Source organism: Crocodylus siamensis, chromosome 5, assembly GCF_052110815.1.
Source record: "Crocodylus siamensis isolate JL-2025a chromosome 5, ASM5211081v1, whole genome shotgun sequence".
In the NCBI taxonomy this organism is placed as follows: domain Eukaryota; kingdom Metazoa; phylum Chordata; order Crocodylia; family Crocodylidae; genus Crocodylus; species Crocodylus siamensis.
Window position 1 is genome coordinate 72,282,580 of NC_143399.1, and position 70,272 is coordinate 72,352,851.

Genomic DNA, 70,272 nt, shown 5'->3' on the forward strand with positions numbered 1-70,272 from the left:
ACAGTTGTGGTTGTAGTAAGGATCTCTGGGTTCACTTTATAGACGAGGCTTGAGTGCTTCCCAAACTAGGATTAGAACTATGGCTTTTAGGGATCCTAAACTAGAGATAGGGGATTAAAGCATCTTGGGACCTTGAATTATGGTTAGAATTAAGTTAGCTATTGAGTAAGAATAAGGGATATAATTATGGTTGCGGTCCCTTGTAGGCAGTCACGGTCAATGACAATACACAATAATGACATGTGCAGATGCTGGATTTAGCAAAAATCTAGATTACAACAGTATCTGCTTAAGCTTGTTTTAGCCATCAGCAGCAGTATAGGAAGGCAGAATACAGTCTGAGGGTCAAGGCCACTAATATTGGAACAGGCCAAGTAAAAATAATTGCTTTTTGGAAAACACTAACGGCAGTTGGAGAGGTAACAGTATACTAATGTTTTGTCTTCAATGTTTTAATAAATTAATGTTTAAAAACTAATGTTTTGTCTTTGTCTTTAATGTTTTAATAAGAAGTATTGAATTATATGTAGCTATTTGGAATCCTATTACATAACTGGTTTTTGTTGACTGAATATGGTATGGTGGAAAAACAGTCACTTATTGCTAGTACAGTTCATTTTTAAGGGACCTATGCAGAGTGACAAAGTGTAGCTAAAGCAAAAGGCCCCAAAAGTCTGTTTCTGGGCAAAATGTAGGTTAGTGTTTAATATAGGGGTGGACAAAATATGGCCCACAGAGGGATTCTGCCTGGCCTGTGGCAGGTCCCTCAGTCCCACCTGGTCCAGGCACAAGCAGGGAGTGGCACTTGCAGCTGGTCCCACGCACCCAGGCATGCAGTGGGGCTGGGGCAGCACAGCTGCTGGACTCAAGTTCCCAGCAGCCCCGACAGCAGCAGCTCTTTTCAGCTGCTGCTGCTGGACCCAGCCCTACAGCCTGGGGACCCGATATCATCCATCAGATTAAAGGGGACTTAATTCAGCCATGGCTGTTCCAAAATGTCCCCTCTATGTGCAAGCCAGTCATCAAGGTTGGAAGCAATGGTTAAAAATTTGGTATGCTAATGATACTTAAGTCCACATGTGAACTAAGTGTGATGTGCTATTGTCTGTAGTTGCTAGAGCAGGAGTGGAGCAACTGGTTTTGAAAGTGCCAATATCAAAGTTTTGGCAAACCAACTGAGCTATGCTACTGCCGAAATGCAAAAGATTAGAAGGCCCTTGGTTAGATCGTTATCTCACTGAGGACTGGAACACCAACTGGTGGGCAACGTTCTACCAATATTACAGCAGGTTACCGAGCATAATGACCAAGTGATCATCACTGCCATTGCCGCACTCATTTGATACAAATGTCTCCCCGGCTCTAGCTTGCATCCAGGCACAGGCCCCAAGTCAAAGTATAGTTATCCAAATACTTTGTTCAGGCCTTCAGAGTCACCTTCCTACTGAACTGGAAAAGTGTATGGGATCACGCCTCTGTGACAGAAAGGGATCTTTCTGTTTGGTGGAAGTTGATCCTTTTTGTATATGAAGAAACACAGTAAATTGTTGCTCATCTAGTCACTGTTAGTGCCAATTCTCAAAATTACTTTATACTCACTGGTGTTGAAGGTCTTGAAGTTAGTGAAGGAGTTGTCACGTGCCTGTTATGCCACCACCAACAAGTTTATAAAGACTGGTTACATGGGAAACCATTAACATGGAAGGGTGCTTGACTCATGAGGATGTAGGGTATGTGTATGAAGATCATAATTTGCAAGTATGGGATGAATGCTTTTATGAACATGTCAATGTGCTTTTGATATGATCAGTGAAAATAATTCTGCAGTAGTTTATGCTGGGAAAGGATGCATTTGTGTAAGAACATGTTGTCCTTTGGTTAATAGAGAATGCCATTAAACACAATCCATTTTGATCAAGCATAACCTATGTTTTTGTAATGTATCATCTATTAAAGTTGTTATTTCAAGTGAAAGGAGCCAATGGGGAAAAAGAAAAGAAGTCCCCAACTTGAAATGAATCAGGAAGTTGTTTAGGTTATATTTATTCAATTTTAGTTAGACAAAAGAAGAACAGTCAGAACAACACCTACCCCCACCTAAGAATGAAGAGATTGCCTCAAAATAAATTCCAGTTAAAGGTAACCATATTTGGCAAACAGAAGCAAGATTATTAATATGCATTAGAAGGAATGCTTAAGTTAATTTTATGCATTAAGAAATGCAAGCTATATGGTATGTGAAGATAGGTGAGAGAGTATACCATCTGAAGCACTCCTGAAGAGATCTGTCACCGATCCAAGATCCGGTCTTGACATCCGACGTGGAAGCCAGGAGCTCCAGACAAGACTTCACGGCCTGATCAACCCTGAAATGCTGTAAATGCAACTTCACCTGTGGTGAGCATCTGCTTTGACTAGTTACAAGACCTAAAATTTCACTGCTACTTCAATTTTAATTAGAGTTGTATCTGTTCAATAAGCTTGCTTTTAGTTTAGGACAACCATCTCCTTGCCTGGTATAAGACCCATTATAGCATCACAGGGACACAACACAGTAGGCAGGGAAGCCCTGACTTTCCCTGCTTGCCCAGACACACCCCTGAGATCCCAGGGACATCCCTCAAAAGTAGAGAGAGCCAGGTAGACAAAATCCCAGGCCTTGAGGGGCCTGATCCTACATAGGAATTCCCAGGGTACACAGGGCTGTACTCCTTAAGCCCTGGGAGAACATGTCACCCACTGTCCTACAGCATCAACAGGCAGGACAATGGGCAATACATCCCAGCACAGCTGACCCATTTTATTTGGCGACATTTATTTCTAACCTTATACTGACCAGAGAAAATGGGGGAACACCACAGATCAGGGCTTAGGAAATTCCTGGGCCAAAGAGAAGTGGGGCAGAACAGGTTAGGAGTAGGGCAGGGAGAAAAAGAAACAACTGCCATGTGTCACAATGGCAGGAGTACTAACTCCCATCCCCTCTGCGCTAGCCTGCTAGATAAACACTGCTCTGCCTCAGGAAGCTGGAGACACAACCTGCAGGTCCTGCCTCCAAACACTCTCTCCTGATACTTGCTTTGTGACTTAGAGGTAAGGCAGGGGATACCAGGTTAGGAGGACCCATTGCTCTGACCTAGTGACCTAGGGTGCAAGTATACTTCACTGCATAACCCTGAGCTCTAGTCTCTTCCAACCACCAAACTCACTAGAAGTTTGGACCAGAAGTTATGCAGTTAATATTGTAACAAGTCTAGGACTTGTGAAGCATGCACTGCTACCCCTGCCGTTGGAAACCTCAAAAAATCAAATTGAACTTTTAACGCACTAACCCATTTAAGCAACTTGGGCATGGTGGTTGAGCCAGCGAGAGTGGTGGGAAAAAGTGTGCATCTATTTCCAGGTAAAGATGAGCAACAGAGTTTCATTTTAAGAGAAAGTAACCCAAGTGAGATGACTGGATGCTGTATGATTTACTAGTGTCATTATCCTTTACCTCCCCCCCCCCCATTCCCTGTTGTTCTTTCAATAAATACCATTTTATCTTTTAACCTTTACTTTTGGTCTCCTTGTGCGTCTCAACTGTGGAGAAAGTTAACCTGGCCATATCACCTGTCAGCATGATAATGTCACATGCTGAGAGGGAGCTTAATACTAACCCCACCTTACTTGCTCACCACCATAGCAGGTTCAGAGCCTAGATTTGGCCCCATTATAGTGCAAGAACAGACCAGACCCCATATTCCCTTTAGGCCAGTTCCAAGAACAGGCAAAAGTAGCTAGCAGTGGTGTGGGATGTGGTCTACTTAGGGCAGCAAAGATGTCAGGTTATTTTGAGGGCAGTGGAGGGGGACAAAAATGTTACTTGGTGTTTAAAACAAAGCTGTGACAGACACAGGAAGGTGGAAGTGTCACTGGCTTCAGCCTCCAGTTTAGCATCTCAGGGAATAGGCTTAGCAGAGACCCTGACCATGGAACTGAAGGGGCCACTTACTGCCTCTGTCATGGCATCTGCTCATAGTCTGCCTCTCACATGAGAATCAGACACAACCAAGTTGTGCGCCCAGGGAGGATCAGAGACCTGGTTATAGCCTGCTGTCCTGGGATCTGATCACCAACAATATGTTTCCTGTCCAGGCTGTTGGCTGGCTGGACAGAGCAAGGAATCAAAACATGAGTATCAGTAGGATATCAGAGCCCCAAGGGAATGGCAGTGGCAAGATGGAGGGAAAAAGGGAACAGATGCCCAATACTTCAGACCTCCCTCCCATTCACTCACAGCAATGTTTTCATCAGGCCTCTCCCCTTTCTACAGACAAGTGAGAGGCTCCCAGACCTTGCTGTACTCCCTATGGGGAAGGGCACCATGAGAAAACTACTGTAAACATTAACTGCCTCTATACCTCTCCGACTCAAAAAAACACACCAAGCCCATATTTCCTGGCCATTTTCTCAGAAAAGGCCAAGACTGCATATTAGCCACTTCCCTGCCCTACACCATCTTCTCTTCCATCTCTGCCTGTCCAGCCACCTCTTCATAGGTCCACCACAGATGTATATGGAAGCAGAATAACATTTCCTGTGTTGTTTTCAATTCCCAATCTCCTACTTGCCTTTCTGTAGACTGTTGTTCACCATGTCATTGTTTTGGGATTATTGTGGATAATTCTGAAAGTCTCTTTCTCCAGTGACAAGAACAGTAGCTTGGGAAATCTAATTTCTGGGAACAAGGCATGAAGGCCCCCAAGGCACTATACCCCAGATACAGGGCTTGGGTTGGGGGCTGGAACGGCCAAGGGAAACTGAGGATGTTTTGCTGCAGCTCTGCCCCGAGATGTAGGGAGGGATTCTGTCCGGTGTTGAGCGTCTGTCCCAGAAGCTCTTACCACAAGAGGGCTCTGGTCACTCTCTCAACTCAGGTAATGGGAGGCGAGCTTCCACGTTCTCAGGTGCTGCTGCATCCAGAACTGGACTAAACCAATGATGTTCCTCCAGAGGCATCTGTGCTAGGCAGAGACAACAAGTCACAGTTCCCCAGCCCAGCAGACCCTGTCCCTAGGTGCAGCCAAGCCCAACAGCCACACCAGTCTTTGCGGACATCAGCTCCTGAGCCAGGATGTCAAGTGATGGAGAGACACAGAAGAGAGAGCAAGGAACAGAGAGGCTTGCAAGTCCCAGTGCTACTGCCACTGACCACACACATACCCCTACGGAGTCCTATTCTCAGGGTCAGGGAATGGAGTAAGAGCTGGCTCTCCCCACTCCAGCAGCAAGGGAGGAATCAGAAGAGCCACAGACCCCTGCTTTTGCTGCCAGGCATCCACACCGCTCACACCTCACAGCATGCTCGCAGCTGCCAAAATGCTCTCATAAAGGGGCACACAAGGATATATTCTCACTTACTGATATACACTGGTACAGTGCACACATGCCGATATATACTGGGTGGCTAACATACTTGTACACACAATTGATGACACATACTGATGCAGACTGATTCAAGGACAGGTTTACACTCACCAACATAGGTAGGCAACCATTGATCCTCTGGATTATGGTGTATGTGCAAGAGGTCTAGTCAGGTGCCCGATAAATCTGCTTGTACAGAGCCCTGTGACCATCACACCAAGACCTTCAATGCATATGCATAGGCAAGAGTCTAAAGGAATAGAGGCTGCCCAAGACCTACCAGTCCCCGTTTTAGATGGAGAAAGAATCCAAAAGCCAGACCAAATCCAATGCCTCAACAGTTGTAGCTTCTGCCAGACAGCAACAGATAAGAACTGCTGCTGACTGCCTAACACCTCAGTGAGGGCAGGATGATGTCCCTTAACCTTTCTCCAACCAAGGAGTATCCACAAGGCAGTCTGGGATAGTGTTTTGAGGTGCCTTATACTTGCCTTACTCTTGAGGTTGGAAGATTTTATGGGAGTTACCCTGCCACAAGTAGCCCCACCACACTGACATGAAGCCCTCCAAATCAGATGCAGTTTAGTCATACCCAGGCACATACATATGGACAGTCAAACTGACATGCATGTACATACTGCTGCCCTTGTATTCACCACATTTTTGCAAAATAATGCAGATAGTATGCATATCAGTTAGTGTGCGCAGTCTGACACACTCTAACAGACTCAGTCACATACAGATGTGCCAACACACATACTTAGTCGCATGAGACAAGCACACCCATATGCAAAGGTCACCGCTTGTTCTCCTGTTCCAGGACTCCTCTGCCCCTGCAAAGGCTGTTGAAGGTGCAGAACAGAGCTCATTGTAGAGAGAAAAAGGCCACTGTGACCATCCCATCCAACCTCCTACCAGCCCAAAAACCCCCTGTGTGTTGTCAATGGATCTCTTGTAGGGAGTGCATGTGCACCCCCCTGAGAAAAGCACTGCCAGTGCTGCTGGTGGCACCTGCAGGCAGTCGCCACTCACTGCCAGCAGTGTCTGAGGGTTGTTGCTGACTGCTGGTTAGCATTCACCACCCCCACCCCCCACCCAAACCACCAGCACTGCTGTGGCCATCTGCTGGAGCTCCCTCCTCAGCCTGCCACTGACACCGCCATGCTTGCCACCGTGAAGACCCCACCACTGCCTGCAGGCAGTCAGGTGCCCCCACAGGCTCTGGAGGTACGCATCATTCATGAAGGGATCCCTGCCTCCAGGCCTATGCTGCCTGGCTGGGATGGGCACCATACCAAGACAGTTACTCTGGGCACTTACACACATGCCCATCTGGTCAGACACATTTCAATTAGAACTCATCAGAGCAGACTCAGATCAATTAAAACGCTCCAGCAGCCTCGGTGTCACATGTATTCAGTATCCCCATATTTCAAAATGGCAGCAGGGATGCTTTAACTAAAGCTTGTCACATGAGCTTTAGTTAAAAAGCACCCCCATTGCTATTTTGAAGTGCAGGACATTGAATATGTAAAATTTTGCAGGTGTTAAAATTACAGCAGCTCCTGAGAGCCACTCTTTAAACCCCCGCCCCAGAGCACCTATAAAGATGCCCTATCTGCACTGATCTAACCCATCCCGCATTGGGTAGAAACCTGTCTAACCCTCCACAGCCATTTATTACTGTAAGCAGCAGAAAGCTCAGCAGGATTTGAAAGGCAACATCCTGAAACAAGATCCAGGTTCTACAGCTCTCACCCAGAGCTTTTGGTAACCAACAGAAGTCTTCCCATCGACCTCAATGGACACTGACCTGCATCCAACTGTCCCTCCAGCCAATACAGCTGCATTAAAATTGAGATGGCAAGAAACTAAAATAGACTTCACTTTGAAGGCAATAAAGCAAAGCCAAATTTCCTATGGTTGCACTGAGTAGACTTCCTTACCCTGAAAATCACAGGAGTAAAAACACAAGTCAGGAGCTAGTGACTGAGGGTGGGGATAAAACACTGTAGCTTCTGCCACACCTTGTCAGCAGTTTATTTATAGGGTACAGACAAATGAACAAGTTGTAGTGAGTTAACAAGGGTTGAGACTTTACCTCATAACAGCAGACCTGAAGTAGTTGTCCGTCTCCTTGCTTTTACCCTGCTGTAAAAAAGATAAGCTGATAAATTAGCCCCGTTTCTTTTGGAGCTAAGTTACATCAGTTTAGCTTTTGCTTCCAGTGATGTAACAGTGGGCAGATAAACAATTACTGCACATCAGCTTCCTGCTATGAATCCCCACTCTTAAACTCACTGTAATCTGTTGGTTTGTCTGTATGCCTAGACTCATACAATTCAAGGGCAACCAAGCCACTGACCATCCCACCAAGCCTCCCATCTAGCCCAAGATAGACACTCCCATTCCCGTTACTGGGCTCCTTGTAACCAGTCCCATGACTTCTGGCTGGGCTGGAAGGGAGCTTGTTCAAAGATGCCACATAGCAACATGCAGACCTCCAAGTGCTGAAGAACCCACCCCTTCCCTCAGTGAGTTACCTCAATGACAAGTCCCACTCCCTGTTGGACACTGGATCCAGATTTCCCCATCTGAAGGTCATCTGTCAGCTCATGGCTGATGGCCTCACCTATCCTTGCTCATCAGGAAAAGAGACCTCTGCTCTTAGCAGTTCCCTCTCTCAGGTAGGTGCCTGAAAGCTTATGATGCAGTCAGCCTTTTTTGTGGTGAAACTAAATACTAGACTTAGTAAGAAAGTCAGGGAGTTCAAAGACAGGTTCCCCAAGACCTCTTGTAGCTTTTCTGAAACGCCTTCCAATGCGAGGTATGGAGGGCAGATCTGGATTTAGTAGGTAGTAGTGAAAGGACTATCTTGTGGTCATGTTGTAAGCTAATCTCCACCACAAATTCTGAAGTTCACACAATGTTAGTTATCCTTGCAGAATGCTAAACTGAGCGGCACTCAGCTACCACCAAGTTGCCTCATCACATTCACTGTGAACAAAAATCTTTTTTTTTTTTTTTTTTTTTAAATTTATAAAAGGAAGCTGGACAGATTTCAGAGAAGAGTTACAAGAAGAGAGGAAGGCCTAGAAAACCTGCCCATGGGAACAGACTGGAGGAACTCCATGCATTTAGTTTACCAAAGTCAGACACAATCCATGTATATAACCCTTTAATGGGGAAAAAAGATTTTTGCTAGCGGAAGGCTCCCTAATGTAACCTGGGCGGTACTCCAAGAGGCACCCCCTCTGCAATTGAAGGGATCAAAGCAGGTGCACAAGTGCTGTGGGAGGTGCAGGGACTCTCCTCCCCTATAGAGCAGAGCCAGACCACCAATGAGGACTTAACCAGATACCTTTTAATACTGGGAACATAACAGGCATAAATCAGAGGGTACAGTGGACACTACAGTGTCCCAAGGAGAACAGGATTCAGCAAAGGTTAGACACTTACAAGAGACAGTATTAACAAAACATAAGCAGCAGAACAAACAATATGGGTTGGTGAAATATAAAAAAAGCACAAAATGCAAAGTGTCAAATGACAAGGAAATATAAGACCTAGGTACCTGGAAGGCGGGGGGGGGGGGGGGGGGGGGGGGGGGGGGGAAGAACTACACAATGGCCCCTTTCCACTGGGAGATTTGCTTGTTAGTTACGTCACTCAGTCCCAGCTGGGGTGACTTGGGGTATGAACTCAGATCTCCCACATGGTAGCCAGAAAAAAATCGTTAGTGGTGGCACTGTTCCAGCCTGCCAGGGGTCTTGACCTTCCCAGAGCCCCAACCTCACATTGGAGCTGCCTGACCTCTGACTGGAGGAGCTGGAAGCAGAACTGGGAACTTCCCAGGTCACTGCTCAGATCCTTGCTAGAGCGGGGAAGCCTCTCCTGCTGGCTGCAGCTTCTCCCAGGGATCCTGGAGCCCAGTGGGGAGCTTTCCTGCCAGCCACACACCATGCTGCTGAGGGTCCCACTGCTGCCTGCAGGTCCTGCTCTTTCAGGCTCTTCTGGGGCACTGCTCCTGCCCCACTGGCCCAGCTCTTCCTTGTTGTCCCTCACTAGTCTCTCTTGAGTCAGCCCATGCTGCCCTTTTTATCCCCCTCCAGGTGACCTAAGGGGCTAATCAGCAGACACGGAGCAGGGGACGAGTCTCTGGGGCCTGATTGGTGTGGAAAGGGAATCCCAAGTCCTCCAATCATCTTTTGCCCTTTCAAAACCCCTGGGATAGGTCACTGCCAGCTAGCCTGTCACATTAATATAGCAAAGAAGGAAAATCAGTTGGTCAGGAAATCAAGTACTAGGACAGGACTTGAGAGGAGTGGTTCTTCATCGCTCTACAGCCAGTCCTGTCATCCCCTACTCCACACTGAAAAATATCTCCAGTTGTCACTTATCTACTATGCTTTACTGCATAAAAGCAGGCTTGGAAGTGTCCTGCCTTGGGGCAGGAAGGAATCTGACAACAATACCTCACTGTACCAGAAGACAAAACCAGGAGTAAGTGGACAGCGGGAGCTCATCTTGAACATAGCTTCTCCAGCTCAATCCTTGAGTCTGGCCTATTCCAGGCCTTCAGTCTCTCTGAACTTGGATAGAGGGTCTGAAGGTCTCTGTCTCCAAGTCCCAGAACTACCGCTGCACTTCTGCCCCTCTGGGGTCTAGATCCCAGAGCCTTGGGCTTGCCAAACACAGTAGATCCCTAGGTCCAGTATTCCTTGCTCAGGCTCCTGCCTTAGGGCTTTTGTGCCCATACCACCAATTCAACCTTCCAATGAAATGATATCACCCTCTTATGCACTTATCTTCCCCTAGAACCACTCCCAGTTCACTAGGTACTCATCAAAACAGAAGTTTCAACTTACAGGTTCATCCTCACCTCAGGGTAAATAGATGCAGTCCGTAACACACGATTTTGCTCATTAGCCCTGCTAGTCAACCCAAAAAACTCCAACTGAAACTTACTCCCCTTCCAGGACTACTTACTTCATCCATCACAGCCCTCCCTCCAACCAGCAAGGATAACCCATCCTTTTCTGCAGTCAAGACTTGACTGCTCCTTTCTCCAAGGACTAGAGCTTTTATACTCCCTAACCCTGCCTCCTTCCTGGTCACCTGACCCATTCCACTCCACCTGGTAGGAGTCTCTGATTGCTTCTGCATTGTTTATGGTAGTGGTGAGCTTGCTACTTTGCTTTCCTTGTCTCCACCATAACTCCTTTTCAGGCCTCTGGCTTCTGCTGGCCCAATAAGTTCAAACCCTAAAGGGGCTTTGCTAGCTTTTCTCCAAAACAGGTGGTTGACTCCCCGTTACAGGCACCAGGATCTACAAGCAGGGGCAATTAACTACTAGAAAAATTCCTTTAAGGACAGGACAGGTCTTCCATCACCTCACATCTGTAAATGGAAAGGGGAAAAGCCCTCTGACTTAAGTCAGGCAGGAGGCTGGATAGGGTGGCAGGGGCAGAACAGATCATTTGGAAATCTGAGCGCAAGAGATGCCTTTAAAATTACACCAAAGCCATCTCAGGAATTTATTTCAGAGACAGAGAACAGACTGTCATGCATCCAGAGCTGTGCTAAGGTAGCTACGTTACTTCTATTGCAGGAGGTGGTGCACATGGAACAGGTATTTCATGCTCCACCGCAGTGCCTCTTGATGCAATATTAAGGCTGTGTACCCATGTCCAGATACACAGAGGCTGAGATCAGGGTCCTTTCTCACCAGAAGTTGTACAGACACACACAGCTAGATTTTACTGCACCTATGAGGTACCTAAAGGAACTTAGTGCCATTCTATTCCACCCTACTCTAGTCCTGAAAGTCCATTAAAGCATCTACTTTTGTAACACAGCGTCAGACCTTCAAGACCTAGTCACAAGAAAGTAGTGAGGAGGAGGGCGACCCACTCACCTTTGGTACCGTTTTCCAGGAGCTAAAGCAATGTGGGACAGAATCACATGTGGATACCTAACAGGTGGGACATGATCTGGCCCAAAGGGACTGAGAGCAGGGCCTTGTCGCACTGGGTGCTGCATAGATGCAGTCTGAGGACAAACCACAGGACTGAATCATTTCCGTTACCTTCAAATCTGAGAGCAGAAACCATTTGTCACCCCAATATAGAAAATCAAAATATTTATTTAGTCCCAAACAAAAATCCCTTGGCTTTTTACAGGCATTTAGAGAAAATACCTTAACTATCCCAGGGGAGAGAGTTTCCTGGGTTTACTTCTGGATCAGTCTTTTTTTTTGAAGAAATTTTTCGTGTTCCAAGCCAAATAAGACAAATCAAGTCCAAATCCATGAGTCAGTCCAGAACCGTATGTGGCCCTACAACCGGCAAACATCTTCCACTCCCACCAGGGGCTTCAGATGTTTCTGAAGTCTTTTGGTAGACATCCTGGATCACTCACTGAATGAAACCCCTGCAGGCCCACGCTAGGGCACAGGGAGAAGTCAAGTCCCTTGTCCCATTTCTCGAGCCTGTTTCCTTGCCCGTTCACCAGTGTACAGCAGAGGTAGGCAACCCCTGGCACGGGTGCAGAGTGCAGCACACAAAGGTATTTTGCTTGGCATGCACACCTTGGAGCAGATGGCAGAGAAGGGGTTGGGGCTGTGCTGCCACGACAAGAATTGGGCCCCTCGTCGCTCCCCCACCGTTGGCCCCAGGCACGTCAACATCTTACAAGCCAAGTGTGCAGGTGTTTCTGCCCAGAAACGCTGCTGACCCCTGGTGTACAGTCTGCCTCCCACATGTTGTGCTTGCAGAGTGACATCCCTCTGTCAAGCTAAGGCAGTGGCTCTCAACCTCTTCAGACTCAAAGCACCCCTTGCAAAACGTCAGCTTGGTTTTCACTTTTTTTTTGGACCCCAGAAAAATAATCGGGCAACTCTTCTGTGGCAAAGACTCAGAAAGGCCACGTCGGGTCCCAAGGGTTTCCGCCCCCGCTAGGGATTCCTGTCTCTGGGCTCCCACCGCTGGCACCGCCCGGCAGCACCCTTGGGAGGCCGGATCTGCATCCCCGAGCGAAGGCCTTTTGGCTCAACGCAGGGTCTCGGGCTCCACGTCGCAACAAGCGGCCCAGGCGGAGCGAGAGGCCTTCAAGGCGGCCCCGCCGGACCCACAGCTGCGCCGGGGATGGGTGACGCGGACGGAGCAGGCAGCACTTCCTGGCATAGGAGGGCGGAGCCGGCTGGTGGCATCGCGCATGCGCATGCGCCCGACTCTGCGGATTGCGGACCCACAACCTAAGAGCGGTGAGTACGGGGGGGGAGGGGCAGGCGGGGTTCCCTACCTGCCCCCGGCCCGAGGACCGAGCTCTGTGCAGCTGCCTGCAGCAGGGTCCCGGCGCCCCCCATGTCCAAGTGGGGCATCAAGCCGTGTCACCTGCCCAAGGCCCTTCAGCCGCCCACGGCGCTCGTTCAGAGTTCTTGCATGGCAATGGGGCCACATTTAGAACCTGAACCCGCCCCGGTGGTGAGCAAGTAGGGTTCGGTTAGTATTAGGCTCCTTCTCAGCATGTGGAGATGGGCAGCTTAACTTTCCCTGAAGCTGAGCCCCACAAGGAGGCAAAAGTACAGGTTAAAATATAAAACAGGGTATTTATTGAAAGAAAAGCAGGGAGTGGAGCAAGCCCCGCTTGCTCACCCCCTCTCCCAGCCACAAAGGATGCTCTTCTTTGGCCTTAAGATGGGCTCCTTTGTGAGCTGTGCACTGGTTGGAGACCCGAAGCGGAACAAGTTAAATCAGGGCGGCTGATTCTCCCTACTGAATCCCCACAGCTGCCATGTAGGGTCTGCAGGTAGTCTGCACCCCGGCGGCGTTGGGGCCGAGGTGAGTGGGTGACAGGTCCTTGCTGACCCAACAGGGTGGGTCTCCGCCTTCCAGGCTGCCCTGATAGGTTGGTTCTTTTGGGAACTGGAGATGAATTTGCTTTTGTGCTCCCTACACATGCCAGGCAGTAACTGAGGAGCAGAAATCATAGAAAATTGGAGTTGGAAGGGACCTCAGGAGGTCACCTAGTCCAGCGTTTCTCAACCCATGGGTCACAAGAATATATGAAAGGATCACGAACAAACTTTAAAAATGGATTCTTCTTTAAAGGAGAAAAACATGGGCAACACTGTCATTTCCCTTGCAGGCTGGCAGAGCTCCAACTTGCAAGGGACTGCTTGGGGCCTCCCATGCCCCACACGCACCCCAGTCTGCCCCACACACTGGGGGGGGCAGGGGGAAGTGGGTCGGGAGTGAGGGGCACTGGGTTGGGACTGGCCATCAATGTTTACAAATGGGTCCTGGAACAAAAATGTTTGAGAGTCCAACCCCCGCTCAGAAAAGGACCATCCCCAACTAGACCGTTCCAGCTGGGACTTGGTCAAGCTGGGCCTTAAAAGCCTCCAAGGATGGAGATTCCACTAGCTCAAGCCACCCACACCAGAGGTCATACAAAAGATGTCCCCACAGAGACAGATGCCAAGCAGTGGCCCAGGGATCCTTGTTTCCAATGACTGACTATTCCCAGTCCCTGTAATCCAGCTCTGTTAGCCCCAGCACTCTCAATGCAACACAGTGCTGTGCACAGTTTCCAGAGCTGGCTCTTGCATGCATATATTTCCCCAACCAGGTGCAGTATGGACGCATTAACACTAGGCTTCACACAAGTTGATTATTTGTGCTCACAGCACTGCAGAGCAGCTCTGAATCAGAGAGGTGGGCACAACCTATACAGCCAGCTGCACCTGATGTCCAAGGCTATGGTGTTTCCAAAGGCAATGCTGTGCAGTGAGATGCCCGGTTGAAGGAGACATACTGGCTCCCTCTGGGAAGGTAGTGGGTGCAGAGCAACATAGTATTTCAGCCCAACTAACTGCCTGACACCATGGGGTAGGGAGCTATGCATCGTTCCCTTTCATATTTGTTCACAGCATTTTGAGACTCCTTGGTTGAGAGCCACAGGTCTACCAGACCAAGGCAAAGTGAGACCCACTGACTTTGAGCTGAAAAGAAACAAATCCAGCCTGGAAATCTGGAGCTAGTGGTCGATGATCTCCCGAGGTCCCTTCCAGCCCTAATGTCTATGAAATCTATGTCTATGAAACAGAGGGTGGGAAGAGTCAGTCATTGGGAAGAAGTATCCCTGGGCCACAGCTTGGCATCTGTCTCTTTAGAGACAGCTCTTTGTATGAGATCTGTTGTGAGTGGATGGAGGAATCCCTGAAGATTGCTGGACAGGGGTCTCTATTTGGGTCATGGCAGGCCTCAGAGGCCTGGGCCTATAGCTGTAACTGCTTTGTCTGGTCTCTTTGCTCCAGTAGGTGCCAAGACATCTGTCAATTCTGTGGTTCCCTCAGGTCCCAGAGAGCACAAGGGCAGGCTTTCGTTGGGGTGATGACGAAAGTGTCGAGGAAGAGCCAGAACGAGAAGTACCGGCTGAAGTACAGCCGGCTACGCCGGGCAGCCAAGGCCATGGTGTTCGAAAATGCAGCACTGTGTGATGAGATTGCCCGGCTGGAAGAGAAGTTCCTGCGTGTGAAGGAAGAGCGGCGTTTCCTCCTTACCAAGCTGCTCCAGCTCCAGGCCCTCACAGCCGAGGAGGAGGGCCTTAGTTCCACCAACACAACTACGACACCAACAGGGGGTGGCCCACCAGGGTACAGCACGGCACCCGCACCTGGCCCGGATGAGACACCAGCCACAGGGAAGCGCCCCAAGAAGGGTAAAGAGAATGGGCGGGCAGAGGCACTACGCCGTGCTTCCAAGCGGCGGGGAGCAGCACCTGATAGGGGGGTCCGGCGGCTGGTCCAGCCTGTGCCACTGGACCCTTCAGGGCGGCCGGTGTTCCCTATCACTCTGGGTGGGCTGACAATCTACAGCCTAGGGGAGATTGTGTCTGACCGGCCAGGCTTCCACGACGAGGGAGCCATCTACCCAGTGGGGTTCTGCAGCACCCGGGTATATGCCAGTATGCGGCGCCCTGACCAGCGCTGCCTCTACACTTGCCAGATCAAGGATGGTGGGACTGGCCCCCGCTTTGAGATTGTGCCTGAGGATGAGCCTGGTAGTGCCCTGGCAGGCCCTACAGCTGATGCCTGCCACGCCCAGCTGCTGGCAGCCATTGGGGCTGCCCGAGGCCGGCCCTACCCCGAGCTAGAATCAGCTGGGGCCGACTTCTTTGGGTTTTCCCACCCAGCTGTGCATAACCTTATCCAGAGCTGCCCTGGGGCCCGCAAGTGCAGTGCCTACCGCTGGGTGCGGTTCGAGGTCTGTCGTCCTGGCGATGGGCAAATGCCCCAGGGCCTGCCAGATGACTCAGCTGCCACCAACTTCCAAGCCTTCCTCCGTCGTGCCCAGGAGGAGGAGGAGCAGCAGCAGAGGGACCATGGAGGCGTCACCACTGTGGTGACCACTACTGCTGCAGCTGGGGGAGCACTTGGCCTACCTACAACCCGGCCTAGCCAGGCCTTTGCCTCACCCCGGCCCTATGGGGACTTGTTCCTGAGCCACCAGTCTGCCCACTGCAGCCCTAATAGCTCCGATGAGTGAGACCCCTTCTATCCTCTGGTGCCCTTTGCCCTTCCACTGTCCTGTTTCCTAGGCCCCTGATGGGGACTTATTTCTGTACTTCTCAGTATGTGCACCACCCATGTCTACTCCATGAGACCCCTCCCAGTCAACTCCCTTTTTCTACCAGCTGAGTCCATACAACCCCCCCATATTAGCATAGTTCAAAAAAATCTGTGGATCCCCCTTCCCCTCTGAAGATCAATAGGGGAGTGGCCAAGTCTGTCCATTGGGGAGAAATCCACGGACATGCCTCCTATGCATCTTGAGTATCTCCAGATATAACAGGTGGTACTCCCCCAATGCAGTGAGGTATTCATAGCCGGTGTGAGGTGTTGAGAAGAAAGGTGTCTGTTCCTAACTGCTCTGGAATAAAGATGGTGAAAAGCACTTGTACTGGCTCCAGCTGCTGCATTCATGGCACTGGGGGAAGGGTTGGTTCCTATGGTCTTCATTGTGGGAGGATCTGACAGCTAATGGGTCTGGAGCTCTGTCCCTGCACTGGGCATTGAACAGACTGATGGATACTTCTGGATGTGGGGACGCTTAGTGCTGGCCTCATCCCAGCTGCAGGGCTCCTCCTTCCTGCACAATCAACTGACACAATCCAATCTGGGTGCAGAAGGCTTGCCCCCCTGCACTGTGGGAGCAGATCTTGCCCTGTGCACCTGCTACTGTACAGAGTGACTCTGCCTCAGTTCTGCAGCAGTTGGATCACACCAACCCCACCCCTGGGGACCCCAGAGCTGGACCCTGCCCTGGGCCTTTTATAACCTGCTTCTGCACTGTGCTGACATGACCTCTGCTTGGACATCAGCACCCCCTGCACCTCATGTGCTCTGTTATCCTCTGCCAAGACCCCATTCCACCTCCTGACCCCACCTCCATCTACCCCCCAGCTCTGGGAGGGAAGTGGGGTCTGCTGGGTTAGATCGGGGGCTGGGAGTTAGGACACCTGGGTTCTCTTCCAGCTCTGGGAGAGGAGTGGGGTCTGATGAGTTATAGCTGGGCACCTGGATGCCTGGGCTGTGTCCTAGCTGGGCTGCAATAAGCCATGCCCCGCCCCCCACCTCCTTACTTGTCAGTTCAGCACAACCCCACACCATCCCATCCTGCCAGCCTTCAGTCCTCTCCATGCCTAAAGGGGGTTAAACAGCGAGAGCAGGGCCCGGAGCTGGCAATAGCAGAGAGATCTTCCTGTGCCTTTCCCTCCGCCCAGATGCCTGGATGGATGCCTGGGTTCTGAGCCCAGCTGCCAGTCCCTGGGGGATGTCATCTGGGCAGGAGGAATGAGGATGGCATGGGGGAGATGTAGGGGCTAACATCACAAGAGTACAAGCTGCTGCCTGGAGGAGCAACCCACAGATTGGCCCTGCCTGGCCTGGGAGGGCTGCACAGCAACCCACTGTCTTACCAAGACCCTAACTCTGACCCTGACCCTTCCACTTGTCTCTCATGGCCAGGACTCCCCATTCCCAGACCCAACCTGCTTTCCTGCACGGAGCAATGGGAGGAAGAGCCATGTGTCCCAGTCACCACAGGATGCAAAGATTCAGAAATGTCAGGAAGCACCTGTTCAGGCAAGGGGAGTTCTCAGTTGCTCTGGAACGGGCTATATTCCAGCCCCGGCTGCTCCATTCTAATCCCAGAGTCAGGTTTCTCTGCTTTTCTCACCTCCAAGGATAGCCAAGGTCAATACCTGTGCTTATTACATCTGAGGCCCTCAGCAATGACCCCCAAGGATTGTTAGAATTATAGAAACATGGAACCAGAAGGGACCTGTAAGATCATCAAGTCTGGTCTGCTGCCATGGGAAGAAAGTTATTGGGCTCAGATGAGCTCAGCAAGGTGCCTGTCCAGCCTCCTCTTAAACACCTCCAAGGAGGGTGACTGCACCACCTCTGCTGGAAGTGTGTTCCAGATTCTGGTGACCCTTACAGAGAAGAAGTGTTTCCTTATGTCCAGCCTGAATTTACCCTCTATTAGTTTATGCCCATTGGTCCTTGTCCTCCTGCCCTCCTGAAGAGTTGCTGTCCTAGTTCTTGATGCTCCCCACTGACATACTTGTAGACAGCTATCAAGTCACCTCTCAGCCTTCTCTTACTCAGACTGAAGAGGCCCAGTTCCTGGAGTCTCACTTCATAGGGCCTATCCTCCATGCCCTTAACCATATGGCCCTTGTTTAACGCTTTTGTTTGAAATGCAGCATAGCAAGGCTGTGGCCATGGGGCAGCCGTGATGCCCCCTGGTGGCCACGCAACCCCTGTCTGGCTCATGCTGGGTTGCAGCCCTTCCCTTGAATCTTGCCCACCATGCCTTTCTCTTATTGAAGGTTATAAACGGGAGGCTGCCTGTGGGCTCTGTGTGAGCCTGAGCCTGGGTCGATCCCCACTGGGCCTCTCCTGGGTCCCCTCAGTCACTGTCCTGTGCCCCAACCTAGCAGGCCCTCTCAGGCTGTTTATAACCCCGCCCGGCATCTCTTACCTTAAGGACTCCTTGCATTGCTCCATACCTCCCCTGCAGCACGCCCCAAGCCTCACAAGTGTTTTCTGTCTCCAATGATACCTTTTCACACACTCGGCCCTCTTGGGCCTTTGGACCCCTCTGGCCCTGCACCCCTCCCCTTCTCTGGGCTCCTAGACCTCTGGCCCCACACACTACCCCTTCTCTGGGCGCAGGGACCCTCTGATCCAGCTTAGCCCTTCCCCGGAGCCTGGACTCTGTGGGTTCAAAATAAAACAAAAGCCACATGCCTGTAAAACTCAGTCTTTCTCTGCCCTGGGGACTTGCCTTTGCTCCTAGGCCTTCAGAGTTGTTTAGATCAACTCCAGTCCCTTCAGAAGCCCTGCTGCCAGGAGCTCTTTTTTTTCTTTTAAGAGAACGTTTCGTGTTCCAATCCAAATCAATTCCAAATCTGTGAGTCAATCAAGAACCGTAAGTGGCCCTACTACCGAGCTACTAGCTTCCTTTAAGGAGCAGATACACCCCAGTGCCCTGATACACACAGCATAATAAGGGAAAAGGATTTTAAATCACCTAAGGGTCCTATGTTCCTTCTTATCCTCTTTAAGGGGTTCCCTGTCCAGGTGCCTTGGGCAGGTTTAGATCTCAGGAGATACTCCCCATTTCTTTGGGTCAGGGGGAATGTTTCTGCTCTCCTCCCTCTCATTCTCCCAAAAGTAGTTCTCAACTACCTGGTTTTTTATCTCCCTGTTATAACCCTGCATCCTTTCTCCCCACAAAGGATGGGAAGCCAAGGTGAAGGAGAGAGTTCAGAGTGCCAGGTCAACTCAACCATTTATTAGAAAATATAATGATAGATTTAGACAGTTAATAAATCATTAGGTTTCAGAGTGTAGCAAATGCAGTAAGCTGTCTTACCACCTTCTAGGTGGTAATATCAAGAGCTTTGGGGCACCTATCAAGGGGCAGGGCTACCCTTATGGCCCTCGACAACTCACCAAAACACATGAAGTAGCACTCCAGCCAAAATAATTGCCTACCCCTGCTCTAGAAGCTCCTCATGGATTTTTTCTAGGATGGACACCACTGGCTTCAGTGGGCTGTCCTCCACCTGGCCAAAAGTCACAGAGTTCAGGGCCTGATTGAGCTGGTGAGTAGGGTGACTGCCTTCCATGTGCGAGCTGTCAGCACCTTCTCTTTGCTGGTGAACGCTTTTCCTGGTAACATGGGTGACTAGTGCCTCCTAATACTGGGCGGGGGGCACCAGCAGCCGATCACCAACTGGGAGGGGGGTCCCCCAGCGGCCAATCTCCACGGATAGCATTAGTGCCAGTGGCAAAACCAGAAGTGCCACCAGCAAACCCAGAAGTGCCGCTAGCACTTCTCTTAGGGGAGGCACAGCCAATCTCAGGGGGTGCACGTGCATCCGCGTGCACCCCCTACGCATCGCCAATGCCTGGTAAAGACTGGCCTGTATTGCTGCATCAGGTGGAAGGCCTTGATTGAGAACTTTTCCCTTTGTGTCCTGATCACTTTGTTTAGGATGCCATCCCACCCTTCTGCTGTAGGCTTGCCTGGACAGAAGGCCTAACCCTCCTTCTACCTGAGACCCCAGGCCAGGCACCTGCAATCTCCAAGCCTGCTGCAGGAGTCCCTGGTCCACAACCTGGCCTTGCAGCAGGAGATACCAGGCTTCACCTCTAGAAGCCTCCTCATGTCCCTGGTCCAGTCATGCACCATCAAACTGATATATCTCCTTGACCCAGCCTGGTCTGCCTATAAGGTGTTGTTATGAGGTTTTAGGCCTTAGCATGAGTGAGGTTTATCCTGTGTAAGCAAATCTATTTCTCTTTGATAAGAGAAGGGTTATTGTGCAAACTGGTTTTAACTTGTTGAAAGTATAGAGTACATGCTTTATTGCAGAAGTGAATAGGTCAACTAACACCAAAACTATAAACATCATTAATAACAAAACTATTACAAGCTTTTCGAGAAAAGCTGGGGGCTTTGTCTGCCTGAAACACTAGGCATAACACCCCAAATATGACACCATTGAGTCACAAATTTAGAAAAGACAGCAATCTTTGTGGACCCTGTTTTCACATTCATATGATTTTCCTTATAAGGTAAAATACCCCTTCAAACAAAATTATCCAGTCACCCTGGAACTATCAAGTTAGAAAGAAACTCTGTTATAAAAGTAAAGTGCCCCACTGGAAGTTGAGAGGAGCATGGGTTTATATGTGACAGACACGGCAGGGCTGGCCTCCCCTGGGGGCTCTGAGCCACTCCACATGCTCTGTGCCCTTGGGTATGGCTGGGCGAGCCCATCCAGTCTTGCTAGCAAAGCTGGTTCTACCTGGAATCTCTTGTGCTACAGTGACTGGACACCCCCTGTCCCCACCCATAGCTGGGCTGGGATCACAGCCACATATAGCATGTATTAGCAGACCATGGAGAAACATTGGGCTGTTCTGTGCTGAGTGCTGACTCCTACAGATGCAGAGGTAGGAGGGCAGGGAACATGAGCACAACATGTGGTCAGGCAATGGATGCTGCAGAGTTGGGTGCAATGGGATGGGGAAAAAGCCATGGTGCTGCAGAGGTGGGGTGCATTGAGTTGGAATGTAAAGCCCTGGGTGCTGTAAGGTTAGGGTGCAAGGAAATGGGTGCTACAGGATGGGTGCCAGGGTGTGTGGTGCAGGGTCATGGGTGGGATACAATGCGTTGATGTGCCATGTCATGGATACTGTACAGCTGATTACTGTGGGGTGGAGTACATGGCTGCAATGCCATGGGACTATTGCCATAGTGATGATGATGTTGCAGGCAAGTGGTACTACAGTACTAGATCTCACCAAATTATTCCCTCTGCTCACAGCCTGTCCAGTACCAGCCAATGTTAAGGTGAGTTGCAGGGCCTCCCAGAGGCAAGGTAGAAACAAGGCAAGACCCCCATGCTTGTGGGTCCCCTGCCCATGGTGTGCTGTTTAGCAAGTGGAGCATCCAGGGCTGGATTGGCCTGGCACAGTGCCCATGGCAAGTTCCCACCAAGGTGTGATCCAACCCATGTCTCTTCCAACCTGTGTCTCTTTGTCCCCAGGCGCAGAGCAGACCCACCTGCCATTTGCTTCAGAAGTGCTGGGTGCTCCAGGGTGCCCAGGCTGTGGAAGTCCCACTTATCAATCTGATTCCCACAGCAGCACCTACCATGGCATCATTAGAGGACCTGTTGGCAGAGCTGACCTGCCCTGTGTGCCTGGAGCTCCTGGCAGAGCCAGTGCTGCTGGAGTGTGGCCACCACTTCTGTCGGGACTGCATCACCCAGTGCTGGACACCCTTAACAGAAGGGCCATTTTCCTGCCCCCAGTGCCGCACTGTCTACTTGGAGCCCCGGCTGGCATCCAGCCGGGCACTGTCCAACCTGGTGAGCAGAGCCCAAGGCTATCAGCAGGGACCAATGGGGGAGCTGAAGGACCAGAGCTGCAAGGAGCATAGGGAGCCCATCAGCCTCTTCTGCCTCAGCCATGAGTCCCCCATCTGCCATGTCTGTGTGGGCACCCCTGGGCATGCTGGCCACAGCTTCTCATCCCTTCAGGATGCTATGTGCAGCTACAAGGTGAGTGAACAACAGCACAGGATGCAGCCCCACTCAGACAGATGGGTGCTACACAGCACAGGAGGCTGCAGTGAAAACGCCCTGCCCCCTCCCAGATGGATCTTGGGGTCCTTTATTCTTACAGAGAGGTATAGCCCAGGGACACTCACACTGGAGGGCAATAGAAAGGTAAGGAGGGATCTCCTATATGCCACCTGGACCTGCACCATATGAGGCCATACTGGCAAAACAGCTCAGCTGCCTGGCTCTGGAGATGCTAGCCCCAACTTCATGTTCAGACACTGTGGAGGGCCAGTAGTATTCTACTGCTGACCGACAGAGTACTGGATTCTGAAAGGGGAAGGTAGGCTTGGGGAGAAGTCCATCAAGCAGTCAGGGGTGTGATCGCACAGTATCTCTCCCCTCATGACTGCAGGTGACAGGTAGAGTCTGACAGGGGATGGGGATCACACAACATATATCCTATTTCTTACTCTCCACTTAGAAAGTATCTGGTACTTGTCCCAGTCAGGCAGGTTGCTGGGATAGATGGGCCGTGGGCTTGCCGTTCTTGTGCTTGCTCTGTTGTTGCATTAGGCTCTCCCTCCTATCCCCACATCAGCCCCACTGGAAATGGGCTTCCTGAGCCTACTGCTGGGGAAACAGGGCAGTGTGGGGGGATCTACCCCTTCCTCATTGCTGTTGCCACTGTTCTCAAATAAGCCCAGCCCCTGTGCAGTCCAGTCAAGTGGGTAAGAGCAGCTCTGAAGCTTCCCCTGCCACCAGGACAGCAGGGAAAGCAGCAACAGCTAGAGGAGAGGGTATGGAAAGGGAGGGGAGGGGAGTGGAGTTGCCTCTAAGTACAGAGGGGAAAGTGGGGATGATTACCTGCTTTAGGAACTTTAAAAACTCCCTATAAGTTCCTGCAGTGTGGTCTGCCTGCAGAGGTGGGTTGTGGGGAAGAAGCTAGGAGCAGGGGTGCCACCACCCCTGCAGCATGGGTGGCTGCTCTCATACCTCTCTGTCAAATCCTGGATCCATCCCTGTAGACAGTCATAGATATTTTAATGTCCCACAGTGATCATTCTGTCCATATTTCCACGTAACCCAGGCCCAGGCCAGAGAGATCCCTGCATCCAGCTGGACATCTGATGGCTGAGCTGGAGCGGTGCTTGTACAGACACAACTTATCTTATTTTCACAGACTCCACATGATGGAGAACCTAGTGGAGTTGTTCCCAGTGGCTGATACCCTTCTTAGTAAATGCTGACCCCTTATTTCCATCCTGAATTTGTCTCAGCTCCCAGCCAGCAGTTCTCACTCTGCTTTTGTCTGTGAGGTTATTGTAGTGATCACTGGGTTCAATAAGCACAGGTGTACTTGACTGAGAAGAACTAACAATAACCCTTATTTGTGGAGCTGTAGACAAACCTCTTCAGTCCCTTGGTTTCTCTGACTCCAAACAACCAACTAGCTACTTCACTGAAGACCATCTCCCAGTTCCCAATTTCTCCAAATTAGAGACTGTCTCCAAACTATAAAACTTTTATCACTACAGTTACGGAGCCCTCTCCTCTCAGCCGTACCTTCCTTGAGCGGGGTGGGGGGTGGATAAAGCAGGATCCTGTCACCACTTAAATTCATTGGGAATAAATTGAATAAGCTCCCTCAGGCAATCCTTGCAGTTGTTCCAGCCCTTGCATCCCTCTTTCAGCACATCCCGGACCCTTCCCACTTTAACACCATCCCTTTTTACAGTAGGGACCCCAGACCTAGACGTAATACCCAACTCTGCAGGCAGAGAGCATGCCACCTCCTGCCTCTTCCTCCTCCTCAGGAGCATTGCACTGACAAATTCCTCCAGTGAATGTGACCACATTTTACCTTATGACAAATCAGGTCCACACAAGCCGCCCTTGGGTTAACACAGGACAGGTGCCCCCAAGCCCTGCCCAGACAAAGAGTCCCAGCCATGCAGTAAAAAGTGTTCCAGTGCATTCCAGATGAGAGATTGTTCCTCCTTCTTTCCCTCCCAGAAACAGCTTGAGGAGCAGCTGGAGGCACTGGGCTCCGAAGTCCATGAACTGCAGGAACAGGAAAGGCTACAGGAGGCCGAGATTGCCCACCTGTGGGTAGGTGAAGGGTCCATACTCTGCCTGTGTACTGGTTCCCCTGCTCCCCTGCTCTCTTAACTACCAGAATAGCCCCCTTTCATCGGGCCCTGTCTGGGAGACTCCTGGTGCCCCCGGCCCCAGTGGGACATGGCTAGGTTTGAAAACCAAGGTGCCCGTCCCACCAGCTGAAGTGCTTTGGTGATGGCTGCACACCAAACCAGATCACCCAGAGACTTTAGCTGTGACACTTGTAGGTTCTTCCTTAGAGCAATGGCCTCTCTGTTTCCCAATTAGCACACACAGAGGAGGGCAGGGTGCCAGTGGGGTGAGATGTTCACAAGCCTGAACGCAGCTGCCCACATCTGTCCTAGCCTCTTACTCGCCTTGAGTTTGAGGCAGAGGAGGACCATGTAGGAGTAGGGAGGTAAACAGCAGCAGAGCAAACATTTTGAATTGTCTGTGGCTTTTTGAAAGATATGAACATGTCCGCCCTCTCTCTTTTATTTTTATAGTTTCCTTTGCAACTTTCTGGATTTGCTTCACACTGGGCCCATCTACATGAGACACTACTGCACAGTGGTTACTGCACATTTATTTAGTACTTGTATAATCAACTACTAAATAAATGCACAGTACCTGGAGTTACTGTGCACTAGCACCAGCAAACACCTTCTAAGTGACGCTACTGAGCAGTAGCCTAATAATACTGCACAGTTGCATATTAGCACTGTTGGTGCTGTGACATGGTACTGCACAGTATGATTTGGCTACTACACAGCCAGTGTCTCATGTAAATGTGCCCACTGACATGAAAGTTCCTGTTTCTTGTTGCAATGGAAATTTTTCACCTCAGTATAGTGCGGGTTTGGGGTAAAAATTTATGGCAATGTCAAAGGAAATTAAAAAGAAAAAAACAGAAAACTTTTCTTTCATTAAAAAAAAATCAAGAAGGTTTAAAACAGTGGTTCTCAACCTGTTTTAGACTCAAGCCACCCCTAGATAATCTTGAGACACCTCTGAATAAACGTGAGACACCCCTTGGAACATGCCAGCTTTTAGTTCTCACATTTTTTTGACTACAGAAAAAAAAAAAGCAAGTCCTCTGTTGTAGAGAACTCAGAAAGACCACAAGTCAGAATGGTTTTTTTCATACTGTGGGCTCTTTTTTGAAATCACTGGATTTATCATGTGAACAATGTTTGCACACCTAACAGTGCTAACATTGTGTGGCACCCTGTGGCTCCCTTGAAAGGACCTCAAGGTATCCCAGTGTGTTGCAGCACCCTGATTGATTATCACTGGTTTAGAACAAAAGAGAAATTACCCCGCTCTCAGGAGTGTACTGTAACAGCCCTTTCAGCAGCAGGACACTGATTGTCATCATCCCCCTGCTTTTTTGTGGCAGATTAGGGTGGTTTTGGTGTCTTTGGGCAATATGCCTTGTAGTTGTGTGACCAGGTTGATTGTGTAGTATTAGGAATAAGTTAGACAAGGAATGACCATGAAATGATTGAGTTCAGGATCCTGAGGAAAGTAAGGATGGAGAGTAAGGACCCTGGGCTTCAGAAAAGCAGATGTAACTTGGGTGGTACTCAGACAAGGTACCCCCTCTCCAATTGAAGGGATTTAGCGAATGCTAGTACGCTGTGGGAGGGGTAGCCACTCCCCTCCTATCTCCTATAAAGTAGAGCCAAGACCAGTTGGAACTTAACCATATATGGGTTTAATAGGAAAGAACCAGGTAAAGATATAACCCACAGGTGGGGGCAGGGGAGGGGGCAATGGGTGCAGGAGAACAACAGGGGATTCAGTAAAAAGAAGGTACTCACTTGGCAGATAGAAACTCTACCACTGAGCTATCAAAGCCTAGACTACTGCCTGCGGCTCTAGGCTCTAGTCCCTCCAGGATCCTCTGTGTGCTGTCTGCACACCAAACCAACTGCCCAGCTTCATGCCAGGGAAAGGAAAGCCCAAGTTGCCACCCACAGCTCAAAGCGGCTCTCTCCCTCACTCCAGAGAGCCCCTGCCTTCTGCCCGAGGGCCCTGGGCGAGCCAGGCCACCTAGCACGGGCCCAGGACACCCCATATACCGACCTGTACATGGGTGCTGGCCACGTGCCGGGGAGGGGAAGATGGTAGTCAAGTCCATGCCACAGCCTGGGGTCCTGGCAGCCAGAGTCCCCTCTGGAGATTCGCCACATGCTGTCCTGCGTGCTGAGGGGAGCTGCCCTCTGCAGCTCCTACTGGGGTCCCAGCTGGGAGGTTCTCTGCACGCTACCCTGCATGCCGAGCTCCTGGTTTCCCTGCCAGCGGTCAGATGCCTGAGCCACCACCTGCAGCTTGGGGCTTGGTCCCATCAGGAGATCTGCCGCACACGCCACCCCATGCAACACTGCCACTGAGCCAAGCTGCTGCCTGCAGCTCAGGCCCTCTGCCAGCTTCAGGGCTCTTCTGGGGCAAGTGCTCCTCTCCCACTGGTCAGTTCTCACCAGCTCTTCAGGGCCCCTCTTCTTCATCCCTTGAGTATCTCTTCTTCCCGGGGCCAGGCACACTGCCCCTTTTATCCCCCTCCAGGTAGCTGGTAGGACCAATCAGGCAACATAAGAAGTGAGTCCACTTTCAGGTCCAGTTTCCCTACCTGGCCCCTGCAGGGGGCAAGCTCTTTCCTTTTCTGGGGCCTGATTGGTAGGAAAAAGGAAATCCGCCCCACCAATCATTTTTTAACTTTTCAAAACTCGGAGCCAAGCCACCACCAGCTAGCCCAGGGGTGGGGAAAATGCGTCCTGCAGGCCAGATGCAGCCTGCCAGGCCATTCTATCTGGCCCGCGGGGCCCCTAAAAAAATTTAGAAAATTAATATTCATCTGCTCTTGGCTGCCTGTCATGTGGCCCTCAATGGCTTGCCAAAACACAGTAAGCAGTCCTCTGCACGAAATAATTACTCACCCCTGAGCTGGCCTGTCACATGGACTTCAACTTGCTCAGGGAACTCATGGGCAGAATCCCCTGGGAAGCCAGTTGGAGAGGGAGAGGAGTCCAGGAGACCTGGCTGTACTTTAAAGAAGTCTTACTGAGAGTGCAGGAACAAACCATCCCAATATACAGAAAGACTAGCAAATGTGCTGCATGGCTTAGCAGGGAACTCTTCAGTAAATTAAATCACAAAAAGGAAGCTTATAAGAAGTGGAAACATGGACAACCAGCTAGGGAGGAGTATAAGAGTATCACTCAGGCATGCAGGGATGAAATCAGGAAGGCCAAATGCCATTGGAGCTGCAGCTAGCAAGGGATGCAGAGGGTAATATGAAGGGTTTCTACAAGTATGTAGGTAGTAAAAGGAGGATCAGGGAAAGTGTGGGTCACTTACTGAATGGGGGAGTCAACCTAGTGACAGAGGATGCAAAAAAGGCTGAAGTACTCACAGTGGTCGCCTTAGGGTTGTTGGGGCCCCAGGCAAGAGAGTAATTTGGGGACTTAATTTTGATGACCTATAAGGAAGTTGGACATTTTCAATTTCAATTTTACTTTGCCCTATCTGTGAAACTGCTGTGAAAGTATCTTAATACTGTGAAATACTATAGTACAATACAGTACAATACAATACAATGAAAGAGTTTTTTAACATTGAGCTATATTCTAGGTTCAAAATTTTGGAGCCCCCTAAAATGTGGAGCCCTGGGCAGTTGCCCAGTTTGCCCTAGGGTCTCTAGTGGTACTCAATGTCTTTTTCACCTCAGTTTTCACAGGCAAGGTCACCTCCCAGACTACTGCACTGGGCAGCCCAGTTTGGGAGGAGGTAAGCAGCCATCAGTGGCAAAAGAACAGGTTAGAGGAGTGCTTCCCAAACTTTTCCTCGCCATTTCCTCAGCATGGCCGTTCATGCCCAACCTGCAGCTCCCTACCCTCCCAGGTGCCCCTCACTCCCTACCCACAGCCCCACAGCCCTGCCAGTGCCTCTCCCTCCCAACCTGCAGCCCTCCACTCTCCCCAGCTGCCCCAGGACCAGGGCCCACAGCCCCTTGCCCACTCCCCCAGCAGCACCCAAGCCCCAGCTGCCGCCTGTAGGAGGGCAGCTGCTGTGGCCAGAGTAGAGTATGGAGCCCAGCTCCCGCCCCCAATTCCCCCCACCCCCTCCCCTGGGGGTGGCACGGCCGGAGCAGAGCCCCTGATGGGAGGGACGATGCAGGGTGCCTGCTGTGGGCTTAGGGCTCCCTGCCCTGCTGCCCTCACCCCAGGGATTCCATGGCTTAGCAGGCAGGACCTGGCATGGGAGGCTTAGCGGGCAGGACCTGGCATGGGAGAGAGTGCCACACTGCCATGGCTGTCAAGTTGAGGCACCCCCTGCCTGCCCAGCAGCAGTGGAGGCACACTCTGTGCATCCACCACCTCTGCAGCTTACCTTGGCGTCCTTGGTGGTGCGGTGCTTCCTCCTGTGCTGGGTCCCAAACACTGGGCTATGGGGCCAGCTCCTGCCTGGAGTTGCTCCAACCCCATTACAACCCCACGCCTTGCTGTGGGTGCTGAAATTGTGCACCCTGACCACTGATGTTGTGACCCCATTTGGGTTGCAACCCACAGTTTGGGAACTGCTGGGTTAGGGACTGTGTAGAAAAGCTGGACATGGACAAGTCCATGGGGCAGGATGAGATGCACCCAAGGGTGCAGAGGGAAGTGGCTGATGTGATTGTGGAGCTCGTCCATCATCTTTGAAAACTCTGGAGAGGTCCTGGATGATTGGAAAAGAGCAAACATACTGCCCATATTTAAGTAAGGAAAAAAGGAGGATCCAAGGAACTACAGATCAGTCAGCCTCACCTCAGTCCCTGGAAAAATCATGGAGCAGATCCTCAAGAAATCCATTTCTAAGCACTTGGAGGAGAAGAAGGGAATTAGGAACAGTCAGCATGGATTCATCAAGGGCTAGTCACACCTGACCAACCTGATTACCTTCCATGACGAGTTGGCTAGCTCTGTGGATGCAGGGAGACTAGTGGATGAGATATACATTGATTTTAGCAAGGCTTTTAACATGGTCTCCCACAGCATTTTCACAGGCAAGCTAAGGAAGTACGAACTGGATGAATGTACTGTCAGGTGGACAGAAAACTGGCTGGAGCATCAGGCTCAGAGGGTAGTAATCAATGGCTCACTGTCTCGTTGGTAGCCAGTGTCAAGTGGAGTGTCCCAGAGGTCGGTCCTGAGGTCAGTTTTCATCAACAACCTGAAAGATGGCAGAGTGCACCCTCAGCAAGTCTGCAAATGACACCAAGCTGGGGGGACTAGTAGATATGCTGGAGGGTAGGACTAGGATTCAGTGTGACTTAGACAAACTGGAGGATTGGGCCAAAAGAAATCTCATGAGTTTCAACAAGGACAAGTGCAAAGTCCTGCGCTTAGGGCAGAAGAATCTCATTCACTGATACAGGCTGGTGACTGACTGGCTGGGCAGCAGCCATGCAGAAAAGGACCTGGGGGTTACAGTGGACAATAAGCTGAATAGGACCCAACAGTGTGCCCTTGTTGCCAAGAAGGCTGATGACATACTGGGCTGCACTGGGCTGCATTGGTATGAGTGTTGCCAGCAGATCAAGGGAAGTGATTATTCCCCTCTATTCAACACTGGTGAGGCCACATCTGGAGTACTGTATTCAGTTTTGGGCCCACTATTACAGAAAGGATGTGGACAAATTGGGAAGAATCCAGCAGAGGGCAATGCAAATGATGAGTGGGCTGGGGCACATGATTTCTGAGGAGCCACTGGGAGAACTGGGCTTATCTAGCCTAGAGAAGAGAAGACTGAGAGGAGATTAAATAGCAGCCTTCAACTACCTGGAGGGGCAGGGGGTTCAAAAGAGGATGGAGCTAGACTGTTCTCAGTGGTGGCAGATGACATAACAAAGAGCAATGGCCTCAAATTGCAGCAAGGGAAGTTTTGATTAGATATTAGGAAAACATTTCTCACTAGGAGGGTAGTAAAAGACTGGAACAGGTTACCCAGAGAGGTGGTGGAGTCTCCATCCTTGGAGGTGTTTAAGCCCCATCTAGACAAAGCCTTGGCTGAGATGATCTAGTTGGGGATGGTCCTGCTTTGAGCAGGGGGTTGGACTAGATGACCTTCTGAAGTCCCTTCCAACCCTAATTTTCTATGATTCTAAGGACTTGTATAGGATAGTTTGGATAGGGATGATCCTGCCTCAGGCAGGGTTTGGACTAGATCCAGGGTGGCAAAACTTCAGCATGTGTGCCACAAGTTGTATGGGCAGCCTCTGTGGGGGGCATGCAGACTGGGGAGGTGGCAGGCAGTACAGCAGCTGGTAGGGCAGAAAGCAGAAAGCAGAGCAGCAGATCAAGCAGAGGTAGGGGATCAGAACAGCACTCAGGGAGGACATAGGGCTACTTTGTGGCATGCCTGCTGAAAAGATTGCCCCTCACTGGACTAAATGACCTCTGGAGGTTCCTTCCTGCTATACTTTACTATGATTCTATGCAAAAGCAAAGTCAACATGTCTTTTCGGCTGGTATAGCCTTCTAAAAATGTGTGAAACAGGAAGCCCACGTCTTCATGGAAAAAATTTCCTCACATTCCCTCACAGATTTTCCATGAAAAATATCAAAGGAACCAGATAGAAAAAAAGGGGGGGAAACAGCATTAGAACATAAGAACTGCCATTTACTGGATCAGTCCATAGGTCCGTGTTGGCCAGTATCCTGTGGTGCATAGTGGAGGAGTGGATATTGAAAGGGAGAGTGAACTCAATATGATCAGGGTTTGGTTTTTTCCCCACTGTTCCTCTCTCACTTGCAGTCTTTAAGGTCTAGGAAGTTCTGATTCAGAGACTGTATCCCTAACAGTTCTTGTATTGTGAGCGATAGTAAATAATAAATCCCTATTTACTTGCTCTTAACTGGTTAGTATTTTGTAAACCCTTATCTTGTCCCCACTCCAATGTCGCTTTTCTAAGCTGAATTGACCTAGCCACTTTAGTCTCTTCTCATATGGAAGCCCCTCCAAACCACTAGTCATTCTTGTTGTTCTTCTCCAAACCTTCTCTAGTTCTTCTATATCCTTTTTGAGATGTGGAAACCAGAACTGGGCACAGTATTCAAGGTGTGAGTGCACTGTGCATTTATAGAAGGGGATAATGATACTTTCAGTTTTTTTTACAATTCCTTTCTTAATAATCCCTAACATTTTTGCCTTCTTGAAAGCTGCTAAGCTCTAAGCTAATGTTAGCAAACTGCTTACAATGACTCCCATATCTATCTTCTGTGGTAATAGCTAATGTACAGCCCATCACTATAAAAATTCATATGAAATGACCATTCCACAGAAAATTATTCCATGAATTTATTTTTTAAAGAACTGAGAGGGAAGCAGGAGGACCCTCCAAAGTCAAACTGAAAAATACTGGTTTTGTTAGCATGAAGATTTTTCTTTAACAAAATGGGGGTAGGGGGCAAGCCAAAATCCATGAAACTGTTGAGAACAATATTGATATTCTCAGAAAAAATAAAACAAAATACCCTTCTCCAAACAAACCACCCTGCACCCAAAACAAACAAACAAACAAACCCTATGAAAATTCTTAATAATTTGAAGAATATTTGTTTGGTTGCATTATTGTGGTGAAAAACAGTGTTCTCTGCGCAGCCTGGCATCCTGTTTTCCACCCCTCATCCTATCTTGTCTGTGTCTCAACCCAGAGCCCTGTTGTTCCAGACCCCCACTCTCAATGCTGACCCCTGGTCACCCTCCCCATTTACTACCGCACAGGCCTCCAGGACCACTCTGCAACACCGCATCTCTTCGGAGCTGGCTGATCTGCGGCAGTTCCTGGCACAGAGGGAAGCTACATTGCTGTGGGAGCTGCAGGAGGCAGCAGAGGCTGTGCACTGGGAGATGGAGGCCGCACTGGGCAGTGTGCAAGAGAGACTGCAAGCTGCATGGGAGGCTCGGCATGATGTCCAGGCCCGGCTGGGGGAGCTGGAACCCAGTGTCTTCCTGCAGGTGAGAGCCCCAGCTGCCCAGGCACCAGTGCAAACACTCTCAGGCCTGGCCAGGTCCCAAGTCCACACATGCACACACACACGAGCAGGTGAGTACAGGGGTGCACACACTGTCACACGCACACACATACTCTTGGGTGCATGCACATATGCACATACACATACTCTCAAGGGTATACACATACACACAAACATACTAGATTGCCTACATATGCTGGATTGCACACAGAAAAATATATTCACACTCATGGGTATATGGGTGTGTGCACACACACAATCAGGTCCCCTTGTCTGGTCCCCATTTGGGGGTTTGAAGGAAATCACATCACATTTGGGGATGGAGAGCAGTGGGGCTGAGACTAGAGTAGACACAAGGGAAGGATTTCCAAGGGATCTGTGGGTCTCAGGCCCCAAGATCCCCCCATTTTTTTCCCTTTCTCCATCTCTTTCTCTCCCTCTCCTCAGGGGATACGCCGTGTTTTGGACATGTGAGTATGTCACCCCCCCACCCACCCCACTTCAGTCAGCCCCGGGGTATGCTCTGCACCCTGAATCCTGCACTCTCCCTGACCTCTCCCCTGGCCGTTGGCCAGACAGATCCCCACCTGTCCACTCTCCCCTGCCCCACCCAGCTGAGAGGCTATGGCAAAGAGAGCGGTCAGACAGACAGATGCACCTCCCACTTAGGCTAAAGAACAGGGGCCGTTGTATCCCTTCCCCTTTCCCCCTTCCCATGCCTTTCCCTGCAGGCACAATTGTGAGAGACCCAGGATAGATGCAGGTAAGAGAGATATAGTTAACTGAGTGGGTGGATGGGGCCAGATAATTTAGTAGTCAGAGTCAAGTGGGGGAACCCTGGCTGTTGGGTAGGACTTGACTTGCAAGAGGAGGCCCAATAGTGGGCAGTACTTGTGGTTGTGGGTGGCATCTTCTGACCAGAACAAGAATGGGGCCTCCTGGAAGGCTTTTGGGTCATGGGTAGGCTCTGTTTGTGGGTAGGGCTTGGGTATAGGGTTTATCATCGGGGTGGTAGCAGGTGCTTTTCTTATGGGTGGGATCTGGGCAGCAGGTGTAGCTTTGAACAGCCTGCCTTGGAAAGAGATTTCAGGGTAGAGCTTGGCAAGCAGAGCTCAGCTTCTGAAAGGGGCTTAGGTTGTGGGTGAAGCCAGACTGGTGGAAGTAAGTCAGTGAAGCTTGGCTTGTGGAAGGGCAATGAGTGGTAAGCAGGGCATTGCCAGGGAGTGGAGCCTCCTGGGTGGGGCTTGGCTTGCTGGCAGAGCATAGGGGAGGACCATGCTTTGCTTTCCTTTCCTTATGTGACCCATGCCCTCAGCAGACCATATCCCTGGTACTAGGGGTTCTTCTGTCAACAGGTGCCAGAAGCAGGTGCACTGGCTGAAACCAGAACAGAAGGGAGCTGCCAGAGCCCAGCCCACTGTAGTTTGCTCTCTGCTGAAACTGGCCCAGTTCCAGGGTCCCATCCAGTACACTATATGGAAGGCAATGAGATCTGTTCTCAGCCCAGGTAATCCAGGCCAGTAATTGAGACACTGTGCTGTAGGGAGCGGGGGTCTCAGTAATGGGTGCTGTGCTGTAGGGAGCAGGGTGTTTCCCTTTTCTCTGTGTTCTTTATAGGTGATAAATCCCCTCCCATGGCCTATTTTGGATGGCAGCCTCCTCCTTCCGTCCGCCCCAAAGCCCAGGTGGAGTATGAGATAACAGAGGAACTAGTGACTAGAGAGGACACACACTCTTGGATCCCATTGCCCTTTATCAGCTGAGGAACTTTTATTGCTGAGGGAACCAGTTTCAATGCTATGCCGTTTCCAATAGGAAACATTTTCCATAAAACTTTTCTGGGGAAATTTAAATGAATGGCAAAGTTCCTTCCTGCACTTGGAATATGTTCTTTTGACTAAATTTTTCAAAAGAAAAACCCAAAATAAAGCAACCATTTATTGTCTCATATTTATATTTTCATTTCAGTTTAAGAGCCCTGGGGGGTAGTTTTGCCCCTTTTTTTCCCCCACTGGTAAATATTGAGGTAAAATAAAAATTGAAGTAAAAGGTGAAATCCCTAAAAATCCTTGACCTCTTTCTAGTCTCTCACTTTAAAAAGAAAACAAAGGATTGAAACCAGGGAAGTTTAAAACAAAAAGCCAAAAATTAATTTTAATTGGATTTTTAAAAGCCAAAACAATTACAAATTTCCCTTAATTCTTTTTTTAATGTTTTGTTCATTGTTTCTGATTTTTTGGACTACTCAGATTCTCAATTTTTACATTTTTTGGTGCCAGCTGCCCATCCTTGACTTTTACAGTTCTGTTTTATATCACTAGAAAGTGGAGAATATTGAAAAATGGAAAAAATAAATTGAAAATAATGAGGGCTGTCAAATGGTTAAAAAAAAATCCCAATTGCTTGCACAATTAAAAAAATTAGTTGCAATGAATTGCTATTTTAATGGCACAGCTAAAAACTCAAAATTATGTGCAGAAAAACTCAAAATTATGCAAAATTATGCAAGTACTTTGTATGGTTGGGGTGAGTGGCGGATGCATAGGAGGGGAATTTGTGAAGGTGTAGGGGGTTGTGGGTGTGTGTTGGGGGTTTGGAGCTCAGGTGGTGGGGGGTGCTGCACGCCCTGAGGATGCAAGGTACTGTGGGTCAGGAGTAAAGGGCAACAGCAGGGTTGGGGTGGCTGTGGCTTGGGAGTGAGGGGCACACACACACAAACACACCCCCACTCAGAAGGGACATCTGAGAAGGGGAAGAGGTGGGGGATGGGGCAGATCAAGACCCCCACAGTGAGGGAGGGAGTGGGGCAGGGGGTGGGGTGAATGGGGACCCGAGACGAGTATGGATCATGTGACAGAGCCACAGGTGGCTCATCCAGGTTCATGGGGAAGTGCAACTCCCCACTCCTGCATGCACTCCCGGGGGAGGCATAGGGGGCATGTGCTCCCCAGATTTGTGCAAGGTGCAGAGGCAGACTGCCCACTGCAGGCTGGGGCTGTGAACCATGCTGCCTTTGCCCCGGCAGCTGCACAATGCCATGTTGTGTCTCCTGATGCCAGGTGGGCAGGGGACACACAGCACAGCCAGCACATGGCTTCTGGGACAAAGGCAGCAGTACGCAGAGCCCCAGCTTGCAGTGGGCAGCCTGCCTCTGCCCAGCGCACAAATCTGGGGGGCGCATGCCCCACATTCTTCCCCCAGGGGTGGGAGCAGCAGCATAGAGCCACACCCCCCTGTGCCCCTGGACAAGCTTCCCGTGGCTCCATCCCATGATCCATCCTGGCCCCATTGACTCCAGCCCCTGCCCCTGCCTGACTCCCTCCCTCACTGTGAGGGCCTTGATACTGCAGCTGCTCATGTGTCTGTGTCTTTGCACCCCCCCGCCCCCTTTCCCGCTGCAACTGCCCGGAGCCCACACCCAAACTGCCATGTGGTCCTCTGCACTGCCACCACTGCCCTGATGGGTGGCCCAGAGACAGCAGTGAAGGTGGCAGAGTGAAGCCCAGGCACGGGCTTCAAAACCACTTGTGCAATTAACATATTAAGAAAAATAACACAAACACCAATTAACGGATTAATCGTGCATGTTCACAGTAATTAATTTACAGCCCTAAAAATATATATATTTTTTAACTATTCACCATACTTTTCTCCCTCATTTTCATTTTAAAACTTTTTCTTACTTGGAAGGGAAAAAAGCAAATATTGGAAGACTAAAAATTCCCCACATGCGTTTCTTTCCACTTAAAAAATTCATCTCGAAACAAAACAAAAATTGTGTTAAGAATTTTCCTTTAATTAATTTCTTTGTAAATATAATTCTTACTAAGAGGAAACAGAAATTGGATCTCTGCACAACACAACATTTTATTTGGAATTTTGGCTTAAAAATAAAAAATAGGTCAAAATTATAATTGGAATTATATTAATTGATAATTGTAGTTAAGCATGATGTGGAAATGTGTGTTTCCTACATTAGGGAAAATGGTGTTAAACTGTGTGGAGAAGGATTTTATTGTCACTGAAAATTGTATCTGGTTACGATATGGATATGTTTCTTATATATTTTTGTCAAAAGAAAAAAACGAGGTACAGAGGCAGCTGCACATAGTAAGAAGTTAATTTCCCGTTAGGACTAATTGGATGCTTGTGTTATAATGTCTTGTTGATAAAAAAGAAACAGACAAATATGTATGGAAAAAAATGAAATTTTTACTTGCATTAGGGCTGTTAAACTCATCCAGCCCCATGAGCTGGGCAAGTCATACAGGGCCCAGCTGCAGGCTGGATCTGGAGTGCAGGGCTTTGCCATCTGGCTTACAGGGCTACATATAGGGCCAGAAATTTGGCAATGGCAGTATTAATTGCTGTGGTTCTCAGAGCCACAGCAAATGCCACTGCTTCTGCCACCAAATTTCCAGCCCCATGGGCCAAATGACATGGCTCCACGCTCCAGATCCAGCCTGCTGGACACCTCATTGGGCCAGAAATTCCATGGTTGGACAAATGACAATGGCATTAATTGCTGCACTGATCATTCCACCACCAAATTTCTGGCCCACATGAAATAGCTTTTTGCTGCTACAGATTGGAAGTTATATTGTGGCACTAAGCAGAAGCTCACTCTTTTGAACCCTCAATGGTTCCTGCTCAAAACTTGTGATACACATGTGTAGACATGTATGAATGAGATGTCCTTGGTGACAGGAGCAACCCTGGCTCATGCTAACCTCATTTCCCACAGCGCCAGCCTCTGTGACCTTGGACCCCCATACAGCCCATCCTGCCCTGGTGCTGTCTGATGACCTGATGAGTGTGCAGCTGGGTGCCCAGAGACGTCTGCTCCCTGACAACCCTGAACGCTTTAGAGTCTACTGCTTGGTGCTGGGTCAGCCAGCGCTGACTGGGGGATGTCACTACTGGGAGGTGGAGGTGGGCAACAAGGCTGACTGGGCACTTGGTGTGGCCTGCGAGTCCCTGGAGAGGAAGGGGAAACTGGCGTCCTCGGCCCACGAGGTCTGCTGGGTGGTACGACGCAATGACAGGGGACAATGCCTGGCTGTGGCCTCATGCCCACAGCCCCTCACTGTGGAGGCCCCACCTCGCACTGTGGGGGTGTATGTGGACTATGAGCGGGGATGCGTCTCCTTCTACAACACTGTGGGCATGGAACACCTTTACACCCTCTCTGGGGCCTTCAATGAGCCACTGAGGCCCATCTTTTACCCAGGCTGTGACAGTGTTCCCCTGTGGCTGCTGCATCCCACACTGTAGAGCACAGGATGCTCCTCAGAGCTGTTAGTGGCCTGCCTCCCCCATTTCCTAGCCTGCTGCACCCCCACCAACATGGCTGCCCTTCAGTCCTAAGATCCCAGCTACATCTCCACACTACTGTACTGGAGCATCTTTTCCCTCAGACATTACAGAGCCCCTGTTCCACCCCCATGGCTTGGTCTGTTCTGGAAACCCCTACTCCCACTGTCTAGGTGAGGTACACTGAAATTGTCCTTTACAGGCTATTTTATTCAAACAACCAGTAGCTTAATTACATCGTTGCTGCTGGCTTCAATGTGGGTAGGACACTCATTAAAACATTTGGTGTCACATGCACTTCTGCCACACAGACACTATTGCCACAGGGTGATATCACACCCCTGAAAGTGATCATTTGGAATGATAGGGCTCAGACAGCAGATGGCTTCTGGCCCTGAAGTCCTCAGGTTGGGTTTTAAATAAAATATGTTGAGTGCAACCTGGTGTTTTGGAGATATTGGCCATAGCCACAAATGCCATGTGGCCCTGGAGGGGTGGGAGGGAGCCTGGCGGTGGCGGGAGCATGGTGGCAGCAAGCAATGAGCTCCCACAGGCAACCACGGTGCTGTTGGCAGTGGAGGGGTGGTGAGTGCCGACTAGCAGTCGGCGACTACCCACAGACGCCGCTGGCAATTGGAGACCACCTACAAAAGCCACTGGCAGCAAGGTGGGGGTGGGAAGCAGCAACCGCCTGCTGGCAGCGTCAGCAGCACCTTTTTGCATGGGGAGCACTGCCAGGCTCAGGGTGCACATGTACCCCTGTGCACCCCCAACGCATCACCAGTGGTTGTAGTCATATTGGTCTAAGGACATAGGCAGACAAGGTTCTTTGGGTAAATCAGATATTTATCAGACCAACTAAAATAGTTGGAAACATTCTTCTTCACAAGCTTTCAGACACAAACACCCTTCTTCAAACTGAGTAAGTCTGTAGTTGTTCTGTGCTCTTCCTGGATGGGACAGAATAGAATAGAAGCCCAAGGCTCATATGCAAGAAAGATAGTGAAAAAGCAAATTGAGGTAGTCAGTGGGTGAGAAACAGGTGTGTATGTGTGGTGGGGGACAGGAAAAGGACTGCAGACCTGGTGATAAGTAATTGGTAAACAGTTACCTAAGGTATCAGATGTTAGGCAGGTTGTAATGTGCCATAAATCCAATGTCTATATTTAGTCAATGATTTTTTGTGTCCAGTAAGTTGAAGTGAAGTTCATAGACTGGTCTGTGAAAGATGCTTTGTAAATTCCCTTTGAGGATTAGAACTGCGGGATTGGAGAGAGAGTGGTTGTCTTATGAGAAATGTGCCCCCACAGGTGATCGGGTATTCTTGGCTTTGATAGATTTTTGGTGTACATTCATTCTGGTACCCAGTCGTTGTTTGGCTTCTCCTACATATTTTCCATCAGGGAATTTACTGCACTGGATGAGATATATTACATTTCTGGAGGTGCAGCTGTAAGATCCGGGAATGCGGATGGTTCTGTTGTGGGATGTAGTAATTGTGGGGGTAGTGATGTGTTGGCAGGTTTTACATTTCTTGTCCCGGCATGGTCTGGAGCCATTCGGTGTTTTAGGCCATAGGAAGTTTGCTTCTGGCGATGAGGTTAGCAAGGTTTGGTGCTTGTTTAAAGGCTAGAATGGGTGGTTCTGAGATCTCTTTATGACTTGGTTCTTCTTCTAGAATGAGTTGCAATTGTTTGAGGATTTTTCATATAGGTTCCAGGGAAGGATAGTATGTCATGACTAGCAGTGTGCGATTCATGGGGATTTTCTTTCTGTACTGCAGCAATTCTTCACATGGAATCCGGGTGGCTCTTTCAAAAGTTCTCTCTCTCTCTCTGGAGGAGTGTCCTTGTTAAGTGAAAGTCCTTTTGAGTGATGATCATGGGTGTTCTCCTCAGTGCAGACTTGGTGGTACCAGAGGGCTTGGCTTTATGTTACAGCTTTCTTAATGTGTTTAGGGCGATTGCTGGTTCTGTGCAGATATGTATGTTGGTCTGTGGGTTTCTTGCGATTTTACACTTTGAAATATAAAGTACTTATCAAGGTGGAAGAGGATCAGTTAGTAAGATCCTGGCCATGTTTCCTGACCAAAAACCAGCAACACAAGTTCTTGTGATTTATCCCAACCTCATGTTTTTCTTTAAAATCCCCAGCTGATGGGAGTCATGTGAATACAACCAAACCTACATTTGTCTTTAAAAACAGAATGAACCCCCACACAATCCTGAGTTGCTCAAACCCAGAAAGCAAACAAAAGATAAAACAAATTCCTAGTTTTAAAGTATCACGTTTAAAATGATCCCAGGCATTCTGAGAGCCACCAGCAGTGTGTGTGAAGGCCTCAGGCTGCTACAGAACTTCATCCCCAGAGCTAGACACTGGTTTTTCAAGCACCCACTTGCACTTGGGCTGTAAAGTGGGTATTAATTTGTGAAGAAATTATTTCCAAGTGAAAAAAAATGTTTCAACTAATTTTTTTTGATTCATCAAACATTTACATAAGAGAACACCCTCCACTACCCTCTCCTCATTGTTACAAATTCAATTTTTAATATGTATATATTTAAAAAGGGGAAAATACAAGACAAAGTTTACTTTAGACCACAGGCAATTTCTGCACAGAACGCTGTGCTCTATACTGGCAACAAGGACCAAATTTTCTCAGTAGGATGGTTGCAATGGCTTAGGAAACTATTGGTTTCACTCAGATAATTTTTCTAGAGAATGTTAGATAACCATCCCATCCAGCCTCTAGTATAACTCAGGCCAGAGAATCCCTCCAGGGACCTTTGAACCCAGTCTTAACAGCTCCTGGACTGGAGTGGCAATTGAACAGTCACCACATCTTAATTGACCAATGCCCTTCAACCACCCCCTTATTTCCAGCTTGAATTTCATCCCTGCCTAACTGTGACAGAGCAAGCAACTCCAAGGAGCCTTAATGTTGCCTATAGAGAATTTCTCTGGACTTTCCCATTATGTCTCCATCCAAACTGGCCATGACTCATCCAGCCTCCAACTACAACTCCACAATGGCCCCATCCCCCATTCCCTGAGGCACACATGTATTTGGATAGGAAGAGCAGCACTATACCAAGAGCAGAGACAGTGAGACAGAGCCCCTACCCATAAACCATTGTTTATTAGCCAGCATGATGAAAGTATAGCTGCAACCAGGCTGAATGGTACGGGGTGCCCCTAACTTGGCTGCTGCCCTCCAAGCAGGGCTGCCATAGACAGTCATACAGGACATACGGCTAAAGGTGTGAAGCTAAGGATGGCTCCTGTCATAGCACTGCCTAGCTGTCTATGCAGTGCTGATGCTGTGCTCAGTGCTGCACAAATGAATGGCAGCTCATCCTGCACAGCATCTGATGCCTGGGGAAAGGGGTGGGCCTTGTTGCTGCAACAGGTGTGGGTTGAAGCCCTGCTGGGCTCAAGGCACAAGCACCCAGGACAAATACCCCTGCCCTGCTGAGCCCTTCAGCAATCAAACCAACCCCCACCACAGGTGAAGGACAAAGCAAGAGTCACCCCATTGGCAACAATCCAGCCTGGCAATTAACCTGTGGAGTCCTGATTGCATTCCAGGGCAAGACCGAGTCCTGAACCACTTTGCCAGAGGGTGCAAACCCCAGCTAAGCAGTGGAGCACATCTCGTCACTGTCCATGGGGCACCAACATCCTGTTTCTTGTTATCCCAGTAATGGGGTGGGGGGGACATTCTGACACTGTCCTTGCCCCTCACCATCCCAAACACAGCCCCCTACTGAATGTTGTCATAAATCCTAATCACGTCTTGGCAGTTACCCAGGCCCATGAGGAGCTCTGAGGCCTGCTTCATCTCCTCCTCAGAGAGCTCCACAGTGGTGTTGGGGATGAACTCCAACCCAGCAGAGAGCGACTGCAAGCCTTGTGCATCCAGCTTCTTCCGCACCTGGTGTAGCACAGATACATCGCACAAGAACTGTGGAAAGAGAAGGGAGGGTCTCAGCACAGGGGGCCAGGCATGCATCCTCAACCATGCAGCATAGTTTTGACCCCTTCTGCTGGGTTGGGTCCACGGCAAACTTGAGTCTGTTGCTGGAGCAGGGAGCTCATGTTTTGCGCTCAGAACATCACCAGTTTCTTTCACCAAAGTCTGTTCTCCCTGACACTGCACTGTGGTCACCCTGAGGTCTTCAACTGCAGTAAAGTTTCACAATATTACCCTGGTTGAGCAGAGGGTGAAGAATGAGCCCCTGGGTCCATGCTACAACAGCCTCAGAGCTGCTCTCATTCATACTACATCCCCTGTGGGAAGCTGGGGAAAGCAGCCCAAGAACAGAACAAAGCTGAGGAGCCTCCCTTCACCCCAGGCAGGGGCAGGATATAGAGGAAGGCTGTACAATACATGCAGCACAGTGAAGGCATCCACCAGCAGCCGGATGGTCCCCATCAGCTGATTCAATCCCAGACCCAGCCAGGAGCCCCCGCAAGGTATTGCTCCATCTCCCTGGAGGGACTGGGGCTAGTTGGAACTCCATGTACCTCCACCACAGCACAAAACCATGCAGTGAAGTGTCAAGACACCATCCCAGACCAATCTCACTGGTCCCATGAAGAAGATATCAGGAAACAGGTGCCCCCTACTAGCTGAGGGTATTGCCACTCACACCCATCTGGCCAGAGAAGCACAAGTGAATGGTCCTGAGTGCACCCCCACTTCTCCCACAATACCATGCTTTGTTGGTCAGGTAACCATGGTAATTGCAACCTGTGGAAACCTACCTTCAGCACCTCCTGCTCTTCCTCATCCTCACTCTCCTGTACATCCTCAGCTCCTGCCTCAACTGCCAACTCCAGGGCCTGTTCCAGAGACAGTGACCTCTGCTCCCGGTCCTTCCTGCTGACTGTAACCACCCCCTTTTGGTCAAAGAGGTGACGGACCCCATCAGTCATTACTGCCCTGTGTGCAAAGGCCGCAAATTAGCATAAACCAGGAGTGTGCAACACCCCTGTGTGCAAAGAAGAGCTACAGGAAAAAGAACAACCTTCACCTGAGCACCCCCACGACCATGCCAAGAAACCCCAGATCCAAGAAACATACAGGAACACTGAGCTGGAAGGGAAAGCCTGGGTCACAGAGCCTGGTCCCCTGCAGGCCACCATGCCACAAAAATTGGTCCAAAAGTGTCCACAGTAACACCCCTTCTGACACCTCCTGCCCATAACTACATCAGAAACTTAGGGCCCCCCCTGGTTTCCCTACATCCAGTCCACTAACCTCTGGCTGAAGTAGAGTGCAGCTTTCAGAGAGTCACTCCCCACCTTCCATGTCAGTGTACCAGTGCCAAATGTTGGAGGGCCCATCCCCTTTCTACAGTAGCCATTACCAATGGCTGACTCCTTCCCCATTAAAGACTGGTATCTAGTCTCTACTCTGAATCCATCTTCCTGCACCTCCCACCCAGCAGGTCTCATTCCACCTTGGTCTTTCAGAATAAAGATCCAGCTTGGTTTGTGCCAATCCCAGTTCACAGACCAGGTTGATGTCACCTCTCCACCTCCTTCAGAAAAGCTAGGAGAAACAGTCCCAGGGACAATTCCAATAATCCAGGAGCTACAGTCTCTCCCTGCAAGAATGCATCCCTCACACCCTAGACTCTTCCTGCGGTTCTCTGTGTTCAAGCGTTTCTGAACTGAACTAGGTTCCAAAGACAACGGGTGCCTGTAGATGTGCCAGGAGGCTGCTCCAATGTGCTGCAATTAATCAAGTTTGCTGGAGTGTGCCAATTAGCACGCTCCAGCCAGCCTCTGCATCTCAAGTATCAGCATCCCCACAATTCAAAATGGTGGCAGGGATGTGCCCCCACTGCCATTTTGAATCTCAGGAATCTCAGGTACCCTAATACACGAGATGCTACAGGCACTTTAATTAAAGCAACTCTCAGAGTCACTCTAATTAAAGTGCCCCCCTGCCCCCCTCCACACACACACGCACACACATGCACAATCACCCAGAGCACATGTAAAAATGCCAAATGTTTTATCTGGTATATAGCTTAGGCAGTACCTGCTTTTTCCCCGGGCTTGAGGAAAGGCACTTTTCAATAAAAGGTATTACGACCTCCCATCTCCGCAAAAAAAAAAAAAAAAAAAAAATCGCTTGTCACGTACTCTAGGCTCTCACAGCCACAATATGCCTATCTAGGCAAACAGGAGAAAGATTTAAGCCACCTGGACTAATATAAGCACATCTGTATACAGGACTATACCTGCTCATTACACCAATTCAAAATTGTTTACACAACAGTGTAGCTTCCTCCGCTTAGTCAAGGGAGTTACATTTTCTACAGCACTTAAGTGATTTGGGAGACCAGACTCCTATTGGACTGTTATACAACATGGGCTCCCAAGTCCCTACAGCACTTTAAGGGAGGGAAAAAACCCTCAACAGGACTTTGGTTCCCAACTCACTCAGTGCCTCAGGTAATTTCACCCAAGACCTGGCTTATTTCATTGCAAATTCTTGACCCGAGGCTAAACAGCTAGTAGCCAGGCCATGGGCAGCAAGTAACCAGCTTGCTCCTGTGGCTCAGTTAATGTGACATATTCCCTCTCAGCCAGGGCACTGTGATGCTTCACAACCCAGAGACACTGGGTTCAAAGTCCTGAAAACGTGAAGAACTACAGGACACCGCAGAGGCGGGGAAAGGACACTGACCCTTTGCGACTCAGTAGGAGCCGGATTTCTTGCTGAGTTCGCCTGGTGTTGTCTGTCAGTATCTCGATGATCAGGGCAGACCCCCCAGGGCCTCTAGCTGTATAGAGCAAGTAGTTGGAGCTCTTCTCTTTGTCCTGCAATGAGAAGAGTTTGGTTCAGCTCTGCCCCAGCCTTCAGCCCTGAGGGTTGGTGCTTTCACAACCATAAAAGCCTAGTCCCTTTGTACACACTTCTTGCTGCTCATTCATCTCTGTGTTGGGCCAAGAACAATTCCTTGCTCCTGCCATCTGATTTCCTCAGGACACTTGTGCAATGCCGTTCACCATACCCACTGTCCACATGGCAAATGGACATTAAAAAAAGCACAGCACAACTTGGACTACAGCCCCAAATTACAGCTGGAAATAAGGGGAAAGAAAGGAGGGGGCTCTCTGCAGGCAGAGGAACAGACAACAGGAATAACCTGAGTGGACTGGAGCTGAGCCCACTGTCCTGCCTCCAACAGTAGCCAGCACCAAATGCTGCAAAACAAGGTCTCAGGAGCCCATTATTTATTTATTTATTTATTTTGGGGGAGGGGAGGAATGATAATATGCCCCCTGTGTTATGTATAGTTTTCAGCCTTGAAGTAGGAGACTGACCCTGCCTTCCAGAACAGGTAGCTCTGGCGGCTACAGCAGCAAATGCAAATGCCCCATGTTAATTCTGTGGGTTCTCACAAGCACAAGTGACCTGTGGTAACTCAAGGTGCTCCCATGAGCCACAGAAACATCCCATAAAAATTACCAGTTTCTCAGCTTTGATGCCACCCTGCCTGCAGCAGGCTGAGAATGAATATTTCCTTGAATGGGTTCTGAGCACCCTGACCTAGCTCATTTCCTGCTCCCTTGCTTCTGTGTTACAGGACAAAGAAAAGAGATACCTCCCCCTCCCTCTGCATCCCAGTCTGCCTCCTCCACAGCGGTCATTATTTTATAGACCTGCAGCATATCTCTTCCGATTCGTCCACAGGCCAAGTTTGCAAAAAAGGACATTTGGTTTTACTCTGGGAGTGAAGCGAACACATGACACATCACCTTACCAGAGAGTAAGTCTTTCTTTTCAGGGGTAAAGTTTCCCTGACAAAATAACTGCAACAACATTATTCCATGGCATGACAGAGTAAGTGCAGGGTGTCCACAATTTCATCCAGGGCAGCCCTTCACTCAATACAAATCGGCTCCTTTGCCACCTAGTGGCCACGCAATGCAATAGCACCTACTGCAGATACCTTGCGAGAGTTGGCTGTGTCCAGTCTTTACTATGGAGTACAAGTCAGAATAACACTGGCTATAATAACCAGGGTGTGTGTCCACCATATGATGAGCAACACTCCCATTTTTAGTCTCTCTTTACAGTAGACTTTTCTTAGGTGCTCCAGTCTCTCTCATGGTCCCCTCTGATGGGCCTCCAGCTCTAGATTAACCTTCCATAGAAAGCTATGGAAACAGATTGATGCCAGAGCGCAGTTTATAAGGGAATGGATGGCAATTAATTCACTTTTCTTCTCCAGAATACTATTTTCTATCATTATTATCACAGCAACACAACAAGACATTGCTTCTTGAAAAGATAAAATATACCTTGGCTGGAGGATATCGGTATCCCAAACTAACAGGATATTCCCATTTGTTGCCATTTAAGTTTTCACTAAAACTAAAAAAAAAAATTGCTACACATTTTTGCTGAGTTTTTTCCCCCAAAATTGTATATTAAAAAAGTAAAAATTTTTTCTGTTAGGTTTTCTATAAATGGGTATTAAAAAAAAAAAATGGGAGGGAGGGGAGAAAAAAACCAAACACTATGTTTCAAACATTGCTGTGTGGCCCAAACAAGTCAAACACTACCTGGTGGCTCTACAAGGAGCATAACATTCTCATTCTGTTGTACTGTATTTCTCACCCACTCCCAACCCCATCATGACCCTCACTGCAGAACTCAGAGCATCTGCAGCCCAAGCATGAGTGCAGATGTATGCACATACACACAAACACAACCCTTGCGCAGAGCTCAGCTGGCAGCACCATATACATACCACTCCCTTGATGGCCATCTCAATTGTGGTTTTGGGCATGTTGCTGTTGCGGCATCGCTCGATGATGTTGGCCAGGTTGCTGTTCAACTCGGGATCAGGTCCCCCCTCTGCAAAGGGGACAGGAAAGGGGCAAGCCATAAGAAGGGAAGATGTGGCCAGAGTCTCAACAGGGACATGTCCGCACCACTCTGACCCCAAGGATTCCAGACATTATCCCCTCCCATGGGGAGAAGTTCCCATAGCTGGTAGGGGGAGGGATGGGAACAGAAGTGCACCCCACACAGTCCCAAATACTACCCTGCAGCAGTCCAGGGAGGATAGGGATTTTGTAGGGGATGGGCTTAAGAGGCTGCACATGTGGCCTATACCTCATACAGAAAAGCCTAAGGGACTCCCCTAGACCCATACATCAGAGCAGAGCCCCTGGGAACCCCCACCTATACCTCGCACAGCAAACCGCAGCATCATGGAGAGCTTTTGGAAGATCTGGCTACGCTTAGCATCCCGTGGACCCTTGATGTTCTTCACCTTGGACCACTTGTTGTGACCAGCAGGGATGGCACCTGTGATATGTAGTGCCCTGCCCAACAGGTAGGGAGGGCCCAGTGCAGACAGACATGATGCTGACCCCTTTGATGCCAGTGCTGAGGCCAGCAGAAGTTGCTGGTACCGCACAGGTGTTCTTTGCAGGGTGGCGGATGCAGCCATGAGCAGCTAGCAGGCAGAAGCTGGAAAGGCACAGGTTTCAGAGCCTGTCGGTAACATAGGCATACAAACAGGTTACACACCTTGGCTTGCAACAGACACATGCAGGTGCCACACTCTCTGGCCTTAATGCACATGCATGCATGCATACAAACACTGACACACAGATATTATACAGCCTGGTCCATGATGCACAAATGAACACTTGTATATGCATTGTGCACCCACATTACACGCCTGGGATATGATTTGGAACAGGTGCATCATCTACCCCAGCTTGCTACTTAGACATGTCTGGCCTAAAGCGCATGCATACTCACACACACTCACACCCTTGGCCTGCAATAAGCAAATGGACATGTGCTCATTGCACAGCTTGGAGTGCATCTCTTCCTATCACCACATAAGATATTGCAAAGTTGTCTGACACGCATAGACAATGCCACCCGGGGTGTGACCTCATCACCAACACACACACACAATACAGCCCAACTTCCAACATACAAGTGCTTTAGACACCACAGTACCCAACATGACACAATATGACACTCTCACACGGAGTCCAAGCACCTGTGCCTCCTCCACACACACATGCAGCACACGTCTCGCAACGCACGCGCGCACACACTCAGGTGTCACACGGCTGAGGCACAATGTACACTCCCCCCCCCGCCCAGGCAGGGGGCACCTGGCGCCCCGGCACACGCGCTGGCACGGCTGCCCCCGGGCTGGGGCGGATCCCAGGCGTCCAAGCTCCCCGCCCCCGCCCCAGGGGTCGCACCTGGAGGGGAGGCGCCACCGCCTCCGCGAGCCCCAGCAGCCGCGAGCCCGTCAGGGAGGGCCCGCGCTGTACGTCCCTTTCCTCCCCGCGCGGGGGCAGCTGGGTGATTTTTAACCCCGTCACTGCCGGCGGGCGCTCACGGGGCGAGAGTGGGGAGCCACCTTCGTGTCCCCGGGTCCTGCTAGTCCCCCCCCGTCCCCCCGCAAAGCTGTGTCCGCCTGTGTGGGGGCTGGGCCTTGCCTGGCCACACTGGGGGCCTCGCCCTGTGGCCCTGCTCTGCTGTGTCGTCCAAGGCAGCCTGGGTACCATGGTCTCTCTGAGGGGCCATCTCCTCGTCCCACTTCCCTCCAGAGGACGGTGATTTCAAGCGCCCCGCAACACCCGGAGACCTCAGAGCGAGCCCTGCCCAGACAGCCAGCCTCAGAGTCCCGGCAGTAGCCACGACTGTGCTTGTGCTTGCACTGTGCTTGTTCACGTGGCACGACCTTCCCGTTTGCCGTCCCCGCAGGCAGGACTCGCCTTTCCCAAACCCAACTGGAGCAAGGGACGGAGCTGGGCACCCTGGATCTCCAGGACTGTGGGAGAAAAGCGAACTCCCCCCTGCCCAAGAGGTTCCCATAAAACATGGACAAGGTGCCAGCTGAGCCTGGCTGGGTCCTCTCCCCACACCTGCAGAGCTGTGGCAAGCACTGAGTCTGTGGGATACTGGTAGGTGGAGTCATACTAAGTGTTTTGGGGCTTTCCCAAAAGTTCCTGCTTCCCAGAGCCACAGGAGCCTCCCAGCTCCTAAAGGGAGGAAAAATGCAAAAAACATTTAAACCAAAACAACTCTTTTCTTTCCTAGAGCTGCTTTTTGGGGCAGCCTCATGCACCTTCATCTAATACTTGATTTAACCAGGGTTAATTTTTCAAACAATCAGCCATTTTATAAGCACTCTGCAGCCGTGCACACGGGTTACATTACAGCTGTAGAGCACTTTCCGGGGCCTGATAGTGTGAAAAAAGTAGCTTAGGTAAGCACCGTAAATAATTTAACCTAGAAATACTACAAATATTACCAGGGGTTCACAAGGGACACACAGAGGAGTTGGGGTCCAAGAGCTTTGCAACTGGTTTTTCTCCCACTGCTGCATACAGCTGATGAGCAGAGACAGTGCAGGTTTTATATATGTATATCTATATATACCTGAACCTGTTACATATCCAGATCATGCACAACACATGCAAGCAAATCCTGGTCCCTTAGACCAAGCAATGCTTCCCTTCTATCCCCACCCCACTTGCGGGGTCACATTCTCAGTTCATCTGTCCTCGATGTTGCTGTCCCTCCAGCTCCCACTAGAGGACTCACTGCTGCTGTCACTGTTGCTATCCTCAGTTCTGCTTGTCCCTTCCTCTTCATCTCTGTCACTGCCCCCTTTTCCACTCGGAGGGAGTTGGATGATCCTGTGCCACATGTCTCTGTGCCAGGTGGCTTTGTCCGCGTCCTCTCCATCCTCCACTACCAATTTCTGGTAGTAGGTCCAGAGTTCGCTCAGTGCCATTTTCACACAGCCTACTACCTCTACGTTCCTTTGCCTGTACAACAGGAGGTTCCTGGCCTTCCACAGATCACTCCTGATGCAGGACGCAAACTGATTGAAATGGGGCAACAGGTTTCTCTGGTGTTTGGCGAGATGCCCGTACAGCACCACTTCTCTGATTAACCAGCTGACGCCAGTCACCGCTTCACAGAGCTGCTTCACCCTTTTCCATACCTCTTTGGTGCAGGTGCAGAGCCAAAGGAGGTGGTCAATCGTCTTGGTGGCTCCGTGGCAGTTGGGCCATGGCCAGCTGGGTCTCCCCAGCTGCTCCTCTCTGTGTCCCCGGGCCCTCACTGGTAGAGCTCGGTGGGCTATGAGCCATTTCAGGTCCTTATGATCTTTGCCCAGATCCTTGTAGTCGATGCGCTCCTGCACGTTGCCCGGGAGCAGGTCCATGGGTGACATGGTGTACCACAGCCTCAACATCTCCTGGATCTTCTTGTGGTTTCTAACGGTTGCTGGGCCTGCACTTTGCAGGCCGTACAAACTGCGGCACTTGTTCAGGGTCTTATAGAACCACGGTGAGCCCGTGATCCACAGTTTATGTTTGGTTGGAGTCTATACCTCACAGTGTCTCAGGATGTGCCCTGCAAAATATTTCACGAGGGAAGGAGTTTTGGATTCTGCGTCTGTCACCAGCTTGCAGATCAGGCTAATATAATTGGCCCATGGGAACAGGAGGATGTCTGGCATGCCCCTGGCCCTCTTGTCCTTGTACAAGAGACAAGGCAGATATGCTGACAGGAGCTCCTGGCCCTGGTTGAGAATCATTGTATTTATACATAATGTTTTAATCTACTGCTGCCCTCTAGTGGACACTGTAGTACCTAGATCAGTGGTGCTCAACCTCCTTAGACTCAAACCACCACTTGGAAAATGCCAGCTCTTCATTTTCATTTGTTTCTTGCCAGTTGGAAAATAATAGAGCAATATTTCTGTGGCAAGGCACTTAAAGACCGCAATAGGTCAGCATGCTTTTAACATTATGGATTCTTATTTAAAATCTCGGGATTTACATTGTGAATCATGTTTACACACCTAACAGTGCTAACATTGCATAGCACCCCACAACACCCCTGAAAGAATCTCAAGGCAGCCCAGGGTACTGTATCACCCTTGTTGAGAATGACTGAGAATGACTATATGAGGCTTGTGGTATGAAAACAACTCTTTATTATGTTCAGGAACTTATATAAAGAACTGCTTACATTAAGGAAGTAACACTTTTGCTACCATATTTGCATAGGTCTGGAATCTAGCCTTGATGCTGTTCTGTCATGCCAGGAAGTTCCTGCTGGCCCACTGAGGCTAGCTCTTGGGCTGCCACACTCCTGAACACCCTGCATTCCCAGCAGGATTACTCTATGTCATACACATAATGGAAAGTGGCAGATGACTACTGTGTATTGGTACCTACAGTGTGTATGTTCATGCATTTGTGCACAGGTTCAGTTCACAACTGGTTCCTCACATCTCCCCAGGCACATTCTCTGCACCAGTGAGTGACAACAACTGAAACTGGTCCATATAAACCATGATAAGGAAGGAAGGTGACTCTCCAACTTTGGGCACCAGTGGATAAACACAGATGACAGAATGCTACTGTGATAAACGTCTGGTAGAATATCAACACCACCAGCAAGACATGCTACCAGGGCTGGTGGGGATCAGTGTCACAGCTGGCAATATTTTGACATACAGATGGAGAGACAACCTGGCGGAAGCTGTCAGAGATCATGGCTACAACTGTGATTGTCTGCTGCAAAGGGCAGGGAAAAAGATAAAGAAATAAAAATAAGATGGAAGTGTGATTGACAGCAATACCAGACAGAATACAGATGACTTCCTGGAGCCTGTGGTCTAACCCTGAAATGGGAAAGGCAAAATGGCAGATATCCATGCATAAAGATATTAAATCAGTTTGGAAACTGCTGTGTCTTGTAAAGGATCTGACAAAGTTTGTAGCAGGTCTCTCAAGGGATGCAAATTCCTGAAGACACAGAATGAACATGATTACCAAAAGAGGTTGCAGCCATTTCATGTATTGAGGAGCTGGTACTCAAATGCCTCATTTTAAAATACTGTGATGTGGAGGAAGAGGCAGCCATATAGTGTGATATCTCTGAGATGAGCCTAAGGCATCCTTCTCTCCAGAAGAGGCAGCCAGTAACTCTCACATCAAGGTTGTTATTGCTAAGGGAACATAAGGATGATCAAATTGAAAAAGAATGCATTACAATAATGTTCACATGGGTAAAGTGAGACTTGCATATTCAAGGACAGGAAACCATTTGAAAAGAAACATCAGAAACCACTAAGCCCCCAGATGACTTCAGTGCTTACTACTAAAACTAGAACGCTACATTTCAGGCAAACTATAAAAAAGTGACCAGTGTACAGGGTCATTTTCATGGGAATATGGTGATGTGAGAGGCTCAACCTGTAAGAAATGCAGAAACACAGAAAGATGCAGAAAGCATGAATAAAGCCAGTTCCAGCTTGAAAGGTAGGAACCAGAAAGAGTCTGAGAACAAACTTTACAAAACAAAAACTTTAAAGTGCTCAACTTCATAATTCTGTCAGGATGGCCACATGCCAGGGAGAAGCACCATCTGCCTCCTGAGAATGCTGGAACTATCTAGACAAGCTGAGTATACAAGATCATAGGATCATAGGAGGGTAGGGCTGCAAAGGACCTGACCAGGTCATCTAGTCCAGCCTGCTGCTCAAGGCTCATCCCTGACTAGGCCATCCTAGCCAAGTGTCTGTCCAACCTGTTCTTGAAAATTTCCAGGGATGGAGATTCTACAACTTCTCTAGGTAGCCTGCTCCAGTGCTTGACTACCCTCATAGCCAAAACATTCTTCTTAATTTTCAACTTACATTTTTTCTGTGGGAGTATTCATCCTCTCTATAACCAACCTTCAGGCATTTGAAGACTCTTAATCCCCCCTCCCCTCAACTTACTCTCCTCCAGACTAAAAAACCCTAGTTCTCACAGCCTTTCCTCATAAATCATGCTTTTCAGGCCTCTAACCCTTTTTTGTTGCTTTCTGCTAGATTTTTCCCAAGCTGTCCACATTCTTCTTCAAGTGGGCCTGCCACTTTAAGGGCTGAGCCAAGCAGCCGGCAGGTGTTTGACTGCGGCAGCCCTTTTAGATCTCTGGCTGCCTATATAAATGGAGCAATTTGCTGCTGGTAGGTTAGGCAGAAACATTGCCTGACTGCAAGGCTGTATGCACCATCCTCGAGATAAGGGCAGGAGCTTAAGGGGATGGTTTGGAGGCTCCTGGTCCTGGGCCATGACTTAAAACTGCACCCTGCCAGAAGTGGGTGGCCTGGTAGGGCCAGGAGATGCCAGACCAGTTATCATCCTGGTGAAAGGTAGGTCGGGGTTCCTTAATAACACCAGCTCCCACAACCAAGTGGGTTATACCATAGTAAGGCCAAGAAGGTAGACCCAGGGTAGAGAGTGGGATAGAGGCTCAGAGGCCTGACTCAAACCATCCTTGGCTAGTCAATGCTGGGGCCAGGACTGCAAGGGTCAAAAGGGCCAGGGGTTCATGGTAAGGGACACCCAGAGCTAAGGGCTTGGGGTTTCTGACTGGCCTTGGAGGTGAAGCCAGGGTCTATGTGGCCAAAGGTCCTGGGGGGGCCACATCTGAGAGGGGGAGGAGTTCAGAGAGCTAGGCAGCCCAGAGTGAGGGCAGAGTAAGGTGCCTGATGGGAGGGATCTGGTTGGGGTCTGGACTGAAGGATTCTGGGGCCCAGTGGGGAGCTGGTGATGTTAAGAACTGTGGATACCATCTGTGAGGCTTGGGCTGCGATGTAGGGGAGGAACAAAGCCGCAGATAGCACTTCCTGGCATCGGGGCAAGAAATGGGCAGCGTCCTGCCTAATTAAGATCATAATGATATCATCAGGGCATGGCAGATGAGGAAGCAGGTGGCTGACCCAGAAACAGGTGGGCGGGCCATTGGAAATCTGGCCCTGAGACAGCCCCCTGTTACAGGGCCCCAAACTGCGCATACTACTCCAGGTGAAGCCTCACCAGTGCTGAATAGAGCAGAAGAATCACTTCCCTTGCTTTGCAAATGATACTCCTATTAATGCAATCCAGTATTCTGTTGGCCTTTTTGGCAACAGGAGCACACTGTTGTCTCATATTCAATTTATGGTCTACTGTAACCCCCAGGTCATTCTCTGCAGTACTGCAACCTAGCCAGTCATTCCTCAATTTGTATTTGTGCATGCAGTTATTCTGTCCTAAGTGCAAGACTGTGTTTGCCCTTGTTGGATTTCATTTCCCTGATTGTGGACCATTTTTCTAATCTATTCTAGGTCATTCTAGATCCTAGCCCTAACCTTCAGAGGGTCTGCAACTCCACCTAATTTTACACTGTCCACAGATTTGCTAAGCATGCACTCAATCCCATCATCCAAATTACTAATGAAGATATTTAACAATAATGGACTTAGGACAGACCCCTGGGGAACACCACTTGATACTTCTACCTGACTAGTCATTGACCCTTTGACTACTTGCTGAGTATAGTGAGCTAACCAGATATGTATCCCCTTTACAGTACTTCCATCAGAGATAATAGCAATGGCTCTGCAATTCCCAGCCCCAATGCCTTGAGTACTCAACATAAATCTTCTCTGGCTCTGCTGATTCTAACTTGCCACATGCCTCAGTGATCTCCAAGTAAGTAATCTCCACAATCATATTCCTGAACTCTGGGCTGGTTAGTTCCTCCCCTGTCCTTACTGTCAACTGTTCACTTCATCTGAGAGTAGATCTTTATTCTGACAGCTGAACTAAAGAAGCCTTCTCTTTCTCATCCTTAATTAGCTTCCACTTCTGGGATGAGGGACCTACATTTCCCTTGGTCTTTCTCCTTTAGCATCCTTGTAGGATGCCGTTTTCTTTCCTTTTATCTCCTTTCCTAGCTGAATTTCCATTTGTGCCTTGGTCTTCCTGTTTTTTCTCCCTGTGCACCTGTGCATTACTCTAATTTTCATGTTGGGTAATATGGCCAAGTTCTCCCCTTTTCAAATGTATATTAAATTTCATTTGGACTAAAGAACTTCTGTTTTAAAACCGGAGGCTCTCCATTCCTTTGACCATGCTTGTGGAAATTCCTTTGACTTGAAGTTCCTCTGTTTTGAACTCTGGGACCTCAGGCCCAATTTGGTGACAACCATTCACTCCCCGCCATGTGGTACCCATCCATTGTCTGCACTGATGTCCTGAGGCTAGTGAATTTTTAACTAACTGTTTATTTCTTAATTGGAGGGAATCTAGTTATTTTGTTTGGTTAGTTTTGTTTTGTTTTCATAGATGCTGTGGGCTCAGGCTTGGAGGAGGTGATCTTCTGACTGCTTCCCCTGCAAGACGAAGGAAGAAAAAGGAGGCATGTAAGGAACAGACTAAAGCCCACGCCTGTCTCGGGGCACAAGCAGCTCTAGCTTATGGTCCATGTTGTGGCCATGCTGGTTGTTAACTGAGTTCATCCAGCCTGAGCAGAAGCTACCTGACTGCAGCTGTCCCTTCCTACCAGTGTGGGGATGCTCCCACAGCCACTCTGGTCCTTTCAGACATTGAGGGAAGGCTCTGCTGTCCCTGCAGAGAGCACAGCGCCTCCCTCCCTGCCTAGCTCACCACCACCTTGACAGGACCTGAAAGTTCATCCCGTTGGCCTGCAGGCAATCCATTCATAGGCCAGGACCTCCCTGGGGTCACTACTAATAATAATATACCGTGGGTGGATATATGTGTGTAGGGTAGAGAGGGATGGTGCCTTGAGGAGAAGATCCCCCTCTGAGGTAGGGGGAGTCCTCCTGTGGGGGAGAGAGTAGTGGGGGATTCCACGGGCCCGTAAGAATTGGGAATGCAGGGAGAGAAGATAGCAGAGGCTCTAGAGAGGGTGAGATCCAAAACCACTTGGGTCTCTGCTCTCAGAGGCGGCTGTGCTGAGCCCTTCCCTGCCCTAGGGAATGTCACCATCTTCCCCACGGCCACATGGACCTGATTCACAGCTCCCCTCATCACGGTGACATTCTTTCTCACACTGCTGCTTTCTGTCAATAATCAGCTCTAATTGCTGCAGCTGGAACTTTTGCTGTCTCTGCTCTCTGTTCAGCCAGAACAGTTGTGCGATAGAGGAGGAAACAAAGAGGGCATCAGGGCATGAAGCAGTGAAGGAGCATGTGCAATATGGCCACACAAATGCACTGGCTGTGCCTGGTTACGCCAGTGCAGGGATGTGTGCAGGCCTGTCCTCCAATTCACTCATGTGCACGTGTGTCGGGTACCACTAGAGACTCTCATGTGCTAACCACCCTCATGGCACACTTGTGAATGCACTTGGCACCAGTACACACACACACACACACACACACACACACACACACACACACACACACACACACACACACACACACACACACACACACACACACACACACACACACACCCCTAGACACGTGGGGACTATGCTCCAACCCACACACTCATGTACATAATCCACCAGACAAAGACACACATATACCTTGCCCAGGCCAACAGCCCTAAGACTCACCTGTCAGCAGGCCCACAGCCCTACACAGCCCATAAGACACAGGGGATACTCACGGCCCTACCTGTCTCCTCACTTCCTGGACCTGACTGTAGGACTCCGCTCCAGAAGCGGCAGCAACCATTCCTCCCTCTTACGCTTTTTTTCAAGCCTTTGACTAGCCCTCAGGGCCACTTGGGTGCTCTGGCAGAGCCTCTGAACGTGGCCCAGGTCACTGATGGTCTGCTGAGGAACATGAGACAGTGCCCAGAACACAGGACCATGACTGAGGAAGCATTCAACGTCCCTCTCTGAGGATCCTAAAGTGCTGGAAAACCACTGCCACCCTCTCCTTCATCTGCATCAGCCTCCTGACAGCTGAGGGCCCTGGCAGGCAATCCCAGGCTCTGCCCTGTGTTGCCACAGAGAGATAATACCAAGCGCTCATTACTGCAGCCAGTCACAGCAGGGGGAGGACTGGGGCACCATCAGCTCCTGGGCACTGGTCCCAGGCCACATGTGTCTAGTGCTCTGGGTGCGGGCCCAGGAGGGAGAACTCCCAGGCTCCATCACTGTTTCGTCCACTTACCCCCTGAGTGCCATTGGGCAAATCCCTCCCACAGCCCCTGCCTCACTTTCCCCATCACTGAAACACAGCACCAGGCCTCTCAGCAGGCTCAACCACTTGGAGATGCCCAGATGCTGCAGCCAGAGAAGTCCTTGCCTGACCTTTCAGGGATCCTGGGAACCCCAGTGACTCCTCTGCCCTTGAGTGCAAGGGTTTCAGGCCGTTCAGCAAAGCCAGGGCACAGGGGAGGGCTAGACAGCAACTATAACCTGCCCAGATTGGAAAGCTCATGTCAACAGATCCATCTTTGCAGACACCTCACAGCCACTCACTCGTTGTTGTCCCAGGGCTCCTAGCATTGGAATATCTCCTTCTCTGCAGTTTTCAGGACACGTGGGCTGTCATCATGCCCTTGAACCTGGGAGGCAGCGGCTGGGGATTTCCACTCCCTTGCTATGCTTACACCTGGGGGAGCTGAAGCAAGACAGCAGATACTTGGCAGAAACCAACCTGGGGCCCAGCCTCTCCCCCAGGCTAGAAACAACTCCCTCATAGGGAGAAGAGGCAAGGGGCAGGGCACCTGTCATGGGGTTGGGCTTGTTAGTTTGACAAGTGATATACCCTATATACTAGAGTACACTATGGTGCTTGGAAGTGTGGGTGGGAGCATGGCCCTCACATGTGTCTTGGGGATGAGTGTGTGCACGCACTGGTGACAAATGCATTCACATGTCTGCCATGGTGGCAGTTAGTTGATGAAAGCCTATAGTGGTGCCCAGCACATGTGCACATGAATGAATTGGAGGACAGGCCTACACATGTCCCTGCATCAGGGGCGACAAGGTCACTCACTTCCCTCCTCTGTCCTATAGCTGTTCCAACTGAACAGAGAGCAGAGGTAGCAAAACATCCAGCTGCAGCAACTGGAGCTTCTTATTAATAGGAAGGAGCAGTGCAAGAAGAAATGTCACGGGGATGAGAGGCAGCTGTGAATCAGGTCTGTGTGGCCATGTGGAGGTTGGTGACATACACTCCCCAGGGCAGGAAAGGGCTAAGCACAGCTGCCTCTGAGAGCAGGGACCTGTGTGATTTTGGATCTTGCCCTCTCTAGAGCCTCTGGGATCTTCTCTCTCTGTGTTCAAAATTCTTACTGGCCTCCTGGAGTCCCCTGCTTTCCCCCACCACACACAGTAGGACTCTCCCCACCTCAGGGGGGAGCTTCTCCACAAGATGCCATCTCCCCCCACCCCTCAAAAAGTAAATGATCATTAGCAGAGACCCCAGCAAGACCCTGGCCTGTGAATGGGGCTTTGCACTCAAATTGCTTCACCGAGAGGCCTGCAGGCCAAGGGGATGAGCTTCCAGGGCCTGTCAGGGTGGTGATAAGAAGCTCCACTGGGCAGGGAGGGGGGCGCTGTGCTCTGTGCAGGGACAGCAGAGCCTATCTGTGCTGTCTAAAAGGCTCAGAGGGGCTGTGGGACGAGGGAGCATCCCCACACTGGCAGGGAGAGACTTCTGCAGTCAGGTAGCTCCTGCTCAGCCTGGATGACCTCAGTCAACAACCAGCATGGGCACAACATGGACCACAAGCTGGAATTGCTTGTACCCTTGGACAGGGGTGGGCTTTGTCTGTTCCTAGCATGCCTCCTGTTCTTTCTTTGTCTCTCAGGGGAAGGATGCAGAAGGATACCGCCTCCAAGGCTGAGCCCTCACCATCCCTGAAAAAAGCAAGATTCCCTCCAATTAAGAAATAAACAGTTAGTTAAAAGTTCACCAGCCTCAGGACATTGGTATAGACAATGGATGGGTACCACATGGCAGGGCGTATGTGGTTGTCACTAAACTGGGCCTGAGGTCCTCAGAGTTCAAAACAGGAACTTCAAGTCAAAGGAAGTTCCACAAAGATGGTCAAGGGGATGGAAACTTTCTGGTTTGAAAAGAGAAGTTTCTTAGTCGGAATGAAAGTTAAAAAGATATCTGAAATGGGGGGAGCTTGGCCATAATACTCAGCATGAAAATTGGAGTAACGCACAGGTACATAGCGAGAAAACCAGGAAGGCCAATGTACAAATGAAAATCCAGCTAAGGAAAGGGCATTAAAGGAAACAAAATGGCATCCTACAAGGATGCTAAAAGAGAAAGACCAAGGGAAATGTACATCCCTAATCCCATGGGAAATGGAAGCTAATTTAGGAGGAGAAAGAGAAGGCTTCTTTAGTTCAGCTGTCAGAATAAAGAGCTACCCTCAGATGAAAGTGGCTTGTACTTTCCTGGCCAGGATCTTTCACCAAGGCAGCTGCTCTGCTGTGCCAGCCCACTTTTGCCACATTTGCTGCAGGTCCCTTCTGCTTTTGTCTCCCAGGAGGGAGGGCAAGGCTGTATCATCCCCCAAATGAAACTTGACTGTACTGGAACCGAAACGCCCCAAGCTCTTCCCTCACTGAAATGTCAGTCTCCTGCCCTGCAGCCTTTACCTGCCCCCACAGATGCAGCAGAGAGCTCGGGGGCAGTTGGGCAGGCTCCCACCAGCTCTGGGCTGCTCTTCTCCCTGGTCCCTAGCAGGTGCCAGCACTGAGCTGCCCAGGGCTTCCAGCCACAGGGGATTGCAGACCTCCTGCAGCCACAAACATGTTGCTCCAGCAAACCAAACCCCAATATAACAAAGTGTGTTCAGCTCTATCCTATCATTGTAGTTAGCCAAAGCCTGCCTGCCTTGCTGTCACACACTGGGCTGTGGGAATGGTGAACTATGGGGGAACCTTCCACAGGTTTGCACAGAAGAGGCCACTGAATGCACTGACCCTTCATGGGGAGACGTGAGACCATGTCTTGGATCCCACACTGCCTATGAGACAGAAAGCAAAGAGTAGGAATAAACAGTCACATTTCTTCAGGCTTACTCCTGGCCAAAGGTAAAGAGAAGGGCCTCAGAGCTCAGGCCTGTGCCAGGCTTAATATATTTGATTGAGATTGGGAGTGAGGGGAAAGGGGACAGGAGTGTCAAGACCAGCAGAGCCCTCTCTGCCACCTCTCCAACTGTTATCCGCCCAGGAATAGGGAAGTGTGTCATTCTTCTGGGTTTGATCTCTGCACACCATGAGCAGGCTTCCTGGATCTGCAGCATCACATCACCACCTCCCTTCAGTTTTGGAAGCTGCTAGTTTCATGGATGTCTTTTCAGGTCTGTTAACAGAGCAGACTGGAGTCAAACCTGTATCAGCAGCAATGCTGTCGCAGAGACAGTAACGCTTACATCAAATGTCAGCTTGGCCTGGAGGCCAAAGAGGCTGAGAGCCATTTCTGCTGCCAACTGCCTCTGCCTTCTTTGCAGGACTCAAAAAGTAAGTGGACATCAGTTGCTGGAACCCGTCCCAGTGGATCCAGTCTGTCTTTCCATACCCACAACTGTTGTGCTTCTTGGGAGCTATTAAAAACACTTGAATGATGTGGACTATCCCCTGCCCTGCTGAGAAAAGCAAAACACCTTGTGGTCTTTGCCAGTCTGCTCTGGAGAGAAAGTCCTTCCTGATCCCAAATCTGGGAATTGGCTTTGACACTCAGTTCATGAGCAAGACCCTCCAGACTGGTGCCTGAAAGTTCCTATGGACTGGCAGGAAGATAAGTGTGCTTCTTTGGAAACTTCCATCTCTAGGTTTGGATGAAAGTCAGTGTTTCAGAGGAAAGGGAAAAGGACCAAGAAACACTGCTTTGCTTCCCCAAATCGACTGTTCACAGGGAACATATTCCTAACCACAAACCCCTGTATTTCAACTGCCTGATGATGGAGATGGTTGCTTAGTAGTCCAGACACTACCGTGTTTCCCCGAAAATAAGACATACCCATAAAATAAGCCGTAGCAGGATTTCTACGTATTTGCGCAATATAAGCCATACCCCGAAAATAAGACATAGTGATAGGCGTGGCTAAGCGTACCGGCGCGAAGCGGTAAATAAGACGGGCAGCCCTTCTCATTTGCCCCATCGTGACAGCTGCTATCTCGGAGGTGACCGGAGAGGGAGAAATAGAAAGTGAAAGTAAAAGTCTCCTCAGTGAAGTGAGGAGCGGGAAGTTCTGCTTTAGGTATTGTGTGTCCTCAGGGGGAAGAATAAAGCTGTGGCTGCGGCTTTGGATTAACATCATACATAGTTTTGGTATTGGGTGGTGGAACTGGAGCGTGCTCCATCCACTCCATGCATTGACCTGGTATTGCAGTGCTTCCAGGACCGGTGCAAAAAAAACAGAAAAAAAAAAAAATGCTGCTTTAAAAATAAGACATCCCCCGAAAATAAGCCATAGTGTGTCTTCTTGAGGAAAAATAAATATAAGACAGTGTCTTATTTTCGGGGAAACACAGTAGTATAATGTGGGATAGACCCTCAGCCCTCTTAGAGCGCCATTGTGCCACTTGTATATCCAGAGATAACACTGATAAAGGTTGCAGAAGGGAGTAGCAGGAGATGGAACTAAGCTGTTTTTGTCTTAGTGAGGATATTTCTGATGAAATCTAATGAATTATTCCGATGGAAAATGCCATTCACTGACATCAAACCTGTCCATGGTAACAAGTGATTTTCAACTGTGGGGCTTCTGGTGATGCTGAGATGTGGTTAAGCTGAAAGAGAGCTAGGGAAGAATGGAGTTAGGGAAGAATGAATCTTGCTGGCCACAGAAGGATCTGATAGGAAACGTTAAAAAATGAGAGCACCCTAATGAACAGAGAAGCTGATCTAAAAAATGGGCTGTTGGAATATAGAAAAGATAAATAAGGACAGGAGATGAGATAAGAGAAGGAAGGGCTGAAGAAGCAGGTGTGTGAGCTGCAAAGGGACAAGGGAAAATGAGCATCTTGGCAAAAGGCCACAGACACACTGGCACAAAACTTGGGTATTTGGGGTATAAATACAGATGCCGCACGGATTCTTTCTTTGTAGTGACCTAGGGAAGGGTAATTCCTGCACAAAAATGTTACCGTTGTCCAAAACAAAGTCACTGTGTAGGGCTGCTTACTAAGCAGAGCAGCTAGTGTACTGTCCAAATTACAGTAAACCTCTCAGAGCTTTTTCCCATTTAATATAATTTTTGTCGTTCCGTCTTTGAAATGTTTTGGTTTTCTTCTGATTTGCAGTGAAAAGAAGCATTTCCTTACGTCTAGGGGGCCAACAGCACTTTATTGCTTAGAAAGTGCCACCTGTAAGAAATGGAGGTGTCCAGGGAATTAGGTATGGATGGTACAAAGTGGTAGTTGACCAATGGCTTTGAAAATGCATGAATGTTGTACAGACCTGCTTCAAAAAGCCACTAAGATCCAGATCCTTAACGTGACTTAGGTGTCTAAAACCTGCATTGAAATGAAAGTGAATTAGGTGCCCTCGTGCCTTATCATCTAGAAGTGTCCTAAGTATGTTACAGATGTATAATAACAGGTAAGTGTGCCAAAGAGATCTTGTTTCACTGCCATTATCAAAGTAGTGTCCACCCTGTTCAGCGGGGAGAAAGGAAAGAAGAGAGGCTACAGAACAGGCTGCAAGATGATAGAGTCCTAAACCTGGAAAAAGGGATCATGCTGCATCAACCTGGAGTGATGCCTCAGGTCAGACTGGAAAAGCTGGGAGGGAAGCAGGATGGAGGTGCACTAGACAGATGGAGAAGTAGGAGAGACAACTGGGCAAACAAGGCAGCCGCCAAGGGCCCTGACAGAAAGAGAGCTGGACAATGGGGAAAAAAAATACTGTTCCAAAAAATGTTTAATATAGAGCATATTGACTTTTATTAGTAGATGTTTTGGATGGGGAATCCAGGAAAAAGATGACAAAGTTGAGATGGAAATACAAAGCGCCCGAGCGAGGGACTAACAATTGAGGGATGGGGGAGAGGAGGGGAACGCGACTAGGTTATATACCATACAATGTTAGCCAACTAAGCCCGGGGGTGGGGGGATGTGGAAGGGGGAAGGGGAGGGGGGGTCAAGACGCTGAGGGGGAAAGGAGATAGATACACACATACCCGTTACAGTGGTCCACAATGTTGGAGGAAGTGGCTCGGAGAGAGCGTCTCAGTCCATAAAATCCGATCGCGGGGGTCCTCTTCGGGTGGGGCGGGGTCGTCCGTGGCGGCGAAGTCCTCTCGACGCGAAGCGAAGCGGTGGGGGGGGCGGTTCAGGCGGCGGCGTCCTCTGGGTCCGGTCCGGCGGCGGCTGGTCTGGAAGGGTCGATGTACCGTCGGTGGCCCGTGATGTGCTCCACGTAGATGTCACGGGACCAGCGGATGGTGTCGGACACCATGAGGCAGCGCATCAGCTTGGCGTAGCGGCGGGAAACACGGCAGGCGCAGAGGACGCTCTCGTTGCTGGGGTCCCAGGCTCCGAGCGTCCCCATGATGAGCGCGTCCACTGTCACATCGTAGCCACGGCCCCTCAGGGTGTTGGCCAGCGGGGCATACTTCTCCCGCTTGCGAGCCCGGGCGTCGGTGAAGGCTTGGCGGCAATGTTATCAATTGAGAATGAACTATTTAGGGACATCTATAGCACAGATGTGATAAAGACTTTTGCAACAAAAAAATCATTATCCCTGGCAAAATACTAAAAGTTTGCCCAGGACCGCCAGGAGTCTAGGTATGGCACTGCTGGAAACAGAAACAGAGAAGAACAAGGAGAGTCACCAGCAGATTGAGGGAAGTGATTATTTCCCTTCTATTCTGCACCGGTGAGGTCACATCTGAAGTGTTGTGTCCAATACTGGGCACCCACTACAATAAGGATGTGGACAAGTTGGAGAGAGTCCAGTGGAAGGCAGTGAAAATGGTTACAGGGCTGGGGCACATGACTTCTGAGGAGAGGCTGAGGAAATGGGGCTTATTTAGTCTGCAGAAGAGAAGACTGAAGCAGGATTTGATAGCAGCCTTCAACTCCCTGAAGGGTGGTTCCAGAGAGGATGGAGCTAGATTATTCTGTGGCAGAGATGACAGAACAAGAAGCAATGATCTCATGTTGCAGCAAGGGAGGTTTAGGTTGGATATGAGGAAAATGTTCTCACTACGAAGGTGGTGAAGCACTGGAACAGGTTACCCAGAGAGGTGGTGGAATCTCCATCTTCGGAGGTTTTTAAGGCCAGGCACAACAAAGCCCTGGCTGGGATGATCTAGTTGTGGATGGTCCTGTTCTTTGTCAGGGGCTGGACTAGATGTGACCTCCTGAGGTCCCTTCCAATCCTCATTTTCTATGATTCTATAAGGAAAAGAACAGGCAGAAGAGATTCCACACATTGGACTGCAAGAGGAGGCAAGGGACATGACATGCAGGCGGTGCAAGAGCATACACAGCCCTGGACAATGTTCCATGTTAGAAAAACACTCCAAAAAGGGGAGAAAGAAAACCAGTTTGCAAGACTTTGCAACCCAAAGCATCAGCAGTGAAAGAGAGTACCCAAAAGCCAAGTATTTGCACTGTCTGTGAATGCCACCTTCCCTGCATGTTCCCTGGTTTACCATACTTATAAACTAAGGATATTCCTAACACTAGGGGTTACTTATTACTAAAAATACTCATAACTATTGATGCTCACACCCTGCAATTCTGTCCTCACAGGGGGCATCTCCAGCTACTTGAGACCATTCCCTGCTCTCCCACCCCGAGGGTCCTTTCAGGAGCTGTGTGGCAGAGGCAGACTGCTACTGACACAAAGGGAAGGGCATCTCCACCTTTCCCCTTTCAGGCCAGCTTCTGTCCCCTGGGTGGGTCACTGCAGAGGTTGGATGTTCAAACAAGACCTGGTTCACAAACAAGGCTGAGTTTCAGAATTTTCATGAGTTAACACATTATTGTCATTCCAAATGGGCTCAGCCTCTGGCTCAGGCAACACAGGATTTAACCCACTGTTTCTGGTATTTGGGCATCTAATTTTAATTCTACTCCAACCTGTAGCCATTAGCACATCAATTTTACCTATCCATGCCCTCCAACTAGGGATAATAAAGCATCTGAGACGAGGAAGAACTGCCCCTCTGCATGGCTAGGGGGTTAGGATGGAATAGGATCACCCTGAGGCACCTAAACACCATGGCAATGTCTGGTAGTGCATTGGGTGGTGAACCTGGCCCAGTGTCTCTGCCCAACCATGCTTGAACAAGGCCTGGCTCAGGCTGCTTTGGGATGCGGGTCCTCGTCGCCATCACATTGCCGTGATGACTGGTGCTGGGACAGAGACAAAAGCAGAACAAAGGATTTTTCCTGCTCACTCTGTGCTTGACACAGATGAGAATAGTCCAGTTAGTGGGTTGTCAAATTTCATTGTAGCCATAGTTGTATTTTGTTCAGCAGTGTACCATTACCTCTTTCTTAGTGATTAGTGTCAGTAGTATTAGCAGTATTAGGAAATAGTCTTAATATTCTTTCATATTAGTCAAGTTAGTAGGTAGTTAGCACTGTTATTAGCATTACTAGGACATAGCTACCCCCTTAGCTCTTAAGTATCCTGGCCATGTGGACATGGAGGAAAGGAGTTCACAGACTGTGCAGGTAAGCAACTTGCTGAGAGATTTCTCATATCTGCTCCTTCTGGTTGCCAAGTCTTGCAATCAGGTTCTCTCTCTCCATTGTAGGAGTGTTTTCCTAATGTAGGTCATGGCTTCCAGTACCTCCTACAACCTCCTTGCTGGGCTGTCTTAGCCACTGGCCACTGAATGAGCAGAGCCCTCCCTAGGGGAGCAGTGATGCCACTCGTTCTTGCCTGCTCCTCTGTGATGAGGCAGAATATGGGGACTTTAGTGCCAGGCCCTGGCTCAGTGCTGAGCTAGACAAGCCCCTGCAGCCTCTCCACATGCTGCAGGGGAGTTGCTTCCTACCTCAGGGAGAGGCTGGGCCCCAGGTTGCTTTCTGCCAGGTATCTGCTGTCTTTCTTCAGCTGCCCCCAGGGCAAGCACAGCAAGGGAGTGAGAATCCCTGGCCACCAGCTGTCAGCTTCAAGGGCACGATGAGAGCCCGCATGTTTTGGGACCCCACAGAGGAGGAGACACTCTGATGCCAGGAGCCCTGGGACAAGAACTGAGTGAGTGGCTGTGAGGCATCTGCAAAGATGGATCTGTTGGTATCAGCTCTGCAATGGGGACAGGTTATAGTTGCTGTCCAGCCCTCCCCTGTGCCCTGGCTTGGCTGAACGGCCTGAAATCCTCGCACTCAAGGGCAGAGGAGTCACTGGGGTTCGCAGGATCCCTGAAAGGCCAGGCAAGGACTTCTCTGGCTGCAGCACCTGGGCTTCTCCAAGTGCTTGAGCCTGCTGAGAGGCCTGGTGCTGTGTTTTAGTGATGGAGAAAGTGAGGCAGGGGCTGTTGGAGGAAATTTTCTAAGGGCACTCAAAGGGTGAGTGGACGAGCCAGTGATGGAGCCTGGGAGTTCTCCCTCCTGGGCCCATACCCAGAGCACTAGACACATGTGACCTAGGACCAGTGCCCAGGAGCTGATGGTGCCACAGTCATCCCCCTGCTGTGACTGGCTGCAGTAATGAGCACTTGGTATTATCTCTCTGTGGCAAAACATGACAGAGCCTGAGCTGCTTACCAGGGCCCTCAGCTGGCAGGTGCCTGCTGCAGATGATGCAGAGGGTGGCAGGAGTTTGCCAGTACCGGGAGTCCTTCCCCAGTCATGGCCCTGTGCTCAGGGCACTGTCTCATGTTCCCTGGCAGACCATCAGTGACCTGGGTCACTTCCAGCGGCTCCACCAGAGCACCCAAGTGGCCCTGAGGACAAATGAAAGGCTAGAAAAAAGCTTAAGAGAGAGGAACAGTTGCTGCCGCTTCTGGAGCCGAGTCCTGAAGTCCTGGGGCAGGTGCAGGAAGTGAGGAGATGGGTAGAGCCGTGAGTAACCCCTGCATCTTTTGGGCTGTGTCATGGGTGACTGGTGCCTCCTGAGACTGGGGGGCCACAGTTTGTGTGTGGCAGCATCGGCGGCAGGGTGGTGAGCAGCGACTGACTGCAGAAGCCAGCGGTGGCCAATCTCAGAGGGGGGCACGTGCCCCCCCCCATGCTCACCCTACCTGTCGCCTATGGGCTGCGTAGAGCTGTGGGCCTGTTGAAGGGTGAGTCTTTTGGCTGTTGGCCTAGTGGGGTGTGAGCGTGTGTGGCTGTGTATTTATCTGTTAGATTCTATATATGCTTGAGTGTATGGATAGAAGCATGGCCCCCACATGTGTCGAGGGGTTGAGTGTATGGACACATGGGTGACAACAGCATGCACATGTATGTCATGGTGACGATTAGCGGGTAAGACCTTGTGGTGGTACCTGGCATGTGTACACAAGCACATTGAAAGACAGTCCTACACATGTCCCTGCATCAGGGGCAACAAAGCACAGCCAGTGCATATGTGTGGCCATGTTGCACATGGTTCCTAACTGCTCCATGCCCTGATGCCCCCTCGTTCCCTCCTCCATCCCACAGTTGGTCCGGATGGACAGAAAGCAGAAGGAGAAAAACATCAAGCTGCAGCAGTTGGAGTTTATTATTAATAGAAAACAGGAGTGCAGGCAGAAATGTCACCGAGACGAGGGGTAGCTGCAAATCAGGTCGGTGTGGCTGTGGGGAGGATGGTGATACACATTCTCCAGGGCAGGGAAGGGCTCAGCGAATCTGCTTCTGGTTTTGGATCTTGCCCTCTCTAGGGCCTCTGGTATCTTCTTTCCCTGCGATCCCAATTCTTACAGGCCCCCTGGAGTACCCTGCTTAATCCCGCCACCACAGGGGGACTCCCTCAACTTCAGCAGGGAGTTTCTTCTCAAGGCAACCTCCCCCCGCCGTCCCCCTCCCTGTATATGTATAATAGCAGAAACCCCAGCCAGGCCCTGGCCTGTGAATGGGTCTTTACGCTCAGATTGTCGCACCTACAGGCCTGCAGCCCATGGGGATGAGCTTCCAGAGCCTGTCAGGGTGGTATTGAAAATCACCGCTGGGCAGGGAGAGAGGTGCTGTGCTCTGTGCAGAGCCTTCCTGCACTGTCTGAAAGGCCCAGAGTGGCTGTGGGATGTGGGAGCATCCCCATGCTGGCGGGAAGGGATGGATGCAGTCAGGTAGCTCCTGCTCAGCTTGAATGACCTCAGTCAACAACCAGCATAGCCACAAAATGGACCACAAGCTGGAGCTGCTTGTGCCCTGAGACAGGGGTGGGCTCTAGCCTGTTGCTACTATACCTCCTGTTCTTCCTTTGTCTTGCAGGGGAAGCAGTCCTCCAAGCCTGAGACCTCAGCATTGGTGAAAAAAACCAGATTCTCTCCAATTAAGAAATAAACAGTTAGTTAAAAATTCACCTTGAAAGAAAGCTTAGGAGGGAGGAACACAGTTGCTGCTGCTTGTGGAGCCACATCCTGCAGTCCTGGGGCAGGTCCAGAAAGTGTGGAAACAGGTAGGGTCATGAGTAGCCCCTGTATCTTTTGGGCTACATAGACCTTGTACTTGTTGAGGGATGGCTCTGGGGGCTGTTGGCCTGGAGGGGTATTAATGTGTGTGTGATGTATTTATCTGTTGGATTCTGTATATGCTTGAGTGTGTGGGTAGAAGCATAGCTCCCACATGTGTCTAGGGGATGTGTGTGTGTGTGCACCAGTGTCAAGTGCATTCACGTGTGTGCCGTGGTGGCGGTTAGTGGATGAGAGCCTGTGTTGGTACCCAGCACGTGCACACACAAATGCGTTGGAGGACAGGCCTACACGTGTCCCTGTGTGGCGGGCTCACCGCTTTTGCCCAGCAAACCCAGCTTGGAGGACACTTTGGATTAGTGGGACATTTCTACCAATCAGATAATAGCTGGGAGGGGCTTGCCCTGCCCCTGCTCAGAGGTGGGGGGCAAGGACCCCCCTGGACCTGATTGAAGACTGTGCTTTGCAGGTGTGGCAGACTTCAGGGGCCTCCAATGTAATAAAAGCCCAGCATGCTCAGCACCCTGGGCAGAGACGGCAAGGGACGCTGGAGAGGGAAGCCTCCACAGGATCCCAGTTTGAGGCTGCTCAGATTAGCCCCGGCGTAAGCCAGATAACCGGAGCCCTGCATTATGGACCAGACAAAGAACTAAAAAAGCTCCAGAGCCTAGACCAGGGCCTGGGAAAGGGGAGGCCTGGGATGAGGATAAGGCTAGGTAAGCCCAGCCAGCATTAGCTAGGTTCCCCGCCATGAGAGCTGGAAGATCCCTCAGTGCCCAAAGTAGGGCACAGGGCCAGGAGGGAAGGTCTCGGAGTGACGCAGACAACGCTGGTGGGGCCTGATTGAGCAAAGGGCTCTGAGGCCCAGTTGACAGCTCCTCAAAGAAAACTGTAAGTTGCTGGTGGAGTCGGGTCCTGCAGGAGAGGCATTCCTGAAAAAAGACAACCTTCCCCCGCCATACCCCCCAAGGGAAGCCCCAGGTAAAGGTTTCCTTCCCAGCTAGACCCATAGAAGGGGAAGCACCCCTTGCTAGCTGGGATCCATGGCTAAACACATCTTATATCGTGTAAAACTGCGATTCATATTTTGTATAATTGTTATCATAATTATGAATATGTTGTACAAAATGTTATGGAATTTGGTTAGTTTAGTATAATGGGTTTTTGGCTTATCGTATTGTAAATATTCATCTGTACCTTTGGTGTTGTTAAAAGATCTTGCTAAGAATATTTTTCAGAAAGTTTTCTTTTGTTACCTATTGGAATATTGATCTATTTTATCTATTGAATAAGAAATAATATGTATAATATAATTCAATAAACTCTAAATAGTTAAAAGCATTGCCATGGAGTTGACTCTATGGAGGAAAGAGGGATCCACACTCAAATCACCAGTGTCCCTCTCACATCACTGTTGCCTGACTCATCTATTCCTTCCAACTGAGGATCAGCACACCCTTGGGTGTTCCCAGGTTACACCTGCATCAGGGGTGACAACACACAGCCAGTGCATCTGTGGGGCCATGTTGCATGTAGTCGCTCATTGCTCCATGCCCTTATGCCCCCTTTGTTCCCTCTTCCGTCCCACAGATATTCCAGCTGGACACAAATTGGAGGCAGCAAAACATCCAGCTACAGCAATTGGAGCTGGTTATTAACAGAGGGTGCAGTGTCAGAAGAAATGTAACCAGGATGAGGGGCATCTGCCAATCAGGTCAGTGTGGCCGTGGGGAGGACAGTGACACGCATTCCCCGGGACAGGAAAGGGCTCAGCTCAACTGCCTCTGAGAGCAGGAACCTGAGTGGTTTGGGATCTTGCCCTCTCTATAGCCTCTTGTACAGTGGTTCCCAACCTTTTTGGAGGGGAGTCCCCCATGCATCCACCCCATGATTGGCAGGAAATCCCAAAGCACTGGGCTTGGAAGCAACAGCTGCAAACCTGGAAGTGTTCTTCTTGGACACTTTGCAAACCTACTGAGGACCCCCTGCCACCCTGATTTGAGTTGCAACCCCAGGTTAGGAACCGCTGCTCTGGTATCTGTTCTCCCTGTGTTCCCAGTTCTTACTGGGAAGTCCCCCACTTCCCCCCTGCCCCACATGAGGTCTGCCCCCACCTCAGGGGGGAGTTTGTCCTCAAGGCACCATCCACCCCCTCCTCCCCCTCCCCAGAAGTATATGATTATCTGCAGATCAGGGAGGCCCTGGCCTGTGAATGGAGCTATGCACTCAAATTGCTGCACCTACAGGCCTGCAGGCCAAGGGGATAAGCTTCCAGGGTCTGTCAGGGTGGTGACGAGAAGCCCTACTGGGCAGGGAGGGAAGCGCTGTGCTCTGTGCAGGAACAGCAGAGCTTTCCTGCGCTGTCTGAAAGGCCCAGAGTGGCTGTGGGACATGGGAGCATCCC

The 70,272-nt window shown here is 50.0% G+C and overlaps 3 protein-coding genes and 1 pseudogene across 6 annotated transcripts; 3 read left to right on the top strand and 1 right to left on the bottom strand.

Annotated features, from left to right (window-relative positions):
* The first annotated feature begins 9,063 nt into the window (after nt 1–9,063).
* FYRD1 (FYRN and FYRC domains INO80 complex interactor 1) lies at nt 9,064–16,361 on the top strand. 3 transcript variants are annotated; one of them, XM_090049355.1, is made up of 2 exons: nt 9,064–12,673; nt 14,768–16,361. In XM_090049355.1, the coding sequence occupies exon 2, from the start codon at nt 14,805–14,807 to the stop codon at nt 15,957–15,959; it is 1,155 nt and encodes a 384-aa protein (XP_089905481.1). In that variant the 5' UTR covers nt 9,064–12,673; nt 14,768–14,804; the 3' UTR covers nt 15,960–16,361. The 3 variants fall into 3 exon arrangements, with proteins under 3 accessions (XP_089905481.1, XP_089905480.1, XP_089905479.1); XM_090049354.1 differs by having other exon boundaries at nt 9,065–12,673; nt 14,732–16,361; XM_090049353.1 differs by having other exon boundaries at nt 9,066–12,673; nt 14,729–16,361.
* A 5,290-nt stretch (nt 16,362–21,651) lies between these two features.
* Nucleotides 21,652–37,451, top strand: LOC149864219 (zinc-binding protein A33-like). The gene is made up of 6 exons (XM_090049764.1): nt 21,652–22,059; nt 24,076–24,171; nt 31,927–32,160; nt 32,625–32,647; nt 33,533–33,684; nt 36,922–37,451. Exons 1-6 carry the CDS (start codon nt 21,652–21,654, stop codon nt 37,449–37,451), a joined length of 1,443 nt encoding a protein of 480 aa, XP_089905890.1.
* A 2,566-nt stretch (nt 37,452–40,017) lies between these two features.
* On the bottom strand, nt 40,018–47,848 carry TACO1 (translational activator of cytochrome c oxidase I). 2 transcript variants are annotated; one of them, XM_090048913.1, is made up of 6 exons: nt 47,757–47,848; nt 46,714–47,022; nt 46,271–46,377; nt 44,197–44,330; nt 42,261–42,438; nt 40,018–41,457 (listed from the first exon to the last, which is right to left on the bottom strand). In XM_090048913.1, the coding sequence occupies exons 2-6, from the start codon at nt 46,976–46,978 to the stop codon at nt 41,257–41,259; spliced, it is 885 nt and encodes a 294-aa protein (XP_089905039.1). In that variant the 5' UTR covers nt 46,979–47,022; nt 47,757–47,848; the 3' UTR covers nt 40,018–41,256. The 2 variants fall into 2 exon arrangements, with proteins under 2 accessions (XP_089905039.1, XP_089905040.1); XM_090048914.1 differs by lacking the exon at nt 47,757–47,848 and adding an exon at nt 47,664–47,706.
* Nucleotides 47,849–60,575: 12,727 nt separating this feature from the next.
* On the top strand, nt 60,576–60,705 carry LOC149864221 (U2 spliceosomal RNA; annotated as a pseudogene).
* Nucleotides 60,706–70,272: the final 9,567 nt, after the last annotated feature.

Bases quoted from the DNA above. Each gene is read 5' to 3' on its own strand.
- FYRD1 (XM_090049355.1), top strand. From the start codon at position 14,805: ATGACGAAAGTGTCGAGGAAGAGCCAGAACGAGAAGTACCGGCTGAAG.
- LOC149864219 (XM_090049764.1), top strand. From the start codon at position 21,652: ATGGCATCATTAGAGGACCTGTTGGCAGAGCTGACCTGCCCTGTGTGC. The intron at 24,172-31,926 runs GTAGGTGAAGGG...ACTACCGCACAG, and splicing joins CCGAGATTGCCCACCTGTGG to GCCTCCAGGACCACTCTGCA. The intron at 32,161-32,624 runs GTGAGAGCCCCA...CCCTCTCCTCAG, and splicing joins AACCCAGTGTCTTCCTGCAG to GGGATACGCCGTGTTTTGGA.
- TACO1 (XM_090048913.1), bottom strand. From the start codon at position 46,978: ATGGCTGCATCCGCCACCCTGCAAAGAACACCTGTGCGGTACCAGCAA. The intron at 46,378-46,713 runs GTATAGGTGGGG...TCCCCTTTGCAG, and splicing joins GCTGCGGTTTGCTGTGCGAG to AGGGGGGACCTGATCCCGAG. The intron at 44,331-46,270 runs GTATGTATATGG...TTCTCATTGCAG, and splicing joins AGATGGCCATCAAGGGAGTG to GACAAAGAGAAGAGCTCCAA.